The sequence below is a fragment of the Lolium perenne genome, chromosome 3 (assembly GCF_019359855.2).
Source record: "Lolium perenne isolate Kyuss_39 chromosome 3, Kyuss_2.0, whole genome shotgun sequence".
Classification (NCBI taxonomy): Eukaryota; Viridiplantae; Streptophyta; class Magnoliopsida; order Poales; family Poaceae; genus Lolium; species Lolium perenne.
Genome location: NC_067246.2, coordinates 339386782 through 339458870, shown reverse-complemented (window position 1 = coordinate 339458870; position 72089 = coordinate 339386782). Strand labels below are relative to the sequence as shown.

The following is a 72089-nucleotide window of genomic DNA, read 5'->3' as shown; positions in this document are numbered from 1 at the left end:
AGAAACAATAGAAGAAACTTGGGAGAATCCCTCCTTTTCATTAATTAGTTGAAAACACACAGCAGTCCTATCATATTTTGGCAAGGTGTCATCTTCTAAGATATTTTGTATGTAAGTATTTGTATGGCTATTATCAATGCAATAAGAAAAACACCCATGCAGGACATCATCAATATCAAGATCACTCATATGTAACAAAGAGATTTTTCTCGACAATTCTTCACACCCCAAAAATAAAGTAAGTTCATCATGCTGATTAGGAGTAATTTCATCATCACAATACAAATTTGCAGCACTCATTGGGTTCAATATATCACTGGAGGAGCATTGAAAATTAAAATGACCCACTTCATGGCAAACTTCACAAATAAAAGGATAGAGGGCACAAACTTTTTTACCAAGATCATCTAGAGCCCTAAACCACTTTCTAGTTTTTTCATTAGCATGATGGATACAATATTCATCTTTGATTTGATTAATTCCACAAGGTCTATGTATTCCACAAAAATTAACATGCTTATAGGAAATAGCATTCTTAGGAGTTTGAGCATGCTTATTGCAATAATTAACAACAATTTCATTCTTCATGCAAGCCTCTTTAAAAGGTTCATGATACTTATCAAAATTGTTTTTAGGTAATTCAAAATGAGAAGCAAAGGCTTTATAAAGATTCGCAGCAACTTGAGAGTCAAGACCATAAGTAGCACTCATATTTCGAAATTTATCGGTATCCATAAAAGCTTCAATGCATTCATAATCATAATTTATACCTGACTCTTTACCTTTGTCGTTCTCCCATCCTTCAGCGTTGTCCTCAATCCGATCAAGAAGATCCCACCTAGCTTCAATTTCCTTGCTTGTGAAAGATCCCTCCGAACACGCGTCCAGATAGTCCTTGTGTTGTCCTGAAAGTCTCGCATAAAAATTGTTAACAATAACATTACGGGGGAGTTCATGAATGGGACATTTGAGCATTAGTGATTTCAATCTCCCCCACGCTTGAGAAATACTCTCTCCATCACGAGGATAAAAGTTATAAATATAATTCCTATCAATATGCACTTCATGCGGAGGATAAAATTTAGAATAAAAGAGAGATGCAATTTCCTCCCAACCAAGAGAATGCCTATTCTCCAACAATTTATACCAATGCGCTGCTTTACCAGACAGAGAAACAGAGAATAGCTTCTTCCTCACTTCATCCATAGAGATACCTGCACACTTGAATAACCCACATAATTCGTGCAAAAACAGTAAATGATCTCTAGGATGGACAGTTCCATCCCCTTTATAGTGGTTGTCCATAACACGTTCAATAATTTTCATGGGTATTTTATACGGAATACTTTCAGCAGGTGGATTTAAAATATCAGAAGCATTATTAGAGTTATCGCATATGGGAGATAAAGCATTATCAGAACAAATTTTCTCCCCTAAAGATGGGAAGCTAAAAAGACCACAAAAACTAGCTTCCCCAAGCTTAGACTCCTTCATAGCATTAGCAGTAATTGCATTCATACTAATAACATCGCTACTAGCATGCAAATAAGGTTCCATAGGTTTTTTAATTTTCGCATCAAACAATTCTAAATCAGGAAAAATATTAAAAAGCTCACTAATTTTTTTGTTGTTTTCCATTATGCCTAACTAGTGTAAACAAGAAACAAAAAGTTGCAATTGCAGGATCTAAAGGAAATAGCTTCGAGCACAAACACAATGGCGCCAGAAAAGTACTTTACCTGGGACCGGAGTATGAGTGCCTTTACCTTTCCTCCCCGGCAACGGCGCCAGAAAAGTGCTTGATGTCTACGTTCCCCCTCCTTTCCTGTAGACAGTGTTGGGCCTCCAAGAGCAGAGGTTTGTAGAACAGCAGCAAGTTTTCCCTTAAGTGGATCACCCAAGGTTTATCGAACTCAGGGAGGAAGAGGTCAAAGATATCCCTCTCGTGCAACCCTGCAACCACAAAGCAAGAAGTCTCTTGTGTCCCCAACACACCTAATAGGTGCACTAGTTCGGCGAAGAGATAGTGAAATACAGGTGGTATAAATAAGTATGAGCAGTAGCAACGGTGCCAGAAAATAGCTTGCTGGCGTGTAGTTGATGGTGGTGGTATTGCAGCAGTAGTAACACAAGAAAACAAGAAACAAGCGAGTAACGCAGCAGTAGTAAACAAGTAGCGATAGCAGTATTTAAGAACAAGGCCTAGGGATTACACTTTCACTAGTGGACACTCTCAACATTGATCACATAACAGAATAGATAAATGCATACTCTACACTTTTGTTGGATGATGAACGCATTGCGTAGGATTACACGAACCCTCAATGCCGGAGTTAACAAGCTCCACAATTTGTTCATATTTAGTAACCTTATAGTGTAAGATAGATCAAAAGACTAAACCAAGTACTAACATAGCATGCACACTATCGCCTTCATGCATATGTAGGAGGAATAGATCACATCAATACCATCATAGTAATAATTAACTCCACAATCTACAAGAGATCATGATCATAGCCTATGACAAGAACCACACGGTGCACACACTAATCACCTTTACACACGTGCAGGAGGAATAGAACTACTTTAATAACATCACTAGAGTAGCACATAGATAAATTGTGATACAAAACTCATATGAATCTCAATCATGTAAAGCAGCTCATGAGATTATTGTATTGAGGTACATGGGAGAGAGATGAACCACATAGCTACAGCGAAGCCCTCAGCCTCAGGGGTGAATTACTCCCTCCTCATCATGGGGGCAGCGATGGCGGTGAAGATGGCGGTGAAGACGGCGGTGGAGATGGCTCCGGGGGCAATTCCCCGTCCGGCAGGGTGCCGGAACAGAGAGTTCTGTCCCCCGAATTGGAGTTTCGCGATGGCGGCGGCGCCCCTGGAGTCTTTCTGGAGTTTCGTCAATTGGTGTCGAGGTTTTAGGTCACGACGACTTAAATAGGCGAAGAATCGGAGTCGGAGGGGGCCTGGGCTGGCCACACCATAGGGGGGCGCGCCCCCCCTTGGGCCGCGCCACCCTAGGGTGTGGGGCCCCCCTGGCACTCCTCCGACTCTCCTTCGGTGTTCTGGAGCCTTCCGGGAAAAATAGGAGGTTTGGCGTTGATTTCGTCCAATTCCGAGAATATTGCCCGAACAGCCTTTCTGGAACCAAAAACAGCAGAAAACAGCAACTGGCCTCTCGGCATCTCGTCAATAGGTTAGTTCCGGAAAACGCATAAAAATGATATAAAGTGTGAACAAAACATGTTGGTATTGTCATAAAACAAGCATGGAACATCGGAAATTATAGATACGTTGGAGACGTATCAGGCCTCCAAGAGCAGAGGTTTGTAGAACAGCAGCAACTTTCCCTTAAGTGGATCACCCAAGGTTTATCGAACTCAGGGAGGAAGAGGTCAAAGATATCCCTCTCATGCAACCCTGCAACCACAAAGCAAGAAGTCTCTTGTGTCCCCAACACACCTAATAGGTGCACTAGTTCGGCGAAGAGATAGTGAAATACAGGTGGTATGAATGAATATGAGCACTAGTAACGGCGCCAGAAAATAGCTTGCTGGTGTGTAGTTGATGGTGTTAATATGGTAGCAGTAGTAACGCAGTAAAACAGTAAACAAGCAGCGATAGCAGTATTTAGGAACAAGGCCTAGGGATTAGACTTTCACTAGTGGACACTCTCAACTTTGATCACATAACAGAATAGATAGATGCATACTCTACACTCTTTTGTTGGATGATGAACACATTGCGTAGGATTACACGAACCCTCAATGCTGGAGTTAACAAGCTCCACAATTCAATGTTCATATTTAAATAACCTTAGAGTGCATGAAAGATCAACACGACTCAACCAAGTACTAACATAGCATGCACACTGTCACCTTCACACTAGGTAGGAGGAATAGATCACATCAATACCATCATAGCAATAGTTAACTTCACAATCTACAAGAGATCATGATCATAGCATACGCCAAGTACTAACACGGATGCACACACTGTCACCATTACACCGTGCAGGAGGAATAAAACTACTTTAATAACATCACTAGAGTAGCACATAGATGAATCGTGATACAAAACACATTGCAATCATAAAGAGATATAAATAAGCACTTCACTACGCCATTCATAACAGTGAATAAGTATTCTGTGAAATATAGCCTAAGAGACCCACACGGTGCACACACTGTCACCTTTACACACGTGGGACAAGGAGTCTCCGGAGATCACATAAGTAAAATTCACTTGACTAGCATAATGACATCTAGATTACAAGCATCATCATATGAATCTCAATCATGTAAGGCAGCTCATGAGATTATTGTATTGAAGTACATAGGAGAGAGATGAACCACATAGCTACCGGTACAGCCCCGAGCCTCGATGGAGAACTACTCCCTCCTCATGGGAGACAGCAGCGTTGATGGAGATGGTGGTGGTGTTGATGGAGGAGCCTTCCGGGGGCACTTCCCCACTCCGGCAGGGTGCCGGAACAGAGACTCCTGTCCCCCAGATCTTGGCTTCGCGATGGCGGTGGCTCCGGAAGGTTTCTCGTACCGTGGTTTTTTCGTCTCGAGGTTTTAGGTCTGGGACCTTTATATAGGCGAAGAGGCGGCGTCGGAGGGGCGACGAGGCGATGACACCATAAGGCGGCGCGGCCAGGGCCTGGGCCGCGCCGGCCTATCATCTGGGGCCTGTGTGGCCCCCCTCTGGCGACTCTCGGGTGTTCTGGATGCTTCCGGGAAAAATAGGAACCTGGGCGTTGATTTCGTCCAATTCCGAGAATATTTCGTTACTAGGATTTCTGAAACCAAAAATAGCAGAAAACAACAACTGGCACTTCGGCATCTTGTTAATAGGTTAGTTCCAGAAAATGCACGAATATGACATAAAGTGTGCATAAAACATGTAGATATCATCAATAATGTGGCATGGAACATAAGAAATTATCGATACGTCGGAGACGTATCAGCATCCCCAAGCTTAGTTCTGCTCGTCCCGAGCAGGTAAAACGATAACAAAGATAATTTCTGAAGTGACATGTCATCATAACCTTGATCATACTATTTGTAAACATATGTAATGAATGCAGCGATCAAAACAATGGTAATGACATGAGTAAACAAATGAATCATATAGCAAAGACTTTTCATGAATAGTACTTTCAAGACAAGCATCAATAAGTCTTGCATAAGAGTTAACTCATAAAGCAATAAATCAAAGTAAAGGTATTGAAGCAACACAAAGGAAGATTAAGTTTCAGCGGTTGCTTTCAACTTGTAACATGTATATCTCATGGATAATTGTCAATGCAAAGCAATATAACAAGTACAATAAGCAAGTATGTAAGAATCAATGCACAGTTCACACAAGTGTTTGCTTCTTGAGGTGGAGAGAGATAGGTGAACTGACTCAACATAAAAGTAAAAGAATGGTCCTTCAAAGAGGAAAGCATCGATTGCTATATTTGTGCTAGAGCTTTTATTTTGAAAACATGAAACAATTTTGTCAATGGTAGTAATAAAGCATATGAGTTATGTAAATTATATCCTACAAGTTGCAAGCCTCATGCATAGTATACTAATAGTGCCCGCACCTTGTCCTAATTAGCTTGGACTACCGGATCATCGCAATACACATGTTTTAACCAAGTGTCACAATGGGGTACCTCCATGCCGCCTGTACAAAGGTCTAAGGAGAAAGCTCGCATTTTGGATTTCTCGCTTTTGATTATTCTCAACTTAGACATCCATACCGGGACAACATGGACAACAGATAATGGACTCCTCTTTAATGCATAAGCATGTGGCAACAATTATTATTCTCATATGAGATTGAGGATATATGTCCAAAACTGAAACTTCCACCATGAAACATGGCTTTAGTTAGCGGCCCAATGTTCTTCTCTAACAATATGCATGCTCCAACCATTAAAGTGGTAGATCTCTCTTACTTCAGACAAGACGGACATGCATAGCAACTCACATGATATTCAACAAAGAATAGTTGATGGCGTCCCCAGGAACATGGTTATCGCACAACAAGCAACTTATAAGAAATAAAATGCATAAGTACATATTCAATACCACAATAGTTTTTAAGCTATTTGTCCCATGAGCTATATATTGCAAAGGCGAATGATGGAATTTTAAAGGTAGCACTCAAGCAATTTACTTTGGAATGGCGGAGAAATACCATGTAGTAGGTAGGTATGGTGGACACAAATGGCATAGTGGTTGGCTCAAGGATTTTGGATGCATGAGAAGTATTCCCTCTCGATACAAGGTTTAGGCTAGCAAGGTTATTTGAAACAAACACAAGGATGGACGGTGCAGCAAAACTCACCTAAAAGACATATTGTAAACATTATAAGACTCTACACCGTCTTCCTTGTTGTTCAAAACTCAATACTAGAAATTATCTAGACTTTAGAGAAGCCAAATATGCAAACCAAATTAGCAAGTTCTATGTGTTTCTTCATTAATGGGTGCAAAGTATATGATGCAAGAGCTTAAACATGAGCACAACAATTGCCAAGTATCAAATTATCCAAGACATTTTAGAATTACTACATGTAGCATTTTCCAATTCCAACCATATAACAATTTAACGAAGAAGAAACTTCGCCATGAATACTATGAGTAAAGCCTAAGGACATACTTGTCCATATGCTACAGCGGAGCGTGTCTCTCTCCCATACAGTGAATGCTAGGATCCATTTTATTCAAACAAAACAAAAAACAAAAACAAACCGACGCTCCAAGCAAAGCACATAAGATGTGATGGAATAAAAATATAGTTTCAGGGGAGGAACCTGATAATGTTGTCGATGAAGAAGGGGATGCCTTGGGCATCCCCAAGCTTAGACGCTTGAGTCTTCTTAAAATATGCAGGGGTGAACCACTGGGGCATCCCCAAGCTTAGAGCTTTCACTCTCCTTGATCATAGTATATCATCCTCATCTCTTGACCCTTGAAAACTTCCTCCACACCAAACTCGAAACAACTCATTAGAGGGTTAGTGCACAATAAAAATTAACATGTTCAGAGGTGACACAATCATTCTTAACACTTCTGGACATTGCATAAAGCTACTGGACATTAATGGAACAAAGAAATTCATCCACCATAGCAAAAGAGGCAATGCGAAATAAAAGGCAGAATCTGTCAAAACAGAATAGTCCGTAAAGATGGATTTTATCGAGGCACCAGACTTGCTCAAATGAAAATGCCAAAATTGAATGAAAGTTGCATACATATCTGAGGATCACGCAAGTAAATTGGCTTAATTTTCTGAGCTACCTACAGGGAGGAAGGTCGAAATTTGTGACAGCAAAGAAATCTGAAACTGCGCAGTAATCCAAATCTAGTATGAACTTTACTATCAAAGACTTTACTTGGCACAACAAAACACAAAACTAAGATAAGGAGAGGTTGCTACAGTAGTAAACAACTTCCAAGACACAAATATAAAACAAAGTACTGTAGCAAAATAACACATGGGTTATCTCCCAAGAAGTTCTTTCTTTATAGCCATTAAGATGGGCTCAGCAGTTTTAATGATGCTCACATGAAAAATAGAGTATGAGGCAAAAGAGAGCGTCAAGAAGCAAATTCAAAACAAATTTAAGCCTAACATGCTTCCTATGCATAGGAGTCTTGTAAATAAACAAGTTCATGAAGAGCAAAGTGACAAGCATAGGAAGATAAAACAAGTGTAGCTTCAAAAATTTCAGCACATAGAGAGGCATTTTAGTAACATGAAAATTTCTACAACCATATTTTCCTCTCTCATAATAATATTCAGTAGCATCATGAGCAAACTCAACAATATAACTATCACATAAAGCATTCTTATCATGAGTCTCATGCATAAAATTATTACTCTCCACATAGGCATAATCAATTCTATTAGTTGAAGTGGGAGCAAATTCAACAAAGTAGCTATCATTATTATTCTCATCATCAAATATAGGAGGCATATTGTAATCATAATCAAATTTATCCTCCATAACAGGCGGTACTAAAAGACTACTATCATTATAATCATCATAAATAGGAGGTAAAGTATCATCAAAGTAAATTTTCTCCTCAATGCTTGGGGGACTAAAAATATCATGCTCATCAAAACCAGCTTCCCCAAGCTTAGAATTTTCCATATCATTAGCAACAATGGTATTCAAAGTATTCATGCTAATATGTTCCATGGGTTTTTTAATTTTTGCATCAAACCATCCATGTCTTAAATCAGGAAATAGAATAAGAAGCTCATTGTCGTCCATTATGCCAAACTAGTGTAAACAAGAAACAAAAAGATGCAATTGCAGGATCTAAAGGAAATAGCTTCGAGTACTTACAACGGCAAAAATAGCTTAGTAGCCGAGATCCGGAGTGTGAGTACCTTTTACCTTACCTCCCTGGCAACGGCGCCAGAAAATAGCTTGATGTCTACGGGAGCTTCTATTCTTGTAGACAGTGTTGGGCCTCCAAGAGCAGAGGTTTGTAGAACAGCAGCAACTTTCCCTTAAGTGGATCACCCAAGGTTTATCGAACTCAGGGAGGAAGAGGTCAAAGATATCCCTCTCATGCAACCCTGCAACCACAAAGCAAGAAGTCTCTTGTGTCCCCAACACACCTAATAGGTGCACTAGTTCGGCGAAGAGATAGTGAAATACAGGTGGTATGAATGAATATGAGCAGTAGTAACGGTGCCAGAAAATAGCTTGCTGGCGTGTAGTTGATGGTGGTAATATGGTAGCAGTAGTAACGCAGTAAAACAGTAAACAAGCAGCGATAGCAGTATTTAGGAACAAGGCCTAGGGATTAGACTTTCACTAGTGGATACTCTCAACTTTGATCACATAACAGAATAGATAGATGCATACTCTACACTCTTTTGTTGGATGATGAACACATTGCGTAGGATTACACGAACCCTCAATGCTGGAGTTAACAAGCTCCACAATTCAATGTTCATATTTAAATAACCTTAGAGTGCATGAAAGATCAACACGACTAAACCAAGTACTAACATAGCATGCACACTGTCACCTTCACACTAGGTAGGAGGAATAGATCACATCAATACCATCATAGCAATAGTTAACTTCACAATCTACAAGAGATCATGATCATAGCATACGCTAAGTACTAACACGGATGCACACACTGTCACCATTACACCGTGCAGGAGGAATAAAACTACTTTAATAACATCACTAGAGTAGCACATAGATAAATCGTGATACAAAACACATTGCAATCATAAAGAGATATAAATAAGCACTTCACTACGCCATTCATAACAGTGAATAAGTATTCTGTGAAATATAGCCTAAGAGACCCACACGGTGCACACACTGTCACCTTTACACACGTGGGACAAGGAGTCTCCGGAGATCACATAAGTAAAATTCACTTGACTAGCATAACGACATCTAGATTACAAGCATCATCATATGAATCTCAATCATGTAAGGTAGCTCATGAGATTATTGTATTGAAGTACATAGGAGAGAGATGAACCACATAGCTACCGGTACAGCCCCGAGCCTCGATGGAGAACTACTCCCTCCTCATGGGAGACAACAGCGTTGATGGAGATGGCGGTGGTGTCGATGGAGGAGCCTTCCAGGGGCACTTCCCCGCTCCGGCAGGTTGCCGGAACAGAGACTACTGTCCCCCAGATCTTGGCTTCGCGATGGCGGCGGCTCTGGAAGGTTTCTCGTACCGTGGTTTTTTCGTCTCGAGGTTTTAGGTCTGGGACCTTTATATAGGCGAAGAGGCGGCGTCGGAGGGGCGATGAGGCGATGACACCATAAGGCGGCACGGCCAGGGCCTGGGCCGCGCCGGCCTATCATCTGGGGCCTGTGTGGCCCCCCTCTGGCGACTCTCGGGTGTTCTGGATGCTTCCGGGAAAATTAGGAACCTGGGCGTTGATTTCGTCCAATTCCGAGAATATTTCGTTACTAGGATTTCTGAAACCAAAAACAGCAGAAAACAGCAACTGGCACTTCGGCATCTTGTTAATAGGTTAGTTCCAGAAAATGCACGAATATGACATAAAGTGTGTATAAAACATGTAGATATCATCAATAATGTGGCATGGAACATAAGAAATTATCGATACGTCGGAGACGTATCAAGGAGCTGGAGGAGGAGTCCCGGCTGCGGAAGGAGGCGCAAGACCGGAACGCCACCCTCACCACGGACCAGGCTGAATATGACCGGTTGGTCATTCAGGCCGATGCACTGGCCCTCAGTAAGTCTTTTCCCTTTCTCTTTGCTTATAAGCTTATACTTTCTGGCGGTATGTCCTTATCGTTTCTCCTCTTTCCTTCCTCACAGAGCTTTTCCCGGACTCGCAGGCTTTCGCGCACAAGAAGGTAACAGAGCGCAGGGCTGAGCAAGCTCTTAGCAATCCGGATGCGCCCTGGGACGCTTATGACATCTCGTTGCGCTGACTGCCCGTATTCAGCACATGAGGGCTGTGGACCGGCATCTGGTTGATCTGCCGGATAGGGCCATGCAAATCTTTAGAGTCCTGTGGCCTAGGGAAGCTGTTCTGGCAAACCTGACGCTTCTCTCTGATCGCCTCAAGGACGCTGGCAGAAGGTTCCGGGAGTGGAAATGCTCATCGGCCCGTGCCAGAGCTGATGCAGCGCTACGCGTTGCCTGCTCTTGGTACGAGGACTTGGACCTCGACGCCCTCCACAGCCTTTGAGGCGATGCGCCTACCGACAAGGATCCGGTCTTAACCGCCAAGCGCAAGGACCGCGCCTACCGGGTCGCTGAATTCGCCCGCCTCGCCACCTTCATCCCTCCTCCCGCGGACCTCAAAGACGAAGTCACTAATGACGAGGAAGAAGGTTCCAGCGATGATGATGAGGAGGATGCTGAGGAAGGTTACGCCCCTCCAGAGCAAGCTCCGGAAGCTCCTGCAGCTGGCCCCCAGCCCCCTATTGCCTGAATATCCTTGTTACATGTTTTTCATACCTGTTGCCTCAAAACAATGTCGGGTAAATTCTACCCCGGTATGCCGGGGTGTTTGATGTAAGATAATACTTGGCAGTTTTTTTTGGTTGTGCTACACTTCATCATGCCGGTGTCTTTTATACTGATAAATTATCAAGTTATGTTGGTGTGCTACTTTAGCAACTTGCCTTTACTGTTTTGCTTTGATCTTGCACTGTGAAGATTCCGGAATTGTTTCCGCATCCAATCTGATGCACACTTGGTTCTTTTGCTTTGGCTCTGCCTACCTCTCTAGGTTTTTTGGTATATGAGTCACAAAGTTCTTTTGCCAAGCAAGCACTTTCTTGAACTTAGAAATAATTCGAAATTTTTCACAAAAAAAGGTATAACCGGGGTTAGTCAAGCTTTCTTCGGATTGCTTGTTTTCAACCTCTCTTTGCGTCTTTCGCATGCTTAGATCCTTCCGGTTTATCTTGCTTGCCATGAAGCCGGGTTTCGGACAGCAGCAAAGTCGAAGACTCCGGTAGATTTAGCATGTTACTAAAGCGGAAAAAGAACATGTCCAACAACCAACCGGTATACTGAAAAAAATAAACACATTGCATGCAATTCCGGTAGAGGCAGTCCCCGAGATTCATTCGAGGTGCCGGCATCTTTTATTCATAGCAAATAAGGTACAAAAAAGGACTCCTTACAGCACATCTTCAAGAATAGAAAGGACGCAACAAAGCTATGTTCCATGGGCGCTTGGTCTCATCTCCTGACCTGCCCGCCTTTCCCTTCTTTGATTCCTGTGCATCAATCAGGTAGTAGGCATCATTGTGCAGAGCCTTGCTCACAATGAAAGGCCCTTCCCACAGAGGTGAGAGTTTGTGGCGTCCCTCAGTGCGCTGCACTAGGCGTAGCACCAGGTCTCCTTCCCGGAACACTCTCGGGTTAACCTTCCGGCTATGATAGCGTCTAAGGTTCTGCTGGTATATGGCTGTTCTTGCCAAAGCCAGCTCTCTTGCTTCCTCGAGCAGGTCCACATCATTTTCTCGGGCCTCTTTTACCTCTTCTTCGGTATAGAGCTGAACCCTTGGTGAATCATGAATAATGTCGGTTGGTATCACGGCTTCCGCCCCATAAATCATGAAGAATGGAGTGTATCCGGTAGACTGGTTCGGTGTTGTTCTTATGCTCCACAGAACTGATGGTAGCTCATCGAGCCAGCATCCCGGTGTCTTTTCAAGTGGTTCAATGAGCCTTGGTTTGATACCGGAAAGCACCAAAGCATTGGTTCTTTCTACTTGGCCGTTGCCTTGTGGGTGTGCCACTGAACACAAATCCAACCGGATGTTGTTCTCCTCACAGAATCGTTTGAACTCTCCTTGAGCAAAGTTTGTCCCATTGTCAGTGATGATACTATGCGGGTATCCATACCGCAAGATAACATCTTTCAGGAATTTCACCGCCGTATGCCCATCACATTTTGCGATAGGTTTTACCTCAAGCCACTTGGTGAACTTATCCACCATCACTAGGATGTGGGTCATGCTTCCCCTTGCAGTTTTGAATGGGCCAACCATGTCAAGGCACCAAACAGTGAATGGCCAAGTTAACGGTATAGTTTTCAAACCGGATGGTGGGGTGTGGTTTTGCTTGGCGTACCTCTGGCACCCGTTGCATTTCCATACCAAATCCTCGCCGTTTTCTAGTGCCGTGGGCCAGTAGAACCCATGCCAGAACACTTTTTCCACCAGCGCCCTTGATGAAGCGTGGTGCCCGCATTCTCCTTGGTGAATTTCCACAAGCATTTCTTTTCCCTCTTCCGGTTCCACACATCTTTGGAGGACTCCGGTAACACTCCTCTTGTACACCTCGCCATTGATGATGGTATATGCTTTGGACCTCCTCTGGATCCTTCTCGATTCAGTTTCGTCAACCGGCAAAGTGTCGTTGATCAGGAATTCCTTAATAGGTTCAACCCAAGTCGGCACTTCCCGAACCAAAAACACCGGTGCATCCACCTCCATGCTGTCCACCAGCATAGCTTCTTCCGGCTTCGACTCCGCAGTCCCCGGGTTTACCGGAACAGTCCCCGGGTTTCCTTCGTCAATGTCCATTGGCACAACGTGTGACTCCGGTATGAAAATTGATTCCGACTCCGGACTTGGTTTGATCGATGGCACCCTTAGGTGAGCCAAAGCTACTCCGGGAGGGATTTCTTGCCTGGAGGAACCCAATTTAGGGAGCGTATCCGCGGCTTCATTTTCTGCCCGCGGCACATGGTGAAACTCACACCCCTCGAAGAATCCGGCGATCTTTTGCACATGAAACCGGTATGAGGCCATGCTGGCATCTTTCGCGTCCCAATCTCCGAAACATTGTTGCACCACAAGATCTGAATCACCGTAGCAAATTATTCGGTGTGCACCGATTTCTTTTGCGACCTTCAGCCCATGGATTAGAGCCTCGTATTCAGCGACGTTGTTTGATGCCCTGAAATGTACTTGCAGAACATACCGGAGATGATCTCCCTTTGGTGAAGTAAGAACTACACCGGCACCTAGACCCTCTTTGAGCTTGGATCCGTCAAAGTGCATCTTCCAGTATTCTATCTTTTGTTCCGGCGGTTTGTACTGCATTTCCGCCCAATCGACCAGAAAATCAGCCAAGGCTTGCGATTTTATGACATCTCTTCTCTTGTATACCAGTACATACAGCGATAGCTGAATTGCCCATTTGGTAATCCTACCGCTGGTGTCCTTGTGGCACATGATATCTGAAATGGGTGCCTCACTCACCACCTTCATGGGGTGCTCCTCAAAGTAGTGTTTTAGCTTTGTGGCGGCCATGAACACACCATAGGTCATTTTCTAAAAGTGAGGGTAGTTTTGTTTTGAGAGGGAGAGCACCTCGCTCAGGTAGTATACCGGCCTCTGCACGGTTTTTCCTTCCCTCTTCTCTTTCCACCACAACCACAACACTCACAACCTGGTTTGTTGCTGCTATGTATAACACAGCATGGGCTCCCTTTCTAGAGGTAAAGCCAGTACCGCCGCAGTTGCTACCATTGTTTTTAGCTCTTTGAACGTTGCGTCTGCCCGAGGGGTCCAGACGAAGGTATCGGATTTTTTCATCAAAGCATAGAGTGGCAGAGCCTTTTCTCCGAACTTGCTTATGAACCGGCTTAGCGACGCCAAGCTTCCGGTAAACTTTTGCACATCTTTGAGATCTTGCGGTATAGTCATTCTTTCGATGGCCCGGATTTTTACCGGATTAACCTCAATACCCCGGCTTGATACAAGAAAGCCAAGCAGTTTGCCGGCAGGGACACCGAAGGTACATTTTGCCGGACTGAGTTTCATCTGGAACCACCTCAAGTTGTCAAACGTTTGCCTCAGATCATCGATTAAGGTTTCTTTTACCTTAGTTTTTATCACGACATCGTCCACATAGACTTGCACATTTTATCCAATTTGATCAAACAAACACTTTTACATACAGCGCTGGTACGTTGCACCAGCGTTGCGCAAATCGAAAGGCATAGTGACATAGCAATAAGCCCCGTGCGGGGTAATGAACGCAATTTTTGTTTGATCTTCCTTTTTCAGGGGAATCTGGTGGAAACCGGAATAAGCATCCAGAAAAGACAACAGCTCACAGCCAGCAGTAGAATCAATCACTTGATCGATCCGGGGTAAGGGGAAAGGATCTTTCGGGCAAGCCTTGTTCAGGTTGGTGTAGTCGATGCACATGCGCCACACCTTTGGAGCGTTGGGGTCTTCCTCTTTTTTCTTCTTGACCAGCACCGGATCGGCTAGCCACTCGGTATGCAGTACCTCCACGATGAAACCGGCAACCAGTAACTTTGTCACTTCCTCTCCAATGATCTTTCTCCTGTCTTCAGCGAACCGGCGTAAAGGCTGTCTCACCGGCCTTGCATCCTTCCGGACATTTAGAGAGTGCTCAGCCAACTCCCTCAGAACACCTACCAAGTCATCAGTAGACCAAGCAAAGATATTCCGATTCTCACGGAGGAAGTTGACGAGCGCGCTTTCCTATGCCTCACCCAGGCCAGCACTGATACGAACGGTACGCTCAGGGTATGCCGGGTCCAGCACGATGTCCTTTGTCTCCTTGGTTGGCTTGAATACCGGTGTGCCTAAATTGCCACTCATTGCCGCTAAGCTCAACTGTGAGGACTGAGCCAGCGCAACTGCGGTTTGTATCCTTCTTTTTTCCTCCGCGATCACCAGCGATTCTGCTAGGTTTGACCCGGCGAAAGCGGTTTCCAGTGAGACCTTGTAGTTTCCCACCACAGTTAAGGGTCCACGAGGTGCCGACATCTTCATCTTGAGATAGGACGTATGAGTTGAGGCCATGAATGCCGCCAATGCCGGTCTCCCCAACAGTGCATGATAAGGACTGTCTAAGTCCACCACCTCGAACAGGAGGTTTTCGACCCGGCAATTGTCGCATCCTCCGAAGGACACATCCACCCGGACTTTTCCCATGGGCGAACAGGACAGGCCCGGAACGATTCCGTGGAATGTAGTGTGAGTTGGTTGTAGCATGTTCTCTGTAATCCCCAGCGTATGCATGGTGTGTTGGTACATGATATTTATGCTGCTCCCATTGTCTATCAGCACCTTGCTGAACTTGACTCGAGTCGTTGGCCCATGCATGATTGGGTCCACAACAAGAGCATAGCCACCCGGGTTCGGCATTTTCTTTGGGTGATCCTTGAATGACCAGGTAATTTCCTGATCTGACCACAGCATGTATTTCGGAACTGCCGGCATTACCGCGTTCACTTCCATGGAACGGTGATGCATGCTTTGCTTGTCAGTTGGCTCAGTAACAAACACAACACAGCACAGGTGAGGATCCTTGTAAACATTCCGGCCCAGAGGTGCCGGCGGTGGTGGTTGGCCATTGCCATCTTCCACCTGATGAACTTGTTGTTGTTGATGCCGGTTCGGCTGAGGTTGTACCGGTAGAGCATTTGCTCTGGTTAACGGAGGTGGTGGTGGTAGTCTTCCGGTAGTTTGGTCCCTTGCATCTTTTATCATGCCTCTTTCCATCAATCTTTTGGTCCAAGTGCAATCTTTTGTCAAATGGTTTGCCGGTCTCGCCGGATTAGGTGTGTGCCACCGGCACGGCTGATCCATAGCGGATTCCATGGTGTACCTCTCATCATTTTGCCACGGTTTCTTTTCAAACCATTGTTTCTTAGGACCCGCCCACGGCTGCGCTCCGGTTTTTTGCCTCTGGCTTCCGCTGGCGCCGGAATTATCCTGCACCACGGCTACTTGCTGCGGACCATACCTTCGATCTGGATAATCTTCCCTTGTGTCGGTTATCCCGGTATTGTTCTTGGCGCGGTTGGCTCGTTTGCGCCGGTTCGGCTTGAACCGCTGGCTGCATTGGGTCTCCCAATGCGTAGCAATCCGCCACACGTATCATCTCTGCCAAAGTTACCGGCATGTTCCGCTGCAGCTTTTGCCACAACGGTGAACCTCTTCTGCACCCATTGCAAAACCAAGCAATGGCCTGTGCCTCGATCACTCCTTCACAGGAGTTTCTTGTGGAGTTCCACCGGGTCAGGTAATCCCGGTCTGTTTCATTGGAGCGCCGCACGCACAAGGTGAGCTGTTGCGGCCTGTTTGGCCTCTGGTACGTACTACTGAAGTTGCTTACGAAGGCTTCCTCAAAGTCCAACCAACCATTTATGCTTCCTGCTGGCAAGTTGTTGAGCCAGATGCGTGCCAGTCCTACCAGGAAGGACGGTACGATTCTCACGGCCCAACACCGGTTTCCTCCGCCTGTTACAGTTCCTCCGCCGCCAGCGACATATACCGCGGTCACATAATCCGCAAGCCAATCTTCCGGCTTAGTGGTACCATCATATGTTTTTGTGTCACGGGGCAACTAGAAGTTGCGAACCGGTGGTTCCTCTTTCATGATTCGTGGGCCAAAACATTTTGGACCTGGAGGACCTTCTGCCTCAATCATCTCAGATAAATATACCCTGTCCAGCCGGTGCCTCGCATCCCATTCTAGCATGCATCTTTCTCCCCCGCGTTCCCCCAAAGGGTTCCGATAGGCTGCGATTCTTTCAGTTCCGGAATCAGCTTCATCGTAACGTTCCGGTACCGCGGCTCTTGCCTGCCGGTACCTTGGCGGAGGCAATTCCACCTCAACATAGGCAGCTCTTGGTACACGATAATTTTGCCCGGTTTCACCTCTACCGGCATAATCATTTCCGGCGTAGCCATTTCCGGCATAGCCACGACCTGCCCCTTGGCTTTTTCTTCCGGCCTCATGTCGCCCGGCTTGTTGTTTTCCGGCAAGTACCGGATCATACACAGTCATTTGCTGCGCATTCACTTCTTTTTCTTTTCTCCTGTCCGGATGGGGGGACGATGCCTGCCCATGGGACTTGCTTCCGGCATTCTTTGCCGATCGCACATATTTCGATGCTGCAGCTGCTTTGTTCACTTTAGCAAGCTCAGCATTTTGTTCCTGTATCATATCAAGCAACTCCCTAACACGATCTTGTTGTTTTGCTAGAGCATCTTCGCTAAGCGAGTCACACAGCTCTACAGCAGCCCTAGCAGCTTTTATGGTTTTGTCCGGGCTACTGTACTTAGGTTTCTCTACGATGCTCAAGGATGCAGAGGCACTTTTTCCGGCAAGAATCTCCTTACGCAGATCCTGATCTAGATTGCGAGCTCTAAGCCGGTTTTCCGGTACTCTAGCAGTCTGAGCGCTAACAGAAGCAAAGCCATGGGCAGCGTTATACTCACGTAGGGTTAGGTTCAGCTCGCGCTGCGCCCGGATGATGTCCGCACCTCCGGAGAGCAACTTCTGTCGCTGCGCCTCCAGCTCCGCCTGAGCCGCTGCCGGGACGATGTTCTGCGCGATGGGCGTCGCCAGCACGTTCATCGCCGTTTGGAGAGGAGTCTCCGGTGGCGCCACAGATGCACCCGCAACCCCTTGGTCACGCTCCATCGGCGGCTTGGCCGTGCGCGTGGACTTCATCTGCCCGGCACCTTCAGCCGCGACCTCCTTGCCGGCGTCAGCAGCGCCAACCACCAGCACCTCGAGACGTCATGCTGCGACCACGACGTATGGATTCCGACTTTCTAGATCTAGATCTAGATCGGTCAATACGGAATAGATAGATCTAGATCTACATAGGGATGTGGGAGATGCATGTTGGAAGGAAAGATTTTCTCAAAAAAAATTATTTTCTTTGGTTAAATTGGCCAAATTTGGGGTAGAAAGGGGCAAAAACTAGCTGGGTTGGGAGAAGGCTCAGGTTGTGTGGGAGGAGTGGAGTAGTGTGGGGTGTGAGTGCTGGTTGGTGGCAGAAATAAGTGACAGGTTACTGCCGGTGCACCAGGCCATGGGTGCGCCGGCAGTGTATAGCCCATCCGGCTGTATCTGGTCCGTGCTAGGCCCAAGAATTACTGCCGGCGCACCAGGCCAGGGTTGCGCCGGCAATAGTAAATTAACGCTGGCGCGCCCCTGGCCTGGTGCGTCGGCAGTAATTCTTGGGCCTGGCCCAGATCGGGCGAGCCTAGGCCAGGAACTATCCCCGGCGCATCGTCCTGGCTGGTGCGCCGGCAGTAGACCTTCATCGCCGGCGCGGCGGCAACTAGGTGCGCTGGCACGACTTGCCACCGGCGCATGCATGTTTTGGTGCGCCGGCATTAGCTCTTCCACCTATAGGCTCTTTCCTAGTAGTGTTATCAACAGCAACTAGGCAACCCGGTGGGCCATACGCCACCACTACCATCTATGGGCCACCCAGGTTTGCCGGATCCGAGGCACTACTGTGGGATACCCGTTTATCATATTCACAACACTCCTGCTGGGCACCACACTCGCACCCCCATGAGATAGCCTCATCCATGTACTCCTGCAGGCCCGCCACATCTCGCTCCCGTCTGGCAACCACCGTTGCGCACCCGGAAAAGCCAAAGCTCACAAACAGCGGCGCATGGTCGGGCTGGAGGAACATCGGCGGCGGCGCATGGCTGTTCTCGAGGAAAGGGGTGGTGCCAGGAGGTGGCACAGGGCTTGGAAGCAGTGAAGTCCGACACTGGAGTCCCATGGCACGCGGCCGAATCTGACAGTAAAACGGTGGCGGCCAACGTGGTAAGGCGGTGGCACCTATGGATGACGTTGAGGGCAAGCCTGCGAATGCTAGAGAGAAGGGCGAGAGAATAAAGTTTAAAGCCAATAATAATCCCTCAAAACAAAAGTTTAAAGCCAATAAAGTTCAGTGATATAATCTGGTTCTGTAAGTGCTGATAGATGGGGCAGAGAGCATCTACTGGTACCCTGGTCACAGATCATTAATAACCGAGAAGACTTTGAAACTAAAAGTATAGCATCAAGTCTAGTTTTGCCTACAATCAAAACAAAAACATTTCCCTAACCCCGAATGTGGTCGGCGATGGGTGATTTGAGGGCTGCATCACAGTTGCCGTGGTTCGTGGTGGGGGATCTTAATGAAGCTCTCTGGCAGCATGAGCACATGTCAGCTTGTCGGCGCCCTGAGAGCCAGATGGCAGCATTCCGTGATGTTCTTATGGTTTGTGATTTGAAGGATCTGGGGTTCCAAGGCACACCGTTTACATATGATAACATGCGACGTGGAAATGCAAATGTCAAAGTGAGATTAGATCGAGCCCTTGCTGATGACAGATGGAGGGATATCTATTCAGATGCCTTGGTGGTACATTTAGTGTCTCCTTGTTCGGATCACTGTCCCCTACTGATCAAGATGACTCGTGAGGTGGTATCGCCTCCAATGCGCAAGTGCAAGAGATATGAGATTATGTGGGAACGAGAGCATATGCTTCCAGAGGTGGTAGCTAATGCATGGCATGGTGTAGGGCCGAAGTCAAATCTAGGAGAGGTGAACGTGGCACTGAAAAAAGTAATGGATGTGCTGCATGTGTGGGGTGGACGCAATTTTGGGAATGTTACTAGGGAGCTAGCTCGGTTGAGAAGGAAGCTGGAAGATCTACAAAAAGATAGTGCGCCTATGGAGTTGATTCGAGCAACTATGGATGATATGAATGAATTGTTATACCGTAGAGATGTTGTGGCTTCAGCGGTCTCGGATTACATGGCTGAAAGAAGGGGCCGAAATACTAAGTTCTTTCATCGGAGGGCGGTTTGGAGGGCAAGGAAAAAATCGTATGAAGTCACTGAAAGATCAAGACGGTGTGGTGCGGGACTCGCCAAGTGAGATGGAACGAATGACCACGTCGTATTTCCAGTCGGTCTATACACGGGACCCATCTTTGCAACCAAATCCAGTGGTTGGGTTGTTTGGGGAGGTCATAACGGAGGAAGTTAATGAGAAATTATGCCAGCAATTTTCGGAGCAAGAAATCTCGGATGTAATCTTCCAGATAGGGCCTCTTAAGGCTCATGGCCCTGATGGGTTTCCTGCAAGGTTCTACCAGAAGAATTGGGGTGTTCTTAAACAAGAAATCATCCAAGTTGTCCTCAAGTTCTTTGATACGGGGCAAATGCCTGAAGGAATAAATGACACCTCTATTGTTTTGATACCAAAGATTGATAATCCTATGGAGCTCAAGGACTTTAGGCCAATAAGTCTGTGCAATGTGTTGTACAAAATAATTGCTAAATGCTTGGTAAATCGCTTGAGGCATGTCCTTGGTGATGTGGTATCGAAGAACCAAAGCGCATTCGGTCCTGGGCGCCTCATAACGGATAATGCGTTGTTGGATTTTGAGTGTCTCCATTTTATGGAGCATGGCACGACTGCTAATAATTCTTATCGAAGGCGTATGATCGCGTTGATTGGGTTTTTTTTGGAGGAAGTGATGCATAAGATGGGCTTCTCTCACCGGTGGATACAGTGGATAATAAAGTGTGTGACCACGGTGAGGTACTCTGTAAAATATAATGGAGGTCTATTGGAAGCGTTTTCCCCCACGAGAGGCGGTCACTGGCATTTGCCGCATATCTTGGAGTGTCCAAGAGGACATATATCATGCTCTAGTCCAGTGTTCACACGCTAGGGCCCTTTGGGAAGCAATGAGGGAAGTTTGGCCTATCCCTAGGATCCATGCTCCTATTCGGGATGGTTGGCTGGAGGAATGGTTATTATCGATGCCACGTGTGGGCGAGTCCTTATGATCGCATGGAGGACGTGGTATGCTCGAAACGAGGTCACATGATAAGACGTGGTATGCACTGGAGATGAGCGAGGAGGTGATCATAGTCGAAACTGATTGTTTGGAGCTGGTGTCAATGGCAACAAATACGGAGCGGGATAATTCTAGCTTGGGGCATTTAGTGGTAGATTTGCAGAACCTACTTATGTCTCCTCGTGTTTTAATTATTACTAAGATCCCTAGAGGTCAGAATAGTGCAAGTCATGAGCTTGCCAGGTTTGGTATGGTAGGATCGGCTCCATGTTACTATTCCTTGATTAACACAATCCGTTTACCCCACAAATTTTTTTTTTTTTGCCAAGAACGATAGAATTAGGAATAGTCAACAAAGTAACTTTGTTCATACAAGCACTGATCAACAGTTAGTACCTCCGTACATAAACATCATACAGAAGTCTGCAGCACACAGATTGACAATCATAGAGCAGTACATACACAGATATCCGTAGTTCCAGCAACTAAAGCAAACCACACACACTCCAAATTACTTCCGGGAGCAAACAGACCACGCAATGATAATTTGCAACCAAAGGCTGTATTTCTTCACATGCATGTAATGGGTGGTTCTTCGAGATTTTTCAGCTGCAAACCATACATCACCTTCCTCGCCAGCACCATTCTCAAATAGAGAAACTCCCAGCTTCCCATCATGTTCAACACAAACAACACGCCTTGATAGCTTGATAAAGCCATCATCATCAACAGGCAATTCATCATCGTTAAGATGCAAAAGTGCGATTTGGATGTCTTTTTGACCAGCTGTAGAAGCATTAAGAACACCCCGAAAGCAAAGTGGCCACTGCCCTTGAAAAAGTTTAACACTAACAGTGGCCTCCACAGACGAATAAACTGTGTAGTGTTGCATCTCCAGTGTGCAAAGCTTGCTAGTGTACTCAATAGGATAGCGGCAGCCCACTCTGACTGTCCTGGCGAATTTGCTTAAATCTTTATCTTCTGATTCAGTAACGCCCTTAGCTTTGAGCACAACCTCTATATATGAAGGATCAATACTTACAAGAACTCCACGGGTAGGACCTGTTAGTCTTAGGTATGAATCCTGCATGCATCAGTTAGCTCATTAAGTAAACAAGAACAATATTGGGTCTTTCTGACAGCAACAATGTATAAATGAGAATGTGTTCATTGTACCATATGCATCAAACCATTATTAAGTAGAAATAACAACAATGTTTCTTCAATCGATGGTAGGACTGCAGTGGAATATTTAATTTATCCAGCATTCAGAAAAAAGAAGTGTATTAACAAACATACAAAAGATAACTCCCACAGAATTTGACATGCAAGTAAACAAAATCATTAACTATCCTTTAACTTGCAGAACAGATCAGAACAAATAATAATTAAAATCAAGGCAAGATAAGATATAAACATAGCATGGTATAACAGGAGCACCAAAAAACAGGGAGCTTGTCTGAAATGAGTTGCATATAATACAAAAATGTCACGAAATAGTAGTACTCCCTCCGATTCATATTACTTGCCATTAATATGGATGTATCTAGAAATAAAATGTATGTATATACATCCATACTAGAATCAACTAATATGAATCGGAGGGAGCATCATATTCAGTATTGACTTTAAATAATAATCATAAAATACTCATCTCCAACATAACATTAATAATGAGTGACAGTCATCATCAGAACAATAATTGCAATCTCAAACAAAGGAAATCCTATCCAATTTGAAGACCTGCAAATTGCATTGCAAACAGTAACATATTCACAAAAACTGAAAATCTGCTTGACGTAAATCTGCCCCTCTGGAACTTGCCATCGTATTAACAAAAAGCTATGGGATGAGATTGGTCATTTAGCATGTTGTTTCTTTGAAATCATAGGGCAAAAGCAAGTTGCAAATTATTTTGTTTATATAAAACTAAACTCTAGCTGCCATCAAGATTGCCACAACTTTGTTCAGATACACTTGTTTGCAGGCATTATACTTGTAAAAAAATTAATAGGTACAGCTAACTATTGCATTAGTACATGAAATAACTTGATAAGGGGTGTCTGGTGAAGCACAAATGCTATGGATTTTCTACATTTCTACTAGCCTATTCTAACAATAATTGCAGTTTTCACAAACCTGTTTATCGATAGTCTGGCAGTCCTTCCTTTCACGGTTGAAAACCATAATACGCTTGCGGTCCAACACATCATGTATAGCGATGAAACCATAGACATCCAGCTGACTGGGTAAACTGGCATTGAATGCTCTGAGTTGGACTGAAACGATCTGCAGAGTATCGCTCGGCTCGCAACGGTGAGCATAATAAGGGTGGTCCAAGTCGGCATCAGTGAAACGCATGCAGGGGATTGTCGCTGCATCAATCATCAGATCATGTAATTAAAAACTAGGTTGTTGCTAGAGCAGTCATGATGGAGATAAAAACAGATAAATCGATTCATTCATACATTGGAAACACGTGGCTATAGAATCCGTATCAAATAGTAACAGAGCAGAGTACGCTAGTCAAACAAAAAAATAGATAATCACAGAGCATAGAGTTCTGGTTCAGGTTCCATTTCATTTAACGGAACAAGGTTCCGGCATACAGATCTAATTCCAAACGGGCAAATCCAGAGAAGAATGAAATTGGATATGCAGCTGAATAATAGATTCGGGTTGCTGCTTACTGACGGCGTCGAAGGGAAAGATCCCGTAAAACCAATTATCGCGAAACCTTTCCCAAGTTCCGCTGAGGAGCTCCTCAGTTTCTTTCTCGCGTTGTCGCAACTCAGCGCTCGTGAGAGGTGTTGCCACACTTTTGCGCCAATCATCAAACTCCGCCGACAAAACAGAAAAGTCAATCTCCGTCGCCGTCGCCGTCGCGTCTACCTCCGCTTTCGCCGTCGCTTCTCCCTCCGCTTTCCTAGGCTTTTTCCTGGGCAACCTCTCTACATCCATCTCCGCTTCCGACGAATCTCGCCGCCCTGGCTTCTTGTACCGCAATGAAAGGAAACCCTAGGCCTTATTGGGGTCGCCTTGTATAAGCAAACCGACATAGGCTGGGCTTCTTCTTCTTGTTAGGACTGGGCTTATTTCGTGGGAAGAACATTAAAGAAGGAATCGGTGCCAAGCACCCTCTACGTCCAACAAAATTCGTGATAATTTAAATAATGATTAAAAATCTGATTTTTTTTGGAAAAACCAAAGATGATCAAGTATTGTACTTGTACAAAAATATTTTGCGAGGAAATTACTATCATTGTACCGGCAGCTTGGCGGCTGAAGATCCCGGTAGTATCGTGTTTCCTGCCACTCGAATGCCGCTGGAGGGCTGCCATATGCGGGCTGATATCAGCCCAAACTGCCATATGCGGGCTGATATGCGGTGTCTGCTAGAGTTGCTCTCATGCATTTAGATCCGCATCCACCAAGTTCATCGCGTGGTCGTGCGTTTCTGCGAACGAAGCATCAATTGGGAATCGGCAATGAATCGACCTGGTGAGTATCCGTTTCCTATCCCCTCTCGATTCAGAGGTGTTATCAGCAGAGCAATGCGCTCACGCCCATACTCCTCCGCCTCTGTGCTCGTTTTTCAGGATTGATTAGCGGCCTATATGTTGTTGCACCAGGCCATTATTTTGTGGCGAGCGCTAGGGGTCGGCCGCAGGATCGGTCGCACCTCTATGGTCCGCATCTAACGACCGGGAACGTAGCCTTCATGCATCGGATGCTTTAACTCATAGGTGGTCCACCCCGTGCGTGCTCCACCCTGAAATAATAAGTACAAATTAAATCACCCCTAAAATAAATGAAGAAAACTTGTACAATAAAAATCATAAAATTGAGATTTAATTGATATAACATGTTATATGCGCCCTCCCATAAAAGGCATCGTTGCAAGTAATAGCATTGCAGCAAAAAATAACAACAATAATCGAAAGTAATTGAAACAAAATTGTTGTATTTTCGTAGTACCTCTGTGTACAAAAGGATGTTTTAGATTTATTTAAATTTGGACGTATGTGGACACTATTAATTTAGACAAATCTAAGACATCTGTTATAGATGGAGGGTGTAGCATAATATATGTACTTTCACAACAACAAAATAAATATTTGTTTACAACATTTTGAACCCACATAACCAACATTTAAAAACAAATCCTAGCATAATTTATGTACCTTTACAACAACAAAATAAATATATGTCCACAACATTTTAAACGCACGTAAGCAACATCAATAAATCCTAGCATAATTTATGTACCTGCACAACAACAAAATAAATATGTGTTTACAACATTGTGAACGGACGTAAGCAACATCAAAAAATCCTAGACTAATTGTGTACCTTTACAATATAATAAATGTGTGCTTACAACATATTTAGCCAACGTAAGCAACATAAAAAATCATATATACCTTGGTAACAACAAAATAAACATGTGTTTACAACATTGAACGTATGTAAGCAACATCAAAATCATCCGGGAAAAAATCCAACTTGTAGCAAATGCTCAGAAAACCTTGCAATATCCGTCATATGATTTTACAACAAAATGAATACATTTTTGTTACATTTTGAAATCACTTATGCAACACAAAGAAGCCTGAGGAAAAAAAAACATGTAGCGAATGCACATAACATCTCGCATGTGTTACGAGTTTGTTACAATTTGAAAGCACACATGCAACACTGAAAATCCGAGAAAAACATTAACTTGTAACAAACACACATAAACCCTGCAACATTTCACATGCGATTTTGTAATAAAATTCATACATGTTTGTTACAAAGTGAAATCCATATGTAACATCATCAATGGTGTCCTCGTTCTCACCTATTCAACAATATCGGGTTGGTGGAGCCATCTTCCTTAGCTCCGCTTTGAACTCCACATGCTCATGGCCAAGATCAACAAGCCGTGTCGCCGCCCCTGCTCCACGTGCTCGCTAAATTTGGGCAAGAGGGACACGTCTGAGACGGCTGATCGGAGCAATGCAATTAGTCGTCTGATTCGAAGTGTTTTCATAAAATAGTATATTCATTTGCCTACATATACTAGTAAACGTCACCTCTAGATTACATGGAAAATATTGGTGTATATCAATGGTGTGAAAGAAATATATTCTAACACTCGTGTAATCAATGCATGTACTGTGCATGCTGCTACTTTTGGTCCTATATATCTCTTCACACTAGCCAGTACATGCAGCATTGCAGCAACAACACATGTGCTTTTGCCTCGGACCTCGCACGCAACCTCCCATGCAGCAGGTCAAAAGGCGGGTCAGCGACCTGGTAGTCTTTAGGTTCACCTGCGTGAGAAACGAGGTGGACCACACAACAAGCGTTTTCCTTATTTTGTTGTTGGTTGTTAATGTGGCCACGCCTCTCTATACCAATAGATTTCATATATTTGGTAGCCATTGTAGCTACAAAAAAGGATCCGTACTCTAGTTTCACCAAAATGTTTGGTAAATATTCCATTTTTCTCTTCGGTGCACCTCATCTCAATAATAGTGGTTGTTGCCATCCTTAAAGTTTCAGCTATTTAGATAGGTGTAGTCACCTCTGAACGGAAGCTTGATGACATCTTTAGTAAGAAATAATGGGAGAGGAAATTGTTCACTTCATGGTGTTTCCACTCGCGGTTCCCTAGTGATCCTAAACCTCCTGAAGGCATAGAAGACTAAAGACGACGGGCCTGAGCGAGAAGGTTTGTTCTTTTGCCAACAACAACAACGAGTGATTTACTTCACAATTTGCCATCCAAAATTCTGAACCTCTTCCTTTGTGTGTAGGACCTGCCTCTGCTAGCTGTGGATGCTGCTGTTGTTGGGGCTGCATCTCGCAGCTCCCTTTCTTCTACCTTTAGCTACCTCTAAACTCTCATAGAAATAGCAATGGAGACACAAGTGTTTTTGGCGGTGGCTGCCTCTCACAGCCCACCTTTTCTCAACTCCTTAATCTCTCTATTCTCCTCTGTCTCATCAAAGTAAACATGCTTACAACAGAATATATAGACTCACGCACGCACACATGCAGCTGGCCACACTCGGCCACTAGCCCACTAATTCCACGAACACACACGCACTAACCTATGACCCGGCCATCTCCTCCTAGAATCGCTCCAGGTCTCCATCAGAGCCGGTCATGCAGCTTGCGTACGACTAGCATGCAGCTAACAACCCAGAGCGCACAACGGCATCTCGCCGTGCTCGGCGCTTCGCACGCCCGTGACAGCATCTCACCATGCATCGCTGCTGGTTTACATAGCACCCTGCCGGTCTAAGTACATGCAACGGAAATTAACTAAATGCAGATACAAAGATAAATCAAGATTAATCCTAACAATCACCCCCTAATCTTGATTCTCCAATCTTGACACAACTTCAAGGAACTGCTGACTCGTCGCCGACATCGTCTCCTTGTGACGGCATCACACCGTCGCCTTGTCGCTGCAGAATCATGCCACCGTCACCTCCTCGCGGCATCGCGCCGCGCCCGGCTGCTAGGCTCCGCAGGCCTCCACTTCGCATGGAGTCCTCCACTTCGCATGGAGCCGGATGCCGCGTGACGCAGCTGAGGCGAGTGGAGCCATGGTGACGGCAGGCGCAGCGGCTAGCATGCAGCTAACAACCCAGAGCGCACAACGGCATCTCGCCGTGCTCGGCGCTTCGCACGCCCGTGACAGCATCTCACCATGCATCGCTGCTGGTTTACATATATAGCACCCTGCCGGTCTAAGTACATGCAACGGAAATTAACTAAATGCAGATACAAAGATAAATCAAGATTAATCCTAACAGCTGTTGCACAAGGACCCAAGGAGGATCAATAATAAGGAATTAAACAAGGGAACAAGGGTAGCTACTGGCGCAAGAATGTTAGTAAAGCCACCATATTTTCCTCTTCCTTAATTAGCTTGTTGCTGACTAACGTTTGCCACCGTGTCTTCTCACAGAAAGCCGATCCAAGACCCTTGATGAGAGAAGGAGCGGGTGATCGATTTTTACTATGACTTATTGACTTAGAAGGTAACTGGAGGTTTTCAGAAAGAAGAAAGAGAGAAGATAACCGGGACAGACTCAAGGAGGAGTCCTGCCGGGAACGAGAAAAACTCCACGCTGGAACGGATTCCGGCAGCGAAGGAGAAATAAAACCATAAAGCTGCCTGGTGGTTAGGTCGAAGAAGAAAGGGCTCGTCCTTCTCTGTCGCTTACGTTCATCCCGAACCCAGACCCACCTCTTTCCCGACGAAATCTCGCCACAACGCACGATGGCTCCTACGCCTACCGGCAAAAGTGAGCAGCCTCAACCTCCTCCTCGCTCCACCTCTCTCAGTAACGCGCAGCCATGGATGCCTGGCTGTACGTTACTACTGACCTCTTGTCTGATTCGTGTTTCCTCGATTTATCCACAGGAAACTATTGTAGGATTCCTGGCACAGTCAAGCTGCTATTCGAGACACCCTCCGGCTTCGCGATCTTCACTTTCGACGAGAAATATCTCAAAAAAAGTATCGAGGTACTGCTTCATTTGCTCCTTCCTCAGTGCTGATGCTCCTTTAGCTTCCGATCTCTGTAGACAATTGGGAGTCTCAAGTCTCAACATCGTCCAGTTAACGTTTTCTGTTTCTGCAGCACATCTGGATATTCTTCGTGGGTAACTACTGGCACAAAAATGTTAGTAAAGCAACCCTAGTTTCCTCTTCGTTTATTAGCTTGTTGCCAACTGAACGGGTAGTGCTTGCTTCTGAATTCGTTTCAAGCTTCCATCATTCTTTTAGCAATATATTAGTATTTGCATTGGCTTATTCTTTAGCTGCAGTTACTTGTATAGGTGCCAAACAATAAGAAAACACGGCCCGTGAGTGTAGCATGCTGTTGGGGGTTGTGGAACTTACTAGGGTTACTAAATTCACTCATAACAAACAAATATGCTATTGCTGCACATGCGCAACTGAAAACTGATTTCGAGGACTGACACGGTACTACTACCAAGATTGCCACCGTGGTGTTTAAAAGAATACTAGTATGCAGTAGGCACTACATTAATACATGAGCAGGTTAAGAGTTCCGCTGAATAAACTGGAATAAACAAAGACTTGACCAAGGCTATCTATTTGTGGCTAACTGAATTACCATACCTCCTGACACAGCTGAAACACAAATTATATAATATATGGCTGTTTGATGAGCTTTGCTTATTTGTTTCTAGTCTAAACAAGCTTACCCTTTTTTCCTCAGATCATCTGGTTGCATGAATTCCGAACATTTGAGGACACGCGCAACGTCATTAACCTTACTGCCCAGACAATAGACGTCAACCTGATCAAGATGCTCTGGACATACTGCGCCTGGGACGAGACACTAGTTGTTGGAAGCCGTGAATATAAAGATATAATTGAAAAAACACTGGTCTGAATAACTGTCTGAGTTCGTCTTTATGTCTAAGCTCCCTAGTTGTTTATGCCTGTGTGCACATTACATATTACCATTTTCTTTTTCAGGGGCTGAAGTGTTTGTATGATGATGCCGTGACAGAGGTGATGTGGGGTGTGCAGAATCTCATGCATATTTTAGTACCTCAAGAACAGTCTAAGATGACTATGGATGACAGGCTTCCCATGAGCCTAGGATTGAATATGGTCTTAAATCGTCACAAAATTTATATCAAGCAAGAGATGGTGAGCTTAGTGATCGCCCTTTTATTATTTCTAACATGCAATGTTTTATGTTTTATCGTGATCTTGTCATGCAATGGTCCTGTCTTATTGATTGTGCACTCATAACACTTTATTGCTAGTGATGAAAGGTTTTCATAGAAACACTGTTATCATACACTATAATTTTAGAATCTCATTTTTTTTTTCATCTTTAGATGTATTTTTTATCTTTTCATTTTTCTATCAGTGATTAATCAATGCTCATTTGTATCCAGCTTAATGAATGTATTATTAAGAAGACTTCAAAGGTGTATGCTACTGATTTACGTGAAAAAGCACATGTGAAGTTCTTGCATAAAATGTTTGATGAGGATTTTAAGGTGTTCTCTAAGGTTGATACCAAGCTCTGGAATTTATTCAAACTTGCAACAGCTTTGAAGATAATGTTTGATCCTCATGGAATACTTAAATATGGTAACCCACACAAGGTGAATCTTAAATTTTTCTGCAAAAGTTATATTTGTATATGCTGGAAAGTTGTCATTTTAGCTGTGTACTGAAGTATGTTTGTTTCAGATGTTCTCGCATGATGAGCTCACAACGATTAGGCGTGATGCACATCTATATCAACAGAAGTTAGATAAGGACCTTGTCTTGGCAGTCTATGATAACTCTGTTACTCTTCGCGAGGGCAAGGCAGAATTGCTGTACGAATTGCGCACCTTGGTTCAGGAGGCTAAAGCAGCACTGGAAACTGAAGAAGTGGAGAAGAAGCCTGCAACAAATGGTGTTGACTCCAGGAGGAAAGTTGGCGCAACATTTTTACAGGGATCTGACAGTACCCAACCAAAGTAGCATTGTTGAGGTGTAACACTGTTGTGTCACAGGTGAATCTCAGCTCTTATTTACGTCATCTTGGTAAAGACATTGTATTTTGGCTTATTGTATTTTTAATTGTTTTATCGTTCTCAATTCATATCTGAAGATCAACAAGTTCAGAACATGTAATTAGTGAAGAAAAAAATTAAATAGGCATACTTTCTGTACAAGTTCAGCGGTTGGGTTACAAAGTGTATTGACGAACTGCTAAAGCTTTGCTGGCAGTTACTCACTTACTCTAAATAGTGTAGCCTAGTTTGGATGAAACAAGCATGTTATATGGTCCAAAGTGATCTTCAAAAGTTAAATGAACATAAGAAATCGTAAGCTCTACCCCTAATGTTTGCTCAGAACTTCGATTGCCTGAAGTGTTTGCTTGCATAAGTAGTATATGCTTTAGTTGATACTCTTGTTCAATAATACTTTTAAGGAGAGCTACTGTATAAATAACTTATTGTTGCAACAAATATTTATTAAAATGCACTTTTGAACCCAATCTCGTATGCTCCTGATCCAATAAAAAAATTGCAAAAAATAGCAAGCAAAATCAAACAAATGATTTTTTTACAGCTAAAATGAGATTGTGTTCTAACTGGAAGCAGCATTGCGGTGAGAAATGACATGTTTGGTGGTTTATGCAAAAATAACAAAATTGTGTGCTGGGGAGCATTTGGATTTGTTGTTTGCAACAATCATATTTGTCTTTTTCGCACAGACCAGGACATATATCTTTGCTAGGATATTTTTGGCATGCTATTAGAACATACTTTCATGTTCATTGTACAAAAATTTCAGATTTGTTTGATTTTATTTGCTATTTTCTGATTTTTTTATTAAAATAGGAGCATATGAGCTCGGGAGCAGAAAAACCATGTCCCAAATATTTATCAGTATATTCTCCCTTACCTTCCCCCCTCTAGGATGATAGTTGATGTCTTGATGATGGCACCAAAGTTTATGCAAGGTGCATCAGTAGGACACTAGTACTAGAGCATTCCTGTTTTATATTTGAAAAATTATTTGATTTCTTTCTATCCCAGTAAAACTCTCTGGTTAAAATAGCCAGCTATAGTCGATAGACGCGATTTTTTTTGAAGCTATGAAAGGCTATAGCCGGGCTATAGCGGGCTATAGCTATATAGCGGATTTGCTAAATAATAATAAAAATTGGGCATCATATAGTCAAATATATATATCAATAATTCACAAATTAATAACATAATTAATAACATCTTAACATAGGAGATACACATAATAGTTCAGACATAGTTAAATACATAGTTTTATCCAAATATTACAACATCACACTGGTAGAAAAACGGCCTTTGGTCGCGGTTGGCAACTGCCATTAGTCGCGGTTGCGCAGCCGCGACCAATTAAGCGCGACTAAAGCCCCCCCCCCCCCCCCCTTTAGTCGCGGTTGCTTACGAACCGCGACTAAAGGCACGTCCACGTGGCCGCCAGCAGTCCGTCGGGGCGGAGGACCTTTAGTCGCGGTTCTCCTGGCCAACCGCGACTAAAGACCTCCACAGGTTTAGGGTTTTAGCCCCCCCTAAATCCGGTTTCTTTTTAGTTTGTAATTGTTTTATTTCTTTTATATTTTAATTTTGAAGAAGTTTCACTACACATATTCTATGGTACTATATACATGCATATGAATGTACAATTTCAAACAAATTTGAAATTAGAACCAAGAAAATTCAAGACGAATATACAATATATATTCAATATCGGATGACCATATACAATTTTGAACAAATTTCCATACATAATTTACTTCTTCATCCACAGTTCTACGTCCTCGTAATAGTGTTCTCCTTTAGGATGGAGGACTTCCCTCATGAACCATCCTGCTAGTTCCTCTTGAAGTGGTCGGAAGCGAGCTTCTGGACTAAGCGTCTTCCGGAGGTTATTCCTCTTGAGGTTGTTTTCCGACGGCTTCCGCTCAGTGGTGTATCTCCGGATCATCTCACAAACATAGAATCCACATAGATTGGTCCCCGGTGGCTGAATATCCCCAGTCACTGCCCTTTTAAATTCTAGCTCTTTTTGGAATTCACCGACCTTTTGATCTGCGAACCGTCTCCAAACCCTACGAGGCAAAGAAAATTAAATGAACAAGAGAGTTATTAGTTACTTGATATTAGGAAATGAACGAAATAGGCCGATCGATATAGAGCGCAAATGAATGAAAATAATTACTTCTGCATCATTCTTCTCATGTCGGCCCAAAGCTTTGGATCCATATTCAGAGAGTCGTGGACGATAACTGTGGAGGTGTGAAATTGAATTACTAGCAGAATCCAGTGGAACCTGCGGACACGATACATGCACAGTCATGCATAACTCATCGATTAGCCACATACCATGCATGGAGTAAACAAAAGATAATGTGCTCAAGACAGAAACACTCACCAAAAATGCAAAGGAATAGAATATCACTTTTGAGTTGCTCCTTTGTAAGAAAAAGCCACAGGTCTTGCTCCACGTCGGCGGGGTGTTGTTCTAACACATATGCATTAACGATTTGTGGGTCAATGAACCCAACATCATGGATGTTCCTTATTCGCATTTCCCGCTTCTTCATTCTGCATAATAGCGTACACAACAATATAGATTTGTCGAGCGCAGATTGAACAGCTGGAACAATTCACTCAGATTAACTGTTACATAGTAATGTTTGAATTGATGCTCATGTCTAACTTCCGCATAAATATATTCTTTGCCGGTGTTAGTTTTTATGTAACCCTTGTACCGATGTAGAAGACTTTTCATTTGTGGAGGTAGATCATCTTCCTGCGCAGGCTCGACGAGAGGCCCATTCCGCACATATGTAAGTACTGGTTTACTCATTGGCGCCTCCTCAAGGCCTAACACTTCACGAAGAGTCATACCGAGCGCGGCCACTTGTTCTCTGGCACCCGTTACAGTAATTCCATGTGTTGCCGCAGCTGCGGCGATAGCGGGGTCCATTAGTTCAGCATCCGGACCGGCGGCTTTCACTATGTGCGGGGCGATCGATTGTTTACTTTGTTCCCCAAGCTGGGCAACTTGTTTCCCCCCTTTTATACTTTCTAATTCTTTCTCGGCCTCCTCCAAGGTTTTCTTCTCCTGCTTCTCCGCCAACTCTTTGTTCCTCTTGAACATGAGTGCTTGCCTACGAAGTTCACGTGCATAGTCGTCAGGCAGATTCTTCGCGGCTTGGGACGGTGTGCTCAAAAATGACTTAGCCCACTGCTTTTGCTTGTCAGAAAATACTGGCTTGGGCTCGGGCTCTCTTTTCTTCTTGCATTCCTCCTTCCATTTCTCATGGTGAGCAGCCGCGGCCGCGTCGACTTCCTCGGCACTACGTTCCCAAGGCCTTGTGGGGAGAGGCTTCAGTGATGGCTCTGGTACCTTTGTGGTTTTAGGTACATAAGGGTCCGGGTTAATAATCCAGGACTGCTTCTGCTTCTTCGCCGGAGGTGGATTGGGGGGCGGCGTCTGATCACCCCGCCGGACGAGGACTGGGGGGCGGCGGCTGATTACCAGCCGGAGGTGAATTGGGGGGCGGCGTCGGCTGACATGAAGGGGGGTGGACTTGTTTGCCTTGGCGCCTCGCCTGGAAACTTGATTAACTTCTTTTTCCATAGAATGAACTGGCGCTTGACACCTCCAAGTCTTCTCTCCCCTTCGGGTGTAGCAATGTCAATCTCCAGTTCCTCAAACCCTGGGACTATTTCCTCCACCGTGACACGAGCATAGCCATCTGGAATGGGGTTGTTGTGGTGGAGTGCTCTAGGCTCACATGGTAAAGCACTGCCGATGGCTACCTTCGTGGACATGTTCCCAATTGGATAATGCAGATGACATTCTTTCATCTCCTTTACATCGTCCACGGGGTAGCGAGGAGGCTCCGGTGCAGTAATATCGATCGCCGGTGCATTATCAGTAGCCGGCGGGGCCTCCGTGGAAGCCACGCTGCTTCTCATCCGCTGCTGGCTTTCGAGATCCGCTGGATGATCTTCATGCGCCCCAGCTGCCGATCTTTCTTGTACTAGTATACTCACGGTTTTCTTCATCGTATCGAATTCCGATACCAACCGCGCCACAACATCTGCATCCTGATCCATCTTTCTCTTACGGCTTCTGTAACCGTACGGGTCATCGTTCTGGGAGAACCCTATTTTCCACGGAATGTTCCCCATGCCTCGTACACGTCCTCCGTGTTCAGGATTCCCGAGGGCTTTTGTCAGCGCGTCGTTCTCTCTATTGAACTTGATCTTCCCCTCTTGAGCATCCCTCATTGCGTCAATAAGGGCTTGGGTGGGTTTAAACGATATGTTCCGGTGAACACACACCCCTGTCTCCGGGTGTAGCGTTCCCCCATGCCCGTACCACCAGCTTTTGGCCCTTGGGTCCCATCCCTCCGTACCTGGACGGATTCCTCGCGCCCTCAGCTCGTTCTCCATCTTCTCCCACCTAGGCTCCCAAAGGCGATACCCTCCTGGCCCCATAATATGATTGTACTCCTTCTTAGCCGCATTTTCCTTATTTTTTTCGATATTTCAATGAACTGCTCCGATTTTTTTTGCCTCACAAATTCTGGCCAATCATGTTTCAGTCTCTCATATTGTCCTTTGAAATCCGGAGTCTTGTTCTTGTTGACATAGTCACGGGCTAGATTTTGCTTGAATTTCCGGAATGCACTGGCCATCTTTTGAAGAGCGAACTGTTTGAGTAGCCTCCTCCTCTTCTTGTTTTCCTCAATCTTGTTACCCTCCTCATCGAATTTGTGGTATTCCGGAGGTAGGACGACATGTTCCATAAGATTTTGCAAGCAATCTTTTTTTGTTCTCTTCTCGACAAAAGTGAAACCAAGACGTGCCTTCTTTGACTCATTCCACTCCTGGACGGTGATCGAGACGTTGTCTCTAACAACGGCTCCGCATTGGTTGATAAACTTGGTGGCGTTCTTCTCGGGCTCCAGCGGCTTGCCGGTTGCACTGTCGACAACCTCGATGGTATATATTTCTCCTTGTTTCAGCGTCTTGGTTGCGCCACGCTTTGACGACGTACTCGATTGTTTCGACGATCCGGCCGAGGGCTAAAATAAGAAAGAGAGTCGCGCGCGTTAGTACACACATATTTATTCAAATCAGTAAGTTTGTATCACCAGAGGCTCAATGTATATATATACCTCTGCGCCGGAGGTGGTTGCTACTTCCAATTGAAGATCGTCGTTTATCGATGTTTCTTCGGCATCATCTTGCTGACGGCCTTCATCTTGACCGTAAAGGTTCAGATAAGAAGAGATATCCTCTTCTTCATCTTGTTCGGTCGGCACATAAGGAATATCGCTGTTTATGAGGCCAAATATATGTTCTTCAGCTGCCGGATCATAGTTGGCCATAATCGGGTCAGCTCTATCGTTCGCCATATGTCAGTCCTGAAAACATGTAGTAAAAACAAATTAATTAAGTGAAGAAGGGGCGGTGGCGGTGGCGAAAGGGCGGCGGTGGCGAAAGGGTGGTGGCGGTGCCGAGGACAACACACATAACCCTCGCCTCGCAGTGACCGCGTGACCGAGAGACCGGTGGCGGTGGCGAAAGGGCGGTGGCGAAAGGGCGGCGGTGGCGAAAGGGCAGTGGCGGTGCCGAGGACAACACACATTACCCTTGCCGCCCCCTCTCGATCCCAAAAAAAAACACCGCGCGTATACGGAGGGGGCGACGAGGGGCTCGCTGCCCCCTCCGTATACGCGCTGTGGTTAAGTCAAATTTGAGTTCTTTTTTAAGTGAAATTTTAGTTCTTTTTTAAGTCAAATTGTAGTTCTTTTTTGAGACAAAATTTTTAAGTCAATTTTTAGTTTTTTTTAAGTCAAATTTTAGTTCTTTTTTTACACAATCTTTTTTAAGTCAAATTGTAGTTCTTTTTGAGACAAAAAATTTTAAGTCAATTTTTAGTTTTTTTAAGTCAAATTGTAGTTCTTTTTTTACACAATCTTTTTGTAGTCAAATTTTAGTTATTTTTTGTTTTAAAATTAACAAGAAAAAAAATTAAAAAAAGAAAAAAACGGCCCGCGGCCCACCTTCTCTCTCTCTCCTCTCCCGTGCGGACGCGGCTGGCCACGCGTCTGGCGGGCGGCGCGTCTGGCGGCGTGCGGGCGGCGCGCGTGCGGTGGAGGCCGGAGTTTCGGCGAGAGACGACGTACGGCGGCGCGCGCGGAGGACGGTCTCGCGCGGCTGGCGGCGAACGTGCGCGGCGGCGGAGGAGATCGGCGCGGCGATGGCGGCGAGCGCGGGCGTCGAGGAGGCGTGGCGGCGTCGAGGAGGCGCAGCGGCATCGAGGACTGCAGAGGCACCCGCGCGGAGAAGACGAGGAAACTGTGGAGGCGACCCGCGCGGGTGTATTTATAACCCCCCTTTAGTCGCGGTTGGGGAGGCGACCCGCGACTAAAGGGTACCCTTTAGTCGCGGTTGGCCAGACCAACCGCGACTAAAGGTGTTTTTCGCCGGGTTTTTCGTTCCCGCGCGAAACGACCTTTAGTCGCGGTTGGCCAGGCCAACCGCGACTAAAGGTATTTTTCAAAATACTTTTCATATTTTCTAAATGTTAAAAGTACATATAATATATCAATAAATTCAGAAAAATAAAAATAATTCAATTCAAAATCTTAAAAATACCAATAATATATCAAAAAATTCAGAAAAATAAAACTAATTCATTTAAAAATCTTAAAAATACAAATAATATATCAAAAAATAAAGAAAAATAAAACTAATTCATTTAAAAATCTTAAAAATACAAATAATATATCAAATAATAAAGAAAAATAAAACTAATTCATTTAAAAATCTTAAAAATACATATAATATATCAAAAAATAAAGAAAAATAGAACTAATTCATTTCAAAATCTTAAAAATACAAATAATATATCAAAAAATTCAGAAAAATAAAACTAATTCATTTCAAAATCTTTCCGCCTCCCTCTTCCCACCAGTTCTGCCCACCAGTTCTTCCCGGCCGCCTCTGTCTTCCGAAGATGTCGTAGGGCGTGTGCACCGACGACATCTTCGAGAAGTTGCGCCACGGGAGATTTTCCAACCCTTTACTCAACACTGTTAGAGGAGATGAAGTCTTTCACGGGCTTGCAGGAAAATTTTCCCGAGGAGCACCTTCCGAAGATGTCGTAGGGCGTGTGCACCGACGACATCTTCGAGAAGTTGCGCCATGGGAGATTTTCCAACCCTTTACCCAACACTGTTAGAGGAGATGAAGTCTTTCACGGGCTTGCAGGAAAATTTCCCGAGGAGCAACTTCTGAAGATGTCGTAGGGCGTGTGCACCGACGACATCTTCGAGAAGCTGCGCCACGGGAGATTTTCCAACCCTTTACTTCATCCATGGGGATGAAACTCTCCCTACCTGCTAGGTTGGCTTGTTAGTTTGCTTGCCAAGGCGTATCGATGCTCCTTTTATAGGCATGGCGCCGCTTCGGCTTTGGCTTGTTCCTCCGACAGGGCGTCGTGCGCTACATGCTTTATCTCATCGAGCAGTGCGTCCACCCACGCGTTCTTATCCTGCCGACAGCTTTAGTCACGGTTGCACCCTCCAGCCGGGACTAAAGCTTACCCAAACATCCTTATCCCACCGACAGTTTTCATAGAGGACACAAAAACCACCTTTAGTCCCGGTTGCACCCACCAGCCGGGACTAAAGCTTACCCAGACGTCCTTATCCCACCGACAGTTTTATTAGATGATACAAAACCACCTTTAGTCCCTGTTGCACCCACCAGCCGGGACTAAAGCTTACCCAGACGTCCTTATCCCACCGACAGTTTTATTAGATGATACAAAACCACCTTTAGTCCCCGTTGCACCCACCAGCCGGGACTAAAGATTAGATGACCACCTTCCCTGTCTTCCCGCCTCATTCTTCCCGCCACTTTCTTCCCGCCAATTTCTTCCCGCCCCTCTTTCTTCCCGCCACTTTCTTCCCGCCTCCTGTCTTCCCGCTCCCGTTTTTCCCGCCATTTCTCACTACATATATGTAGCCCGGCTTGGCCAGCATTATCGCATCTCTACAATCTCTCATCACTCTCTCATGGCTTCCACCGCACCCACTCTAACCTACCAGCAGGTGGAGGAGCTTTGCGCCTCGAACTACCCTTGCCCACCGGGCTACCGCGTCCCCGCCGGCTGGAGCCTAAGCACCGGCGGCGTGCCGGTCCCTCCCGTCCCTCAGGGTACTGCGCGCCGAGCGGCCATCACGAACCACTACTACCTCGACCTCACGACGGAGCAACGGATGAATCCCCGCTGGCATCCCGATAACCAGCATACTTGGGACGCCTTCTTCATCAATCGGCGTGAGAGGGCGCTCGCCAGGTATGAGGAGGACGGTCTGCCTCCTGGGAACTTCCACAAGGCCGGCCGTCGGCTATGGTGGTACGGCCGGACTCTGCAGAGCGTCATGGACTACATCACGGCCGGCGATATCCCCCGCCTGCGCTACGCTCAGTTCGAGCCACGAGCGCCGCCCGACGACAGCGACGACAGCAGCGACGACGACGGCGGCAACTTAGAAGGCGACGACTACCAGTACAACGGCGACGGCTATGAAGACTACGAGTATGAATAAATCACTCCAAATTTCATGTATCATCAGTGTGGTTTCTCGAATCAATCGAATCATTCGAAAATGGACACCAAACACATCACGGGTAATATAATTCACATGATCCATTCAATAAAGTTTGGTACAATAAATTATTACACATCATTTCTTCCCTTGTGTCCCTGCTTGCTTACGATTGGGCCGTATCCATGGAGCATCCTCATCATTTAACTTAATGCTTGGGTCGGTGTTCACTTTGAAGGGCGGAATTTCAGCAAACATATTATAATCTTCTGACATGTCTGTCTTGTCCTCCACTCCCACGATGTTTCTTTTCCCTGAAAGAACAATGTGGCGCTTTGGATCATCGCATGATGTACTGATCGTTTTCTTATCTTTCCGTTTTCTTGGTTTGCTACTCATGTCCTTCACATAGAAAACCTGAGCGACATCTTTCGCTAGGACGAATGGTTCGTCAAGGTAACCAAGATTGTTGAAATCCACCATTGTCATTCCGTATTGCTGGTCCACCTTTACCCCACCTCCTGTTAGGTTGAACCATTTGCACCGGAACAAAGGGACCTTAAAGGAGGGTCCATAGTCAAGTTCCCATATCTCCTCTATGTAACCATAATATGTGACCTTTTGCCCATTCTCGGTTGCTGCATCAAAGCGGACACCACTGTTTTGGTTGGTGCTCTTTTTATCTTGGGCGATCGTGTAAAATGTATTCCCATTTATCTCGTATCCTTGGAAAGTCGTTATAGTGGAAGATGGTGTCTTGGCCAACATGTACAGCTGATCTACAACATCAATGTCATTCATTAAATGTTTTCTCAACCAACTGCCGAAAGTCTCCATGTGGGCCTTCCTAATCCAGGATTCAGGCTTCCCCGGGTTGTCCGAGCGTAAAATATTCTTGTGTTTCTCAAAGTACGGAGCCACCAAGCTGGAATTGGTCAGAACTGTGTGGTGTGTGTAAGGGTACATTGCCCCTATGTGTGGTTTTGGTAATTAATGACAACCCCTATGGACTAATGTTTTCATTGAGTTTATATGAAGGAATATTCCATAGGTACTACTTGTTCTCCATGTGTTGGATTCAAGTATGGATGCCATGAAGATAAAGGTATACCTTGTGTATTGGCATCAAGATCATCGGTTTGAAGATACATATGTGATATGATCAAGAAGAAGAAATGAAGATGGAGTTCTTATGTGGAACTCAATATTAGCCATGCTCTATCTTATGAGAGTATGAGAAGGTACAAGGTTAAGTCGGGCAAGTTCAAGATGAGCATCTCAAGTGGATCACATGCTTGAAGCTTGCCGTCCATTTGGTGATAATGGACATGTGAAGATGTGCATCAATAGAGCTTTCCCATCATGGTGTATGGGGGAGCATTTGTGAGTCTTCACGAAGCGACGATGATCAAGTGAGGCATTCCGGCTTGAGTGGAGCTTGAAGAGCTATCATCAAGATCAAGCGGGATGCGCAAGGAAAAGGTATGGCCTTGCTAGGTTTTCCTTTTACCGGTCTCAAGGTGGTTGTTGGGAGACCGGATTATAGGATAAATAGCCGCACTATCAAGAGGGGCTTTCGGTTGGGTAACTTGATCGCATCATCTTAGAGAGCTCAATACTTTGCATACTTTGCATATCCCTATTGCTTCTTGGTGTTTCTCTGTGTGAGGTTCTTGAGCTTGTTGCTAGCTTTACAACAAGCCCAAGTTCATCGAAAACGGAATCCGCATGCATCTTCTATTGCGTTTTCGAGTTTGGACGTCTTTACCATTTCTTGACGGTGGGAGACTCCCTCTCTAAAATCATCTAAAATGTTCTGTGAGGAGTCTCCATATTTCCAGTTTTTGTTGGGGTTCTATTCGTCGTTATCTTTCCAACAAAATTGGTTTCATGTCAATCGGGGTCCGGACACAAAAGTTATCACAATTTTTGTATAACATGATTTCCTGCTGGCCCGGTTTCTAGCCCGGCGTGACCGGCCGTCTGACCGGATGGCCCGGTTCAAACCGGCCCCTGGACCGGTGCCATCCGGGCACTATCCAGTAAGCTTTTAATCTTGGTCCGGTTTCTAGCCCGGCGTGACCGGCCGTCTGACCGGATGGCCCGGTTCAAACCGGCCCCTGGACCGGTGCCATCCGGGCACTATCCAGTAAGCTTTTCAGCTTGGTCCGGTCACTAGCCCGGTCGACCGGTCTGTGGACCGGATGGCCCGGTCTGTGGCCCGGTCTGACCGGGTCCTGAACCGGACGGCCCGGTCCTAGTCCCGGTTGACCGGCCTCCTCGACGGCTGACTCAGCCCAACTTTTCCCCAACGGTTATATTTGCTCTTGGGCTATAAATAGCCCTTCTTCCACCTTGGGCTGTAAAGTTCTTCCCATTCTCTCTCCTCCATTGCTACTATTTGAAGAACTTGCTCTTCCCCTTGAATCCTCCAACCATTCTTGCTCATATTTGAGGATTTGAGAGAGGGGATCTAGATCTACACTTCCACCAAACCGTTTCTTCTCTAAGTGAGGGAATCTCTTGGGATCTAGATCTTGGAGTCTTTGGTTGACTTTCCCCCTTGTTCGTCCTCTCCAATCTCATCCTAGCATTCGTTGCTTTGGTGGGATTTGAGTGTGAAGGACTTGAACACCTCCGGTGTTCTTGCTTTGCATCATTGCATAGTGTTGAGCTCTCCACCACGATTTGTTCGAGTGAGATACCGTGAGCTTGTTACTCTTGGAGGGTGACCTCCTAGTTGGCTTGGTGATTGGTGCTCCGGTGATCTCTTCAAGAAGATTGTGAAGAGGCCCGGGCTTCTCCTTCGTGGAGCTTGTGAAGTGGTTGTGGAGCTTGCCATCTCCGGAGCGGAGGAAAAGCTAACCATAAGGAAAGGGCCATTATCCTTCGTGGGTGTGGTTCGGAGAATAGGGTGAGCCTTCATGGCGCGGGGAATCCTTCGTGGGACCTCCACTCCTCCAAACGTGACGTACCTTGTTGCAAAGCAAGGGAACACGGGAATACATCCTCGTCTCCGCGTGCCTCGGTTATTTCTATACCCGAGCTCTCTTTCCTTGTGATAGCCATCGTGCTTGAAGTACATATATCTTGCTATCACTTGTGCTACATATATCTTGTGCCTATCTTGCTTAGCTCTAGTTGCTATTGTTACACTTAGTTGAGCTTAGCATATTTAGGGTTTGTGCTTGTAAACTAAACGATAGTTTAATTCCGCATTCATACAAGACAAATCCGCAAGAGTTTGTAATTGCCTATTCACCCCCCCCCTCTAGGCGACATCTCGATCTTTCAATTGGTATCAGAGCAAGGTCTCTCCTTGTTTTAGGCTTCACCGCCTTGAGAGTAAAGATGTCGGCTAGTATAGTGCACAATGACACAATTGTCTTTAATGGCACAAATTATCTTTTCTGGAGAAATTGCTTGCTTTGTAAGCTTCGGACCTTGTGTCCACATATAGAGCAATTTCTAGATGTCGGTTTTTCTCCTCCGATGGATTCTCAAAATCTATCTTTAGAGGATGAGAAAAACTTACATCTTGAAGCTCAAGTATCTAATGAGCTTTTATTCTCTTTGAGACCCGATTTTCGTAGGTTCTTGATATATATAAAGCGAAAATCGTCTCATGAGATGTGGATCAAGCTTAAGGAAATGTTTGGTGGATCCACTTCTCAATTGGTCGGTGGTGACTCCGAGGAGCTCTCTTCCCCTTCACATCATGAAGAGCTCCAAGTTGCTTCCACCTCCGGTCGTGATGAGTTATCATCTTCTTTCACTTCACCAACGTGTAGCAAGACACGAAGTAATGATATGGTGAGTGGTGAGGAAAATTGCAATGTTGATATTGTGCTCAATAGTGATGATTCTTCATCTCTATCCCATTGTAATGCTTCCTCTTTGGACTTAAACACATCTAGCATTGAAAATGACCTACATGCTTGTGTTGATAGTCCTTGCATATCATGTGTAAATTGCTTACATAGATCTCATGAAGATATGCTTACCTTGTCTTGCCCCCATAATCAAAATGCTTATATTTCCTCTAGTTGTTTGTTGACTAACAATGTAGAGGAAACTGAACACTCTATGGATCAAGACATGTTTTCAAATGAGGATTCAAGAATATCTTCATCTTCATTCTCCGGTATGCACATGTGCCTTATGGCAAATGGATCAAAGGTATCTCCTACTTTGACTCCTAACACTTCCTCTAATGATGAGAGTGATGATGATGATAATGATGAAGAATATAATACCTTGGTGCATAATATGGCAATGATATATGCTTCTCTTCATGGTAATAAAGAAGCTCGTGCTAATCTCGAACACTCTATGGATATCTTGAATAAATATAAGGAAACCATAGTGAAGTTGGAGTCCCATGTTGAAAATGAGGAAATGAGATTCACTCTCCTCAAGCATGAGCTAAAAGATGAGAAGCATATTAATTTTATGCTTACACAGAAAATTGAATCCTATATGCATGAAAATGAGAAAACTATTGTTGATGCTTGTGCTACTAACTCTGATTCTTGTGAAGCATCTACCTTAGAGGAGAATGTTGAGCTAAGGGCTCAACTTGAGTTGCTAACTAGCAATTATAGGGAATTGGAAGAAAGTCATAAAAAGCTCTCAAGCTCTCACGATGATCTTCTAATTTCCTATGATGGGCTAAAGTTAGCTCATGAGGCAAGTATCACTAAGGTAACATCTTGTGAGCCTCATATGGATGTTAGCACAATCTCTACTACAAATGTTATATTGCCATGTGCTAGTCCTTGTAATCCATCTAGTCAAACTAGTGATACACCTTGTGTTGGATTACTCACTTTGCCTTGTTGCTCTAACAATGAAGCTTCTACTTCCTCTAGTACTTGCATTTCGACTAACCATGTAGAGGAAATCAAAGAGCTCGAGGCCCAAGTCCTTTCTTTAAAGAAAGACTTGGAAAAGCGTCATGAAGGGAAATCCGCACTTGACAAGATGCTAAGTATGCAACAATCCCCCAATGACAAGAGTGGACTTGGATTCAACTCCAATAACAAGAACAAGTCCAAGAGCAAGAGCAACAAGAAGAAGGGCCAAGACAAAGTCAAGGATCCGGCCAAGTTGGTTTGTTTCAAGTGCAAGGTTGAAGGGCATCATGTTAGATCATGCCCATTGAAGAAGAAGAAGAAGCACTTGAGTGAGAAACAACAAGGGAAACGGCCACAAGGTAAAGGTCAAGCTCATGCTCGACCTCAAGTTGAAGATAGGCCACTTCCCAAGAAGAATCAAGATATTGTTCCCCAAGAGAAGAAATCAATAAAGAAGAGAAAGGGGAACACTTGCTACTTATGCCGTGAGAAGGGGCACTTTGCTTCTTCTTGCTTAGGTGGTATCTTATCTAACCCTATAATTGTTTATAATAATTATTCTCTAGGGAAGGATAAGGATGGCAATGTGTTTGCCAAGTTTGTTGGAACTCAAAGTGGTTTCAAGAAAAGAACCATTTGGGTTGCCAAGCCTATTGTGACTAATCTCTTAGGACCCAACTTGGTTGGGGACCAACAATCTCAAACTTGATCAATAGGTGCATGTGGAGGGCATTGGAGATTTGGCCACTTCATGAAGAATTAAGGGATCTTCATATATTGTATTTTTACCGAGTCAAGTCGTATGGATTATCATCTATATCTTATATCCAATGTTCCTCTTTGCGGTAACTTATACTTCAACTCTTCATGTTTATTGTAAGTTACTTGCCCCTTTGCATGTTTGGTTTTGTACCAAATATGTGTATGTATGTGTTGTGTCTTACTTGCTTATCTTGTGTATTCAAGTATGTTTGTTTGACTCGTCATATACTTATGCATTGTTTTGAGCCTAATGCATCTTGATGATATCTTATTTGGCTCTTTTTGAGTGATTAATGGAGCATCCCATTTTGGGGGAGTGATATGCTTTGTGCATCTCTCTTTCTATAAAATGTGTGTATATGGGTAGCACCACTTAGTATTGATATTGCAAGATTATCTAGTCACTATGTGGTGTGTCATACTCATGAGAAATTCAAATTCTAAATATCCATTAATCATCTCTAGTTGAATTTTAGTTGCCTCTTATTTAGAAGAAATGTTTTATCACAGTATGGGGGAGTAATATGTTTTGTACATATCACAAGCCTAGAAAATGTGAACATATGAGGTTATGCCACTTAGAGTTGATGCTCTTAATTATCTTGTTCCTAGGTGGCATGTTTGCTCAAACAAGCTCCATTCCTAATAAAAATATTGTATTACTCATCTTGTGGGCTTTTGTTTGATTATGAAATTCTTGGTGCGATTTTTCCTCAAATACATATCTCTATATCTTATTTGGGACACCGTTTGCTTCAAGTTATTCTAATCATTGCCGTGCGTGATTGTGTGACTAGATGAAGTTATCAAGAATCTTCATCCGTGCATAGTGCTCAATTCTATATACTTATCCTATGCCTTTTATTGTGAAGTTGATCCTTACTATCTTTGTCAATTCACCACCGGAAATTATTTCCAATATACTCATTGTCTTTGACAATTGATAACCTTATATGTGGTTGAATTTATGGATCACCTTCACCTTGGATTGCTTCTTATTGTCTTATTTTATTTCCAACAAATCCTTGTTGCTCCCATGTGTCTTCCTTGTCTCTTTGAAAAATCTTTTGATAAATTATCTTGATTCATATCAAGTGTTTGTTTTGGAAGATAAACCTTTTCTTTATGGTACATTGTGCCATTGTGAAAGGTGTAGAGGGTTTGGTTTATTTGTTCGAACCTTGCTCTTTTGGGGAGGTTGCTATCTCATTCCTTCTTACACATTCTATTAGCTTGAATGAGATAAATCTTTGAGCATGTTTGCTTTATTTCATCCTCTATGCTCAATGGTTTCTTCTTAGTTCACTTGTTGAACTTTGTTGAACAAATCTTTTGTGATTTGCTTCTTAGATATAATTTGGACAACAAATTTGTTTTGTGACACCTCTATGCCTTATTTAATTCCTTTGGTGTTTTGTCCAAAGTATATCTTTCTTGGATCTTTAAAAGTTTTGGTGCATGCTTATATGTAATTTGTTTATACTTGTAGCATGCTTGCTTTCTTTCGATCCATTATGTAGGATATACTCCATCAAATCCTAAATGGCTAAGATGTGCATGAAATTCAAACTTCATCTAAATATGCACATGTTTATATGGAGTGTGTCCTATATATTGTGGTTAGTCTAACCATGTTGGACCCAATGAGTTTGGGGACCAAGATGTACTTGAATAATGTTTTAGGTACATTGGAGATGCAATGGAGGCTTGTCTCATCTATAAGGAAGGTGTTATCACCATATGAGAATTGGAGTCAAGCTAGGATGATCAATGAACTCTTATCTACTACATCAAGTCATTGCTATCTCGGTAACAAGTATCTTATTCATGCACTCTCATATAGCATCCAACCTCTTGTAGGTTGTATCTTGGCATGAAATTATTTATTTCGAAAATATTGCGGTTCTTGAAAAACCCTTTTAAAGTAAAACTTCTTATTGTACATTTGAGTAATTTGAGAAGATTCATATGATAGGTTATATATATATATCATATTTTATGATTCACCTATCACAAATATGCCCTCTAGCAATTTATTGCATATCAATTCCTCAAAGAGCTCTTGTGTGCAATATTGATGAATTTGTGAAATAAATCCGTATTTGTGATACTTGTTACCTTTCTCAAAACACTCCAACTAGCTCTACTTCCCTTATTGTTAGTTGTGTTGTTTTTGAGGTTTAACTTGGTTGAAGTTCATTCATATACCATAAGTGAAAATTGAAGCCATAGGCTATATATGCTTCTTAAGCAAACATCTTTTGGTATATTTTATGACTTCATCTTGGATATCTCGTCTTATCTATTTTGTTAACCTCTTGTGTGTGCATGTTTCTTTATGGATCACTTTGTCCACTTTAGAAACTCATATACATAAGAGCGTTAATCCATCATCTTGATATCCTTGTTCTTTGCCGACCATCTTTTACCCCTTTTGTTTTTAGTGGGTTGGTAAAGAAAATGTATGAGTGCTTGGTTTATTTATTTTCTTCATGCACTCATATCTCGTAATTGTTGGACTCAAGTTGTTCTTGATAAGCATACTCTCTTTATCTTAGTTGTGTTCTAAATGATATATAGGGAGTGAGGATTCCATGTTTGTGCATATTGTATTCAAATGCAAACATTATAAATTGTGCACGAACCTTGGGGAGCTTTCTTATTTTTAGAGCACTATATCTTTCTTATCATGATATCTTTGTTTGTCCAATTGGATCTTTGATTGCTTGCTTTAATTGTTGAAGCTCACTTCACCATGTTATCTTTATGCATGCAATCTTTGATCCTCAATATAGTCTGATTTCCTTCAAGTATTCATCATTGGATATGTGCACTTGATTCCACTCAAATTATGAGAAGTGCACACTTTGGGGAGGAACTCACATTATATTGGCCTTCTAAATTTTTCTCCCATTTTGACAATCGATGCCAATGGGGGAGAAGTTTAGAGGGTTTAAGGGAATGGTTTTATACTTAAGCTTGGTTTGTGCTTAAGTGTTTTGCCTCTCATGCATTCCATATTTATATGTCTTGCATGGTTGTATATATATATAGTGGAAACTATCCCAAAGGTTAATCTTGACAATGTATGCAATGAATTCATGTTCATCACACGTGCATACATTGTGGGGGAGTTTTCTCTATATATATTGGTTCTACTCACATCCATTGCATTTGTTGTAGTTGTGTGAGTAGAGTCGGTTTTGATATGGACTAGTTGCTTTGTGTTACTTGACCATATCAAATACAACCTCTTGTATACAACTTATTCTCGGATAAGTTGCGTACTTGTCACTAATATTCATTATATAAACCCTCTTATTGTGGTTGTCATCAATTACCAAAATGGGGGAGATTGTAAGGGTACATTGCCCCTATGTGTGGTTTTGGTAATTAATGACAACCCCTATGGACTAATGTTTTCATTGAGTTTATATGAAGGAATATTCCATAGGTACTACTTGTTCTCCATGTGTTGGATTCAAGTATGGATGCCATGAAGATAAAGGTATACCTTGTGTATTGGCATCAAGATCATCGGTTTGAAGATACATATGTGATATGATCAAGAAGAAGAAATGAAGATGGAGTTCTTATGTGGAACTCAATATTAGCCATGCTCTATCTTATGAGAGTATGAGAAGGTACAAGGTTAAGTCGGGCAAGTTCAAGATGAGCATCTCAAGTGGATCACATGCTTGAAGCTTGCCGTCCATTTGGTGATAATGGACATGTGAAGATGTGCATCAATAGAGCTTTCCCATCATGGTGTATGGGGGAGCATTTGTGAGTCTTCACGAAGCGACGATGATCAAGTGAGGCATTCCGGCTTGAGTGGAGCTTGAAGAGCTATCATCAAGATCAAGCGGGATGCGCAAGGCAAAGGTATGGCCTTGCTAGGTTTTCCTTTTACCGGTCTCAAGGTGGTTGTTGGGAGACCGGATTATAGGATAAATAGCCGCACTATCAAGAGGGGCTTTCGGTTGGGTAACTTGATCGCATCGTCTTAGAGAGCTCAATCCTTTGCATACTTTGCATATCTCTATTGCTTCTTGGTGTTTCTCTGTGTGAGGTTCTTGAGCTTGTTGCTAGCTTTACAACAAGCCCAAGTTCATCGAAAACGGAATCCGCATGCATCTTCTATTGCGTTTTCGAGTTTGGACGTCTTTACCATTTCTTGACGGTGGGAGACTCCCTCTCTAAAATCATCTAAAATGTTCTGTGAGGAGTCTCCATATTTCCAGTTTTTGTTGGGGTTCTATTCGTCGTTATCTTTCCAACAAAATTGGTTTCATGTCAATCGGGGTCCGGACACAAAAGTTATCACAGTTTTTGTATAACATGATTTCCTGCTGGCCCGGTTTCTAGCCCGGCGTGACCGGCCGTCTGACCGGATGGCCCGGTTCAAACCGGCCCCTGGACCGGTGCCATCCGGGCACTATCCAGTAAGCTTTTAATCTTGGTCCGGTTTCTAGCCCGGCGTGACCGGCCGTCTGACCGGATGGCCCGGTTCAAACCGGCCCCTGGACCGGTGCCATCCGGGCACTATCCAGTAAGCTTTTCAGCTTGGTCCGGTCACTAGCCCGGTCGACCGGTCTGTGGACCGGATGGCCCGGTCTGTGGCCCGGTCTGACCGGGTCCTGAACCGGACGGCCCGGTCCTAGTCCCGGTTGACCGGCCTCCTCGACGGCTGACTCAGCCCAACTTTTCCCCAACGGTTATATTTGCTCTTGGGCTATAAATAGCCCTTCTTCCACCTTGGGCTGTAAAGTTCTTCCCATTCTCTCTCCTCCATTGCTACTATTTGAAGAACTTGCTCTTCCCCTTGAATCCTCCAACCATTCTTGCTCATATTTGAGGATTTGAGAGAGGGGATCTAGATCTACACTTCCACCAAACCGTTTCTTCTCTAAGTGAGGGAATCTCTTGGGGTCTAGATCTTGGAGTCTTTGGTTGACTTTCCCCCTTGTTCTTCCTCTCCAATCTCATCCTAGCTTTCGTTGCTTTGGTGGGATTTGAGTGTGAAGGACTTGAACACCTCCGGTGTTCTTGCTTTGCATCATTGCATAGTGTTGAGCTCTCCACCACGATTTGTTCGAGTGAGAGACCGTGAGCTTGTTACTCTTGGAGGGTGACCTCCTAGTTGGCTTGGTGATTGGTGCTCCGGTGATCTCTTCAAGAAGATTGTGAAGAGGCCCGGGCTTCTCCTTCGTGGAGCTTGTGAAGTGGTTGTGGAGCTTGCCATCTCCGGAGCGGAGGAAAAGCTAACCATAAGGAAAGGGCCATTATCCTTCGTGGGTGTGGTTCGGAGAATAGGGTGAGCCTTCGTGGCGCGGGGAATCCTTCGTGGGACCTCCACTCCTCCAAACGTGACGTACCTTGTTGCAAAGCAAGGGAACACGGGAATACATCCTCGTCTCCGCGTGCCTCGGTTATTTCTATACCCGAGCTCTCTTTCCTTGTGATAGCCATCGTGCTTGAAGTACATATATCTTGCTATCACTTGTGCTACATATATCTTGTGCCTATCTTGCTTAGCTCTAGTTGCTATTGTTACACTTAGTTGAGCTTAGCATATTTAGGGTTTGTGCTTGTAAACTAAACGATAGTTTAATTCCGCATTCATACAAGACAAATCCGCAAGAGTTTGTAATTGCCTATTCACCCCCCCCTCTAGGCGACATCTCGATCTTTCAGTGTGCTTCAGTCAAAGAATGGCCGTCTATACATATCGTTGATTTCCTTCCGATCGTGCCTTTTCCACTTAGTCTCCCCTCGTGCCGCGATCGAGGAAGACCAATCGGCTTAAGGTCAGGTACAAAGTCAACACAAAACTCAATTACCTCCTCATTTCCATAGCCCTTGGCGATGCTTCCTTCTGGCCTAGCACGGTTACGAACATATTTATTTAATACTCCCATGAACCTCTCGAAGGGGAACATATTGTGTAGAAATACATGACCGAGAATGGAAATCTCTTCGACTAGGTGAACCAGGAGGTGCGTCATAATATTGAAGAAGGATGGCGGGAACAACAACTCGAAACTGACAAGACATTGGACCACATCGTTCTGTAACCGTGGTAGAACTTCTGGATTGATTACCTTCTGAGAGATTGCATTGAGGAATGCACATAGCTTCACAATGGCTACTCGAACATTTTCCGGCAGGAGCCCCCTCAAAGCAATCGGAAGCAATTGCGTCATAATCACGTGGCAGTCATGAGACTTCAGGTTTTGGAACTTTTTCTCCGCCATGTTTATTATTCCCTTTATATTGGACAAGAATCCAGACGGGACCTTCGTACTGCTCAGGCATTCAAAAAAGATGACCTTCTCTTCTTTGGTCAGAGCGTAGCTGGCACGACCTTGAAACCATTCCGGATGCCGGTCATCAGGGTCTTACAAACGTTGCTGGTCCTGCCGTGCTTCCTTTGTATCATTTGTCTTCCCATACACGCCCAAGAAGCTTAGGAGGTTCACGCAAATATTCTTCGTAACATGCATCACGTCGATTGCAGAGCGGACATCTAGGACTTTCCAATATTCTAGCTCCCAGAATATAGATTTCTTCTTCCACATGGGTGCGTGCCCGTCAGCTCCCTTCGGAACTAATTGTCTGCCAGGACCCTTTCCAAAGATGACTTTCAAATCCTTGACCATATCAAATACCTCGGCACCAGTGCGTTCCGCAGGCTTCGGCCGGTGATCTACCTTGCCGTTGTAATGCTTGCCTTTCTTTCTTACTGGATGAATTTTCGGAAGAAATCGACGATGCCCAAGGTACACGTTCTTCTTACAATTTGGCAAATGTACACTTTCAGTCTCATGTAAGCAGTGTGTTCATGCATTGTATCCCTTATTTGACAGTCCCGAAAGGTTACTAAGAGCAGGCCAATCGTTGATGGTTACGAAAAGCAACGCTCGTAGGTCAAATTCCTCTTCTTTGTGCTCATCCCACACACGGACACCAGGTCTGCCCCACAACTGTAAAAGTTCATCAACTAATGGCCTTAGGTACACATCGATGTCATTGCCAGGTTGCTTCGGACCTTGGATGAGCACACTAGTAGGAAAAGCCTCATCAGTGGCGCACGAAAATAGGCTTCTGTGGCGCACGGGAGGTGCGCCACAGAAACGTCGCCACAAAAATATGGTTTCTGTGGCGCATCTGGCAGTGCGCCACAGAATTAAGGTTTCTGTGGCGCACTGTGTCCGGTGCGCCACAGCAATAAGTAGTTCTGTGGCGCATGTGGTGTCGCTGCGCCACAGAAATAGGTGCGCCACAGAATTATATTTTGGTGCGCCACAGAACAATCTACAGGTATACTCGATTTTGTGCTCCCTGGTGTATTATATAGGTTTTATACTGGTTTTATACACCGTATATAGGTTATATACTGATATAATATAGACAGATATAATATGGACATATATAATCATCACATCATCATCACATTACTTAGAGCCCGATCGAGTTATACATATAGCTCCATACAACTCATAATCCATGCAAATTAAGAAAGTTCTCATCATCTCTAGATACAAACGAAGTGACACCGGCCGCCGCCTACACTAGGATGAAATAGAGTACCGCCGCGACGATGGTGAGCAAGAGCGAGAGCACAAGGAAGGTCTTCATCTTGCTCTTGTTCGCTTGGTGCGCCCTCCACTTGGCAACCGCCTCGTGTCTAGTCGGGTACCCTTTGTAGCAGTTGCCGCTGAACTTGTGCACCTGTTTCTTGCACTCCTCCCACTCCTCGTACACTCCTGGAACCCGCCCCTCGAACACAACGTAGTACGTCATCTCTATGGACACAAGGCATATTAGTATATAACGCAATGGAAAGAGTTAGAGGGTTCACATGCATACATATTCACAAGAATTAAAGCAAGGAAATAATAATAAACCTAAAAGAAATATAGCATCGGTATCACATAAGTAATATGGTTCAACGATAACGACTACAATAGTAATTGAAGTCCAACAACGACGACCACCGTTTCGAGCAAATTAAGCAAGTTTAGTTTACAACACGGTACAAATTGTCCATCGATTCAAAGTAATGCTAGGCACACCGACCTCGGTCAACGAGACGTCTTCTTGAGCGGCTCCGGGAACGGCTTGTACAAGTCCTTCATCGTCCACGTCCTTCCATCACCCTGCCTATGTAGGCGTTCTTCGATATCCCTCTTAGGCAACGCTCTGGCTGCGTGTAAGAGCCTCGATCCGTTGGATACATCTTGTAAGATAATTTCCGAGAGCTTTACTTGGATGCGATGGAAGTCTTCTCTAAGATCATCATCACTGATTTCCCCCGACATTTTAATGGGGTCTCGCTTACTAGGTGGCAGAGACATCATCTCTGCATCCTCGACAAACCCTTTAAGGTGATGGAGGACATAGAAGGCCTCCTTAATGCTGCCGGTGGCTGCTTGATACAAGGGAAGTTGATCACGTGCTTGAACCCGATCTTTTTAGTGTCCGGCCTGATATATTGCCCATTCTTGTCGAAGGTGCCTCCATTTTTGGAGTAGCCAAGGATAGCCTCATCGAGAACACCCCTTATTCTCTTGTAGTCTTTCTTCGTCGTCGTACTCGACGAGTCGAAATACTGGGCTAGTGACCACTTTGGATCTAGGATGATGAGTGTGCAGTATTTGTCCCTGCTCAACACATGCAATTGAAATGGAATGTTGGAAATGATCGGCAATGGAAGAAATATATAAGAAAGCATAAGTTACGACGGCCGTGAGCGGATGTGTACTTACTCGGGAAAGACAGGCAGAAGAATGGTGTTGCTCTCTTTGTGCATGAGCATGAAGTTCTGGAGGTACCGCACCGCCTTGGTCCGTGTCCTTGAGCCGTCCTGGAGCTGGCTATCGCGCATGTAGTAGGGATCCGCTACCGCGATGTGGCGGGGTCTCTCTCTGTTGATCTTCATCTGAAGATTGATCGCGTATAGGCGGACCAAGTTATAGTCGAGCCGTTTCGAGTGAAATAGATTGAAGACGTCCTCGAACGCTATGAAGAAGATATCCGCGGGGTCTTCATTGACGAAGTTCTGGTCGGACGGCACCTTGACCGAGAACACTGGGTAATTTGGATCCTTTTCTTTAAGAAGGACGCTCTCTTGATAATGAATAGAGTGCTGCAAAGGGAGCATTTGTCCACTTGCGAGGTGTTCCATGTCCGGAGGCAGTATAGGTTTACCAGCTTCATGACACCGGGGCAAGCCATCCGGTGTAGGTGGTACCATGTCGTCGGCCCGGATCCTCTTAGGAGCAGGCTGGCTCGAAGATGCGCCCTTCTTGGCTCCTCTCTTCCTTCCCTTCTTCACCTGACCTACTGGGGGTGCTTGTGGTGCTGATGGTGGTGCTTCGGGTGCTGGTGGTGCTTCTGAGGTTGCTGGGGTTGATTTGGGTGGCTCCCCGATGATCGTCTTACGCAGCGTGTTAGGGCTGAAAACGGTAGCAGGCTTGACTTGAGCTGGATTGCCAGCCTCCGGAGGAGTGTCTTGAGAAAGACCCGTGAAGACCAGGCGCTGCTTCGTGACTGTAGGGGGACGACTAAGTTGATCGCCGTGTGTGCGGAAGGCTTGTTCATCCATAGGAGGCATGTACATATCTTGGCTGCAGGCGCCAGTGTTGATGTAGGCATCGATGTCATCATCATCATCTACATCGTTGCCATCAAGTGGCGCCATGTCCTGGACCTTAGGTGGTGGCGGTTGCGATGCCGCCGCTTGGCGTACCGTGCGTCTAGTAGACGGTCGTTGCGGTAGCGCTCCCAACAACTGTTTGTGGCGTCTGGTGGTGACGGCGATCGTCGGTTCCTTCCGGGTGGCGGCGGCGACCGCCGGTTCCTTCAGGGTAGCGGGGCCGGCGACCACCTTTTCCTTAAGGGTGTCGTCGGCGCTGGTGATCTTGGGCCAGATGATAGGGGAGGTGGCGCCGGTGCTTTTCTTACCACTCGAAAGACCCCCCTAGACGAATCTGGTTCTTCGGCCATGTCATAAGCCATGAGGTGCAATCCCCAAGGGGCAAAACATCGCCTTCGTCTGTGCCCGGAGGTTGAAAGGGGGGATGGCGTAGCGGTACTCCGGCACTACCATTACCAACTTGACCTTCACCACGTCTTCCGCCAATGTAGCGCCGTGCATAACGCGGGAAGCCATGACATAGCCGCTAGCAACTTCCACCAACTTGCCGCCGGGCTCCACCGTTTGCAGAAGTATGCATTGTTCATCCTGAGTCAGGGGCGCCATGTTGGGCATCGTGAGATGGCAGTCACGAAAGGCATATATAGTTAAAGAAGATGACGCGAAGGAGTAACTAATGAGTTTACCTCCTTGATGGCGTCGATCTCGGCTACTGTCGATACAAGGGCGGCGGTTGGGGGCGTCGATGCGACCAGTTGGAGCTGCGGCGGCGGTTGGAGCTGCGGCGTCTGGTGGAGCGGCGGCGTCTGGTGGAGCCCCGACGCCGGCATCGGGTGGAGCGGCACCGTCGGCGACACGTGGAAGCTTGAGTTGCTGCCGCTGATATTGGGCACATGTATCGGCCCCACTTGACCTCCCGCATTCCAAGCAGCTAACCCCTCCATCAACCCAGGGGGGATGATCTGCCGGATCTTCTCGTCCAATAACTTGTTCATCATCTCCGTGTTCTCCACAGGCTTTTCGGCCACCAGCTTCTCTAGTGACTCCACCTTCTTCTTCAGCTCCTGAACCTCGGATTTATCCTTAGCCGACGACCTCCTCTCCAGCTTTCTCGTCTTGGCATCCGATCCGTAGTACTCGGATAGCTTCATACTTGTGCCAAAGCCGGACACACGGCCACCCGACCTCGGTGGCTTGTCTAGCTCCCTCTCCTTGTATTTGTTCATCGCCCTGTTGAAAGGCGTGTCCCACGGTTGCGTCGACCCTTGGGACGACGGGCCAGCCTTCGTCAACTCTTCATCCTTCAGACAAAGGAACTTAAGGTTAGCCCATTTGGCTTCGTTGCCTAATAAGATGAGCGAAATAATATAGAACTATCCTTACAGGTACTTCTCGAAATCCCTCACGTCTTCGTGATCCGTAATAAATTCCCCCGTCTCCCAGTCTAAGTAGTAGCGGGACCGGACAAAGTTCCTAGCCTGTTCATCCTGGATTTTGTGCCAGGGGTTTTCTTTCCCCAGACGTACCATCTCGGCATCCTCCTTGTCCCAAGTGGGCTATTTTCCTCGGTAACCGCCGCTTCCGCAATGGTGGGTCCCTAAGTTCAAATCCTGCATTTTCTTCCCCCAGGCGGTCCATTTTTTAACAGTGTCACTCTCTAAGTAAGACTTGAATGCATTAAAGTCTTCTAAGGAGAGCGGCGGGTCTTTGCTACTTATCCTCTCCCAGCTTTCACCGGCCTCGATCTTTCTCTTCAGCCGGTTCTTCCAGCTGCTCAAGGCGGTGCTCATCTTCGTGAGAGCTAAAGAGTCCACCTTCTTATTGAACGGCTCCGGGAACGTGTATCGTTGGTGAAGCTTCTGGAGGAGGGATTGGGCGATAGCCTCATTCTCCTTGCTTCTGAGGTCCTGAGTTAGGATCGGCACGGTTTCACGGACGATGCACCCTAGTTGCATGCCGTACCCTTTGGCAACCCACGAAGGCTCCATCGGTAGGCCACTTTCGGAGACTACCGTGTCAGCATCGGTGACGTTGGCGAGCACTTGCGGCCTCCGATCCCTCCTTGGCCTCCTCGCCGTCCTCTTCTTCTTACCCTCCTGAGGGTTGCCGCCGCTATAACCTTCCGTGCGGTTGACCGCGTTCTCTTCACCGGTCGTCTCTTCACCGGTCTGGGCGGCGTCGTCCCAGGTATCGTCATCGTCGCCGGTGTCGGCGGTGGCCCCCCGGCCCTCTCCCTCGGAGGCGGCGTCCCGGCCCTCTCCCTCGGAGGCGGCGTCCCGGCCCTCTCCCTCGGAGGCGGCGTCCCGGCCCTCTTCCTCATCGCCGGGCGACTCGGCGGCGGCCTTCCGGGGCTGCTCGTAGCCCTCCCAGAAGTCCTTGTTGGCCTCTCTCGCTTCTTCGTTCTGGCTCCTTGGCTTAGAAGTGTTGCCCGACATGTTTATTTGCACTTCATTAAAAAGAGGCAACAAGTTAGTACAAAAGTCAACCAAAAAATTCGGCATGACTTTTGCTAATTTTTCTACGTAGGAGTGCCCATTTCTCAACCGAAACGGAAGTTAATCAACGCTTCGGGAGAAATGGGCAACTCAATGAAATCCCTGCAAAAATATCCACCATATATCGACCATACAAACTTGCCCATCTACAATACATCAAACAAAAGCCAACATAAACCTGGAGCATCTATTTCAGCATATTTTTTAACCTGGAGCAGTACAACAACAATGACTTTCTTAACCTGGAGCATCTACCACCTGGAGCACTACCACCTGGAGCACTACACAATCTAGAGCACTACACAACCTGGAGCACTACAAAAACCAGAGTACATTAAAGCTAGCACTTCAAACCAGAGAACTGCACTTCAAGTTTTTAGCTAACATTAATTCATTATATATGGGCAGTACCATTGGTACATCATATAGAGAACTGCACAAAAGCATATACAAGATAATGAGCATGAGCATGAGCATGATCATTTCATAAATGAATTCAAATAGTAGCATTTCATGTACTAGTAGCATTATAGAGCATAAACAAGCATACAAGCTTATAGAGCAAGCCAACCAGTAGCTACTGCCAACATGTGACTTCAAATGAAAATGCTATTATTCCAGATATAATTAAATAGCAGAAGCTTGAGCATCATATGGAAATGCTAGTGACTTCAAATGAAAATGCTATTACTCATAAATATACATTACAAAAGGCAGTAGCTAGTGACTTAATTTTTTTATAAATTCAAAGAGAATTATACCAATAGCTAATCAAATTTTAGTAGATAATTACTTAAATTTAAAAAGGCAGTATAGAGCAAGCCAACCAGTAGCTACTGCCAACATTTGAGCATGAGCATCATTTAACCTTACATTACATACATTATTTCCTACCATCTGCATAGAAGCATTACATAAACCCTTTTATTCATCATTGCATGGAAGCATTACATCAACCCTTACATTACATAATTATTCAGACAACCTAGGACACACTAAAACTAGATGGCTGAAACTACAACTAACTACAACAAACTAGGATACCAAATCTTTGATTTTTTTCATGCCCTTCCTCAGCCAGCACAAGATAACTCCAGCTTTAACCTTTTCTTCAAGATTTGGTTCTACATAGTAGGGCAACACCTCTGTGGGTCCTCCTTCCCTCAACTGATGCTTATACTTTTTCAGTTTGATCATGCCCTTAGGTCTGGATTTTGGAACTGGGAGAACTTGTGTAGTGTATGTGAACACACCTAGCTGGTTCAAGCCATCTGCTGCTTCTTCTTCCCTGAACCTGGCAGCAGAAGCTTCCCTCTCTTGCACACTTCTCCTACGATACACTAGCAACTCCTTGTCTGCCCTACCCATAGAAAAAGTCTTGGAAAGAGTGGCATCCCTAGAGCCAGAGGCACCAAGGGAGCCAGTGCTCCTCCTCTTTGCACTCCAGGACAGGTTGTCCATGTTTGGTGTGGTTTTCAGGTTCACTACACTAGGCATTTATATAGGATGGAGGGCATGCACAGAGGGTATGAGAACACAAGCTGAACAGTTGTGTTACATATGACAATGCCACCAGTTTCTTTTTTTGAATTGTGCTGTCAATCCACAAGAGGGAGAATATTCTCCAAAATGGGTCAGAGACAAGCCATTGGGAATATTCCCCAAAATGGGTCAGGAGAGCCTGTCCATTCTTGCTAGGCAGAGGCATTTTTGGTTCAGAGGAATATTCTTGCTAGGGCAGAGATGGCCAGAGGTGAATTAACCCAAGCATTTTCATTTTCTAAACCTAGGCTGTAGCATTTCATTTTATTAACAAATCCTAGGTAGTAGCATTTCATTTTATTAACCCAAGCATTTTCTTTTTCTAAACCTAAATTTTCTACTGCCAACAAAATAGCAAGAACTTTATTAGCTCTAGTGCAAGCAATGAATTAAAAAAACAGCAACCAATGAATTAAAAAAAATAGCAAGCAATAAAAAACATATTGCAGTATCATTTCATCATTAGCTTGTTCATTTTTTCATTTGTATTAAAAAACATATTGCATTGTATTAAAAAACCATCTATGCATTTAATCATGTATTTAATCAGTGGTCATATGTGAACTAAAACCATCTATTTAATCAGTGGCCAAAGGTGAACTAAAACCATCTATGCATTCTTATCTTGCAACCAGGAAGCATGAGCATGATCATTTCATAAATGAATTCAAAACATAAAATGGCAGCAGGAGACACAATTGATTCACTAGCACATGCAACACACACATGATCACTAACTCTCACCCTAATTATGTTCTTACTAAATGACAAGATTAATATCTACATTTCTCTGCCAATTCGAAAACCTAAATCACATTCAAAACATTACCTAGCAGTAGTAAATTTGTATCTACATTCACTAACTACATTCAAAATTGTATAATTGTTTACTGCAAAACACAAGAGACCAATTAATTCACATTGCATAATTGTTTACTGCAAAACCAACATACCAAACATATAAACAAATAAACAAATAATTCACATTGCATTAGTATTTCTTCTTGTTTATTCAGCCTTCTTACATGAAATAATCTTCACTACATTGCATTAGGATTCAATCAGACGATTACATGGACAAATTCCAAGTTGCGAGCAAGAAGGAAATCGAGCAGGACGCTCGCGGTGGCAGGATTGGGGATGGGCACAGGGCAGTGAGGAGGGGGACAAGGGAGTGGGGACAGGGGAGAGGGGCTCTCACCGAATGGCGGCGGCGCAGGGTTGCGGTGGCGGCGGCGTTGTCCTCCTCCTCCTCTGCGGTGGAGGCTCGGGCTCGCGCGTCCCTACTCGGCGGCGGTGTGGCGGTCCTCCTCCTCCTCGATCTGCTGCGGTGGCTCGGGCTCGGGCGTCCTGCTCGGCGGTGGCGTGGCGGTCCTCCTCCTCCTCGGCGGCGCTAGGCGGTGGCGGTGGTTGCGAGAGCAGAGTGGTGGGCGCTAGGGTTGGCTCGTCGGGGAAGAACTGTTTCTGAGTGGGGAAGAAAGAAACGAGTCGATTATTTCACCAAGTGTCTAAATTCTGTGGCGCACCACCTATACATGCGCTACAGAACTAAGCATTCTATGGCGCATCAGCTTAGACATGCGCCACAGAATTCCTTAATTCTGTGGCGCACCCAAAGGGGCGTACGCCACAGAATTTAGACACTTAGCAAAACAAAACGGGTTACTGTTGTGTCCTGACAGATACTTAGCACTAGCCTAGTGGTTAAGGCCAATGTTAGCCCATTAGTAGCCAGGTTCGAACCCTGGCTGCCACACAATTTTTCTTCCTTTTTTTTCATCTTTTAGTTACATTTCAATAAATAACACAACATTATTTAGTAATTAGTAGGGAATTATAAATTACTTGTCTCATACAAACATGTTCTTGTTTCTCTCACACACACATGCATGTACTTGTCTAACACACACACTCACACACATGTGATAGACCAAAAAAAGATCTTCTTCGTCCCGGCTCCGAGCTCTAGCGTCTCTTCGCAATCTTCTTGCCCTTTCGGTTGTTGGCGGTTGAATACTTTATGCCGGCCACCTTGAGATTTCTTCGCGTGAACGGACAACCTTTAGAGGGTAGGGAGGTCTTCCTTCTTACTTTACTTGTAGTAGGCATGTCGAAGTGCCTGTCGAATTCCTCCTCCATCTTCGGGTCACCGTTCTTGTCCAAGTCTTCCTCGTTGGCGTCTCCTTGCATTCCTATGATGCTCCTCTTGCCCCTCCTCACGACAACACGGCTAGGCCTCGACGGATCGGTGATGAAGAAGCATTGGTCAACTTGGCTACCGAGTACCCATGGATCATTTTTCGCGGATGCGTTCTTCGATTTTGCATCGGGTATAACCATGGTTGTGAAATATCGGCCTTCTTTTTCAACCTTCTTGGCCCATCTCACACGAAACATTGGCACCGTCTCTCCACAGTAATTGAGCTCCCATATCTCCTCGATCCTTCCAAAAAATCTTTCCTTGACATTAGTCTCGTCATCGGCGTATGACAGCATAGTTACTCCTGAGTTTTGATTTTCACTATTTCTGTCCTTTTCCTCGGTGTAGAATCTGTAACCGTTGATGTCGTACCCCTGATAGGTCCTTACGTTATGCGCGGGTCCCTGTGATAAGGTGTATATGAGTTTTTCATCTTCGGTAGAAGGCCTTTTTCTCTGTGCTTCAACCAGTTGAGTTTGCTTGAACCAACGCGTGAAGCTGGAGTTGTGCTTTTTGGTTACGTCTCCCATCTTCCTCGGCTGGCCCATATCGATGTAATTCTGCTCGACCATGCTTTTGTGCTCTTGCACGAAAGGTTCGATCAATTTTAAGTGTTGTAGCGCGACCCGGTTAGCCCTGTCAAAGTCGTCGCGTCGATTTTCAATGCCGACATGGACTGAGCGGTAGCCCTCGCGGTGACCGACTCCAGCGAGCCTCTCGAGGTGCGTCCTGGGGGGTAGACCAACATGATCCTCGTCGTCCTCGGTGCTTAGATAATTCTGGCAGAAGGAGATGCACTCGTAGGTTAGAAACCCCTTGGCCATGCTTGCGTCTGGACGGGCCCTATTGCGAACGTATCCTTTCATGACACCGTTCTGCCTTTCGAAAGGCATCATGTTGTGGAGGAACGTTGGGCCGAGCTGCTTGATGTCTTCAACGACATGGAGAAGGAGATGGACGCATATATCACAGAATGCAGGCGGGAAGTAAATCTCGAGCTCACATAGTATCACCACGATCTCATCCTGTAGCATCTTGAGCTGCCTCACGCCGATCGACTTCCTGGTGATAACGTCAAAAAAGTTGCAAAGGCCAAACAGCGTATCACGGACGTGCTCGTCCATTATGCCTCGGATCGCAACGGGAAGTATCTGCGTCATTAGCATGTGGCAATCGTGAGACTTCATCCCGGTGAACCTCTTCTTCGCTACGTCCAGATATCTGCTTATATTCCCCGAGTAACCGTGAGGAACTTTCACTCCTAGGAGGCACCTGAAAAACTGCTCGAGCTCCTCCGGACTCGTTGTGAAGCAGGCAGCGGGAAGCTGCACCGCGTTCTTCTTAGCCCTTTTGCGGAGACGTTGAGTCCCTTCCGTCTGATCATCATCATCATCATCATCGTCGTCGTCAGTATCGGGGGCTTGAAGATCTTTCCTGATGCCAAAATGTTTAAGATCGTATCTTGCTTTCGGTCCATCCTTGGACTTTTCTAAGTTGCAAAGAGTGCCAAGCAGACTCTCGGTAACGTTCTTCGTAATGTGCATGACATCGAGGCTGTGGGGCGTGTGGAGGACCTTCCAGTACTCCAAGTCGTGGAAAACAGACCTCGCTTTCCATACACCGAGCAGCGGCTCGCTTCGGTCGCTTCTTTCCTGCTGGGCACTCCTTCCAATTTTTCGAAGATCATCGATTTCTGCGCCGCTCCTCGGGCGTGGGGGTCCATCGGGCTCATCTTTACCATTGAACAGATCACCGCGTTTTCTCCACGGGTGATCCAAGCGAAGCCACCTTCGAGCACCTGGGTAGACGGTTTTCGAGGACCCGGGATCCCTTGGTAGTTGTAGATGCGGGGTATCGTCCATGCACTTCACACAGCCGTTGAATCCGTGGCCGACCTAGGCAAATACATATGCGTAACCAGGATAGTCCGTGACCATCGTGATCAACGCGGCTCTCATATCGAAATAAGTTCTAGTGTAGGCGTCCCACGTACGGGGTGGCGTCTTCCACAACGTGTCTAACTCCTCTTTCAGCAGCCCGAGATACAAATGCATGTCGACACCTGGTTGTTTCGGCCCCTGAATGAGAATACTCAGGTGTATGTACCTTTGCTTGGTGCACAGCCACGGGGGTAGGTTGTAAGGCCATACAAACACAGGCCAGGTGCTATGCGTGCTACTCTGGTTGCCGAACGGATTGAGTCCATCGGTGCTCATACCCAGCCTGATGTTCCTTGCGTCGCCCCCGAACCTAGGGAAGGCGATGTCCAATGCTTGCCACTGTCCAGCGTCTGAAGGGTGTGTCAGCATATATCCCATCTCCGGATCTTCTTCGGGCTTCTGCCTTTCCGCGTGCCATTGCATGAGCTTTGCTTCCTTAGGGTCCACGAAATACCGCTGCAGACGGGGAGTGATAGGAAAGTACCATACCACTTTTTGAGGTACCTTCTTGTTCCCAACCTTGTACCGTCCGTGGCCACACACCGGACATGTGGTTCTGTCCTTGTACTCGCACCTATAAATCACACAATCATTAATGCAGGCATGGTATTTTTCGTGCGGTAGGTCAAGGGGACACACGACTTTCTTGGCCTCCTCGGTACTACTTGGCAATGTGTTCCCCTCCGGGAGACGATCGTGCCAGAATTTTAAGTTCTTGCTGAAGCTAGAATCGGTCCACTTGTTCTGCGTCTTCATCTGCAGGTAATCAAGCGTTACATGCAAGCGCGTATCCTGCGGACGACACCCAGGAAAGATCGGAGTCATCCCGTCTTTCTCCATTTGCGACAGCTTGGCTCTCTCTCTAGCTGCAACTCTATCGTTGCTCGTCTCCTGGAGGAGAAGATCTTGAACATGAGAGTCCCGCAAGGCCGAAATTAGCGGGGTCGCGCCGGAATCTTCTTCTTCATCATGATGATGTTCTCCGCCGGCATCTTCTTCTTCATGATGATCTTCTCCGCCAACTTCTTCTTCATGATGATAGTCCCCGTCGGCATGATGATAGTCTTCTTCATGATGATAGTCATCTCGCTCGACATGGTCTTCATGCACACCATTTGATGGGGCCGGCCGCGCCTGGTTGTCTTGCATGAAACCGCGCCTCAGCAGGTGCTCCTCCAGTTGTCCGAAATCAGGGTTGATCCAGCGCTCGAGTTTGCATGATCGACACGGACATCTTATCTGGCGCCTATTGTTCCGAATCATGTCCTCCTTCGCGTCTATCTTGTATCTAGAGATTCGAGCGGAACTCATCGAGAGGACCATGCTTGCCTGCAAATGGTATACATAGAACAGGAAATTAGAACCGCACCAAATGCACACACATGCATGGGCCGTACCTCTCCTCAAGGTATTACATGGAGCGGAAAAATTCGGCATGACCTCTCCTCAAAGTAGGACATATGGGTAGTGCAAAATTTGCCGAAACGGAAATGAATCAACATTTCGGCAAACATCCATGCACCACACCGGCACACACACAAGTGCTTCACCTGCAACAAGCATCCATACACACGACGGCCACACAAGATCTACAAGCATATGCATATCTCCTCCAAGCATATGTATGTCTCCTCCAACTACTCACCTTCTAGATTCGATACCGAGACGAGACCGCGATCGATGAGTTCGAGAGGAGGAGAGAGTATGGAGAGCCTTCTCCTCAACTCCAATTAAGTATCAACCAAAGTAAGTGCAATAAATACCCAAGCAAGTGAAAAGTAGAGTCAAAATGGTATGAGAGAGAAGGGGGGACGAGCTAGATGGAGGAAGAAGAATGGCTTGTGTAGTGTGGTAGGTGGGAGGTTGGCTCACTTTTGTATATCTGGTTCGCTAATTCTGTGGCGCACCTAAAACAATGCGCCACAGAATACGTTATTTCTGTGGCGCACGAGGCAAACTGCGCCACAGAATAGCTTATTTTTGTGGCGCACTGTTGCAGTGCGCCACAGAATAGCTTATTTTTGTGGCGCACTGTCGCCGTGCGCCACAGAATAGCTTATTTTTGTGGCGCACTGTGGTACGTGCGCCATAGAAATAGTAAAACCAATGATTGGGGGTGACAGCTTGTGGGGCCCACCAAGTTTTTGTGGCGCACGGTTCTCTGGTGCGCCACAAAATTAAGCTATTTTTGTGGCGCACCTTGCCTGGTGCGCCACAAAACAAATTTCTGTGGCGCATTTTTCGAGGTGCGCCACAGAACTAAGCTCCGCCTATAAGGGTTTTCCTACCAGTGGCACTGGCATCATAATGAACTTCCGCTTCATGCACAACCAAGGAGGAAGGTTGTAGATGCATAGAGTCACGGGCCAGGTGCTATGGCTGGAGCTCTGCTCGCCAAAAGGATTCATGCCATCTGTACTTAGACCAAATCTTATGTTCCTTGCGTCAGCTGCAAAATCTTTGAACTCTCTGTCGATCTTTCTCCATTGCGTTCCATCTGCGGGGTGTCTCAACTGCCCGTCCGACTTACGGTCCTCTTTGTGCCATCGCAACAACTTGGCATGCTCTTTGTTCCTGAACAGACGTTTCAACCGTGGTATTATAGGAGCATACCACATCACCTTGGCGGGAACCCTCTTCCTAGGTTTCTGGCCCTCAACATCGTCACCAGGGTCATCGCCTCTGATCTTATAACGCAATGCAGTGCATACCGGCCATTCATTCAAATTCTCGTATTCACCGCGGTAGAGGATGCAGTCATTGATGCATGCATGTATCTTCAGAACCGCTAAACCTAGAGGGCAGACAACCTTCTTTGCTTCGTACGTACTGGCGGGCAACTCGTTATTCTTTGGAAACATATTCTTCAACATTTTCAGCAAGTCTTCAAATGCCGAGTCAGCTACACCTGCCTGTGCCTTCCATTTCAGCAAATCCAGTGTGCAGCCCAGCTTTTTCAGACCATTATCGCATCCTGGGTACATCGACTTTTTGTGATCCTCTAACATGCGATCCAAATTCTCCCTCTCCTTTTCAGTTTCGCAGCTTCTCCGTGCATCAGCAATGGTCCGACCAAGATCATCAGCGGGCTCATCACGTGCCTCTTCTTCACCTTCCCCTTCACCTTCCCCTTCACCTTCAGCATCCTCCATGAAAGTATCACCGAAATGATCAAGATAGTTTTCATCGATGAAATCATCCCCTTCTTCATCTTCTTCCATTATAACCCCTCTTTCTCCATGCTTGGTCCAACAATTATAGCTTGGCATGAAACCGTGCCGAAGCAGGTGCAGGTGAACTTCTCTTGAGGAAGAGTAACCCTTCTGATTCTTACAGTCAACACATGGACAGATAACAAAACCCTTCTGCTTGTTCGCATTAACAACTACGAGGAAATCTTTCAAACCCGTAGTGAACTCGCCGGAGAGTCGGTTACCGTACATCCATTGCCGATTCATCTGCATTATTATAATATAAAATATATAATTAACCATCATGCATTTGTTAAACTAACTAGCTACAAACAATAGAAATTAAACAATGAACTACACACATGCATATTTTATCAATGACACATATATATGAAAGGTTCAAGTTGCTAACCGCGATCGAGGAGGAAAAAATAAATGAGGAAGCTCAAGTGTGGCTCCGACACTTCATATCATGTTTGTTTCATGCTCTTGGGGCATTTCATCAAACACTTTGTGTGCATAAGAGGAGCCAAAAGCAAACCTACACCCCTTGTGAAGTTTGTGAAGAGAAGTGGCACCAAATGGCTAAGTGCTGTGGGCTGAACGGTATATATAGGGGTGGGGCTTTAGTCGCGGTTGGCCTGGCCAACCGCGACTAAAGGCCTTCGGGCACCTTTAGTCGCGGTTGGCCAGCCCAACCGCGACTAAAGCTCCCCCCGTCCACCAGCTGGCCACCGAGCGCCCTGGGCCCAGGCCTTTGGTCGCGGTTCGCCTCCCGAACCGCGACTAAAGACCCCATTAGTCGCGGTTCCTATACTTTCGCGACTAATGGGGCTTGCCGGAAGCCTCTTTTTCTACCAGTGTCATTACGTAGTTTAGGACATAGTTATGCCCATAATTACATAACTAGAGCTTGGTGGCTATTTCGCCAAGCAAATAGACCGGTCGACTGAAATTTTTGGGCCAAAATTTTGAGCCCATTGAGCGGAAAGTTAGCGGCTATGAGGCTAAATTAAGGCTAAATAGCCTTAGCCGGACTATTAGCGGCTATTTCTGTTTTAGCCTCTAAAGTCTCTAGCTATAGCCGCAGGTCTCGCGAAAGCCGGCTATAGCCCGGCTATAACCGGCTATTTTAAACAGAGGTAAAACTGTACGATTTATTCAACCTTTTTTATCAGATGCAGTTGGTGAAGACATGTTGCCACCCTAAATAGTGCAGATCCTGTTTTGCTTGAAACCTCACCAACTCATAGCATGCAAGAAGGCGATGTCCACACACACGTAGCATCTTATTCTGTAGCACCTCAAGCAATTCCCAGGAGATCAATGCACTCAGCACAGGTCGAAAGATCCACGAAACGGAAAGCGAAACACTAGTGTAAATCAGGCAAATGCAATTGTGATGAAGATAACGTGTTCTGCACAGAACGACGGGTCTGGAGCATGCAGGCAGGAGGGTAAGCTGCCGAATCGCCTCCAAGGCTCTCCTAGCGACTGCAGTTTGTGGAGGAGAGCAATCAACAGTCTATTGGACATGCATTATAGTTTTGCCGAGAGAATAGCTGGTGGATCACAACACAAACCGAAAACACCTAACATCCTTTCGGTAGCACTGTTCACATATCTGTTACGTACGGACACGGACGTTTTCACTTTGGAAGTCAAAATGTTCGTCCCGTTAATATCTGTAGTTGGACTTGTGAAAAATTCAAGTATAATCGACTGCAAAATAGGAGGCCGATATTGTATAGTTAATAATCAAGGTTAGATTTTTTTTCGAAACGGTGCACACAGCTTTATTTATTGCGAAGTCATAGTATCAAATTATTATATCATGGGTCACACAAAGTTACAACATGAACTAGCCAACAAAAAAAAAGAGTACAAATGATCTCTAAACATCATATGGAATTCTATGCGATCGGCGCTAGCCACCATGGTTGAATATAGCCCGAGCAACCGCGATCAATCAAAGTCAGATATACTTTCTCATGTTACATTTGTTTGATTAGAATTATCATATGGCACCGGCAAAATCGATCGATCAAGATTACCATATTGCTGCAACTCGACTTGCTCTTGCCCGTCTGTGTTCCTATGCAATACCTCCGCGGAGCCATATGGGAATGATGTCGGGGCAAGCTAAGCCTCCGCGGCTCCTATGGCACACAAGACAGCAGCCACCGTTGTCGGACTGGAGTTGTAGAAGAAGCAACGAAAAAAATAACGCGCTATTGCGGCGTTATAGCATCGCTGTAACATCCCAAATTTTAAAACAAAGAAGAAAATGAATTTCCTTTTTCCAAAATTTGGAACCAACAAAAACTTTATTTTAATAAATTAAGATGCATAGTGCTAATGCATATGTGTGATGATCTTTGCCATGATTGTTTTATTATTGTTTGAAACATGACCTAAAACCCTAAACCCTGCTCTTTGAAGTCCAAATGAAATAAGGCAAATATAAAAATAAATGAAAAGAGAAAACATATGTAAGCCTAAAACCCTAATTTGCAAATCTTGACCTTTGCCCTAGCCACTTTTCCAAATGGTTGTGAACCATGGTTAAACCCCACTAAACCCTAAGCCATGATCATTTGGATCAAAGTGAGACATATAAGAAAAAGAGAAAATGCAAATAGCTTCACATATGAGGCTATGGCTATTTTTGTAAAACTTTACCCTAAGCCCTTTTACCTTGTTTAGATGATTTTAAAACATTAATAAACACTATCTAGTACTTAACAAATCAAATCTGGTGGAACAAAAGAAATTAAAAAGAAAATAAAAATGCCATAGAGGCATATGAGAGAAATAGAAAAATTACAAATTTGAGAATTTGACCCTAAGACTTGGTATGAATGGTTGGATCACTACCTTATACCATTTCAACACTAAGTAACATCATTTGGGTCAAGAAAAATCCAATCAAAAATCAAAGAAATGCAATTTCCAAATTACATGTGATGATGGTCACATGTGCCAACTTTAACAAGTACCCTACTTTGAGCTCTTGTATTAGGAGATTCTTAAACCAAACCCTGCCAACTCTTTGCACCTCATCCAAGACCTCATCAAGATGAACAACTTTGGTGTTGACCACCTTGACCAGATCATTGACCATTGTTCCAAATAGTCAACCCAAGATGCTATGTTGAAACAGATTCTAGATTCCCTCATTTTTTAGAAATTCCACAAAACTTCTCCAAATTTCAAACCAATGCCACACATTGTTGCCCAACATCATTTGGAACACAACCATGCCGAATTTTGGTCGATATTACACACAAGGGAGACCTTTGCTTGTCACATAGGAAGTACACATAGAATAAAATGGAGGTACAACCACTTTACCCATCACTTTTCACTTTTCCTCTCTCTCTCTCTCTCTTGCCATCCTTGATAGTACACCTTGTACCCTACAGGCACATCAATGAAGTGACACAACCTTGGCCATGATCACCACCTCAATCATGCCACATCATTGCATGTGCCACATACACATTTTGACTTGGATTAATTGTGCACCCTCTAGCCTTCCCCAACCATGCTCACTAGGTCATACACACTCCTCTCACCACACTCAAGCTTGCTGCACCTTTGTTACACAAGAAATGGGCACAAATGGATCAATGCCAAGCCATGCCATTGAATTGACCTCACCATGCCAAATCTTGTCTTCCTCTCTCCCCTATCCCTCTCACTTCACCAAACCCACTGGCCACACCTCACTCATGCATGACAAACCCAAAGAGACAAAGAAAAAGACCCAAAGCATCCCCATGCCACTCCATGTCACCCTCATGCTCACCATCATGCCATCCCTGCCCCTGGTCCTCTCCTCTCCACCTCACCTTGTCATCTAGACTCCTCAAACAATGCTAGACATGATCCCTTGCCAAGGAGGTGCCTCCAAAACCCTAGCCCCATCGTGATCACCACGCCCAGGCACGCCAGAGCATGCACTGGCACGACTCTGGACGCACCAGGACACCACCCGCCCTCGTCGCTGTCGTCCTCTTCTCGACCCCTCCTCTCACCTACGCACTCACCTACGCCCCAGTACACTCCCAGACAAGCTCCATTGGACGCACGCACCCTGTAGACGTCGCCATGATCGCCGTCCTTCCGACAGTACACGCACGGACATGGAAGCAATCCGAGACGTCCCCTCCTCCCTTTCCTGCGCCAGCAAGCTCTCGAGCACCGCCATGATGATAGAAAGCTTGTGCCGTCCTCGCTTTGCCCCTTCGCGCACCAGAACAGCCGTCGCCACCATGACCTGCCCCGCACCCCACGGCCTCGCCTCGACCCTATAAATAGAGCCCCTCCCAGCCTCTTCCAAGCACACCAATCCACTCCCCTCCTCTCTCTGATCCTCCTCCGCCCACTACCTCTCCACATTGTCGCCGGTAGACCCCCAATCGCTAGCTCGAGTCCGCGGCGGAGCTGCAGAAGACACCATCGATTTCCGCCACCTCCGGAGTCGCCGCCAGTACCAGAAGATCCGCCGTCGTCCGCAACATCGCCGTACCTCGTCGCTGATCATCACCGGAGCCCAGGATCGCCACCGACCCCCTTCCTCCGCCGTGCCAGTGCCCCCTTCTCGTCGACGACGACGATGACGCGCGACCGTCGGATCGCCATCTAATCCAACAGCCCACGTTAGAAGGTACCGGTTCGGTGTTATGTATCGCTGACAGGCGTGCCCCACCCTATCAGGCGGCCCGCTCGCCTCAGACGCGCAGTTGGGCTGGCCCAACTCCCTCTCTCTCACGCTGGCCCGTTTACTTTCCCGCCTAGGCCCAAATTTTGAATTCGAATAAATTCTTTTCAGTCAAATTCTTTAGAGATGCTTTGCTCAAAATCAAATAACTTCAAATCTGCCCAACCAAATTTGGTGAACTTTATTTTGTTGGAAAGCTTATGAAAGGCTCTATCCAACCCCACTGGTTTCAAACCAAGGTCTGCTGTAGAATTTGAATAGTAAAAATAACAAGTCAGAGAGTTGTCAGAATTCAAATAAATTTATAAAATCAACCATGATGAATTTTGAGGTGATTCAAATTCTCATAATTCACATTTCAAATACTCTAATTGTTTATGTAAAAATATGATATGGTTGTTTCATATGATCATGGGCTAGAGTCAAATAATGGCTATGGAGCCATTTCTAGTCCATTTAAATTATTCAAATTTAATTATTTAAATAGTATGGGAGATACTCTCTCATTTAAACCATTGTCCTAAGGAATACAATATGAAGTAATAACCTTAATTTATAGCACCTCATATGTAATTACTTAGTGATATTAATTGGTTCCATAGGGATATTTAAATTGCATGAGATGAAGTATCTCATTTAAACCATTTTCCCCAAATAGTAAATATGAAGTGTTGACCTTGGTCAACATAATCTCATACTTGGTATTTGAGGAAATTAAATCTTAACAAGGTTCAATGAGAGGAAATTATTTCTCCCAAACTAAAGAGAAACCCTAATCCACATTTCAATGAGAGGAAATTTTTTTCCTAATACTAAGTAAGAAAACTCTAGCATAATTTTGGGTAGCAGTGTTAAGTGATGATGCTAGATCATTTGTGTAAGCCACTAAGGCTAAACTAGTCTACCTAAGTATTGTTTGGTGATTGTTATCTTCGTATCCGTTTATAGACACTAGTACCGAATGCTACGAAGGGGACGACGAGAACATCTACGGAGAAGAAGGAGGATCACTTTGATCAATACACCAACCAAGACAAGCTAACACCAATGCAAGCTCTACTCTTGCAAGCTAATATTCTTGCTAAGTGCAAAGCTCTACAAGAGCAAGGCACCACCACATTTTACTTTATGCTTAATGATCCTATCCCAAGTTTTTACCTTACAAGTTTTTGACTTTGGTTTATCAAAGTTTACTTTTTAATTCATGATTCACTTGGTCTAGCTATGGAGTAGTACAAGAGCATCACACTTAGCCTAGAAAGCTATAAGCTAGTTAGCACCCCTCATGACTAGTTGCTAGTGCTAACAAATAAAATTGACTACTCTAGATGGGAACATGTGAAAACCAATGACTTTGAAAAC

The 72089-nt window shown here is 45.1% G+C and overlaps 2 protein-coding genes and 1 long non-coding RNA gene across 3 annotated transcripts; 2 read left to right on the top strand and 1 right to left on the bottom strand.

The window, feature by feature from the left end:
- Positions 1-21553: 21553 nt before the first annotated feature.
- LOC127345980 (uncharacterized) lies at positions 21554-24148 on the bottom strand. Its single transcript, XM_051372522.2, has 3 exons — positions 23866-24148; positions 23315-23550; positions 21554-22259 (listed from the first exon to the last, which is right to left on the bottom strand). Exons 1-3 carry the CDS (start codon positions 24134-24136, stop codon positions 21687-21689), a joined length of 1080 nt encoding a protein of 359 aa, XP_051228482.1. The 5' UTR covers positions 24137-24148; the 3' UTR covers positions 21554-21686.
- Positions 24149-27989: 3841 nt separating this feature from the next.
- Positions 27990-28708, top strand: LOC127345979 (uncharacterized). Its single transcript, XR_007879142.1, has 3 exons — positions 27990-28067; positions 28146-28485; positions 28605-28708. It is a non-coding gene; the product is annotated as an uncharacterized lncRNA (long non-coding RNA).
- Positions 28709-29365: 657 nt separating this feature from the next.
- On the top strand, positions 29366-67298 carry LOC127345978 (uncharacterized). The gene is made up of 6 exons (XM_071827705.1): positions 29366-29371; positions 29431-29601; positions 29694-29870; positions 30125-30337; positions 30426-30736; positions 67180-67298. The coding sequence occupies exons 1-5, from the start codon at positions 29366-29368 to the stop codon at positions 30702-30704; spliced, it is 846 nt and encodes a 281-aa protein (XP_071683806.1). The 3' UTR covers positions 30705-30736; positions 67180-67298.
- Positions 67299-72089: the final 4791 nt, after the last annotated feature.

Excerpts from the sequence above, each read along its gene's own strand:
- LOC127345978 (XM_071827705.1), top strand. Across the intron at positions 29,871-30,124 it reads TTTATATCAAGCAAGAGATG|CTTAATGAATGTATTATTAA; the intron begins GTGAGCTTAGTG and ends ATTTGTATCCAG. Across the intron at positions 30,338-30,425 it reads AATATGGTAACCCACACAAG|ATGTTCTCGCATGATGAGCT; the intron begins GTGAATCTTAAA and ends TGTTTGTTTCAG.
- LOC127345980 (XM_051372522.2), bottom strand. The coding sequence starts at position 24,136 with ATGGATGTAGAGAGGTTGCCCAGGAAAAAGCCTAGGAAAGCGGAGGGA. Across the intron at positions 23,551-23,865 it reads CTTTCCCTTCGACGCCGTCA|CGACAATCCCCTGCATGCGT; the intron begins GTAAGCAGCAAC and ends TGATTGATGCAG. Across the intron at positions 22,260-23,314 it reads GCCAGACTATCGATAAACAG|GATTCATACCTAAGACTAAC; the intron begins GTTTGTGAAAAC and ends TGATGCATGCAG.